Source organism: Tamandua tetradactyla, chromosome 6, assembly GCF_023851605.1.
Source record: "Tamandua tetradactyla isolate mTamTet1 chromosome 6, mTamTet1.pri, whole genome shotgun sequence".
NCBI lineage: Eukaryota > Metazoa > Chordata > Mammalia > Pilosa > Myrmecophagidae > Tamandua > Tamandua tetradactyla.
The window spans coordinates 160,339,057-160,411,145 of record NC_135332.1 but is presented as its reverse complement, the minus strand read 5'-3'; the positions used below and the strand labels follow the sequence as shown (position 1 = coordinate 160,411,145).

Sequence of the window (72,089 nt, the reverse complement as noted above, 5' to 3'; positions counted from 1 at the left end):
TGGAGTTTATGGATTTGCTTGTAGGGACTCCGACCTTAGGCATGTATTTGATTGTGACCCACAAGACGTGTTTTATAGTCCACCTCAGTAGTCCCCTGATGGATCACTGAAACAAAAGTTTCATTAAACTCCCTATTTTCTCTTCCATTTTCTGTGTGTGGGTTTAACACATTCTGATCATGACCATTAAATTAATTTCATCCTCACACAAGTGCACTTAGTGCTTTGCCTGGAGTGATCAGGGAAGGTCCCTGTGAATAGGTGACATTTTGAGGTAAGATCTAAGTGAGCCTAAACAACCAACTTGAGGCAGGACAACGGGGGTGGGTGGAGCTTATGGACAAAGGGAGAGAAGCCTGTGAGGTGAGCTTGAGGCTGGGCTGGGGCCAGATCATCAAGAGTCTCTTCTATTCTAAATACAATGAGAAGAAATGATATATCGTTGAAGGATTTTATGTAAGCAACTGACATCGTTTAATTTATATAAAAAATGATTATTCTGGCTGCTTTGTGGAGAAGGGATTGGAGCAGGACAAGAATGGAAGCTGAGAGTCTAGTTGGAATTCTACTTCATGGTCCATTATAGTAAGGATGATGGGAAGTGAGCCATTCAAATATGTTAGTGAATATAACATCCCCAAGTGAAAAACTGGGGGAAGAGGAAGAGAAAGGAGGCATTTAAAGGATTGGATGATGTATAGTTAATGCAATGAACTAATTTGTCACACATGCCAATCAAGGTTGAGGTATTTAGGAGTTAGCTACCCTTGGAATGTAACTTGGTTATGTAACAGACACCTCTTCTTCCCTCCTCAGACCCCAATCACAAAAGGCCCAAATACCTTTATAAGCAAAACCAAGGGTTTTAAAGATAAGTTAAGCTACTTTAGTGAGGAAGTACATTTGGATAGTCAGATATTTCAAGACCTCTCAATTGTATCAGATAGATGACTGTGTTCCCAACAGGCTTAAGGCAGACATTGCTGATTGACATTTCACTGAGGATAATGGGGAAAAGAAGCTTTATATTACATAAATAAATTTGAACATTTTCTATTTGGGAGGGCCTGCCTTTCTCCCTCTCTTCCTTGAAAAAGTCATGAAATTAGACCAGTTTCTCCATATCAGTGGAGAATGACAAAACCCAGTGTTAAATCAGCCTAGTGTTGAAATGGTGATCCAGAAAGAAGCATTTCTGCTTACATGATCATTAAACTAATGTTTATTATAGATGACCGGATGTGTACGTCTGAGGGTACACAGACATTACATTTGGAAACGAGAGGGAAATTTGAGTTTTCAGCAAATAATGCAGGATAAGCTTCTTTTTATTTAAAAAGCTGTGTTGCAAAATGATTTAGAGAATGTGAAATGCAAAGTTGTCTATAATTAATTCTCCCAAGCCCCGTAGCCCTCTTGTCTATCACTGGATTATTACAACAGCCTCCTAGTCAGCTTCCCTATCACATGTGTCTCTGAGTCCTGCTTTTGCAGTGCTGTCTGGGTCAGCTTCCACAAAAATAACACACCTGATACTTTCCTTCAGGATCAGTTCCAAACATCTTAAAAGAAGAAGAGAACCAAGCTCTATCACATGCTGAATACATGCCAGATGTAGTCCTAAATGCTTTATGTAAATTTTTGGTTCTTGATAATGAACCTCAAACCCCATCTCTCAATACTACTTTACATAGGCTAACATCCACTCTTTAATAATAGGATATAATCACACTGCATTGGCAATTGGGCCTTTCCAGACCACACGATTCAAAGCTCCTTAAGTAGAAGCATGATAGTTTGCTCATTTTTGTTTCCTACATGCTAAGCATAGAGCCTGGAATACGGCAGGAATTCAATAAACAAAAAGAAAAGTTACGCTAAGTTTTATAGACCCCTTTTCACATCTTAAGAATGATCCTCCTGGAAGCTGCCCAAGAAGTGGTTGCTCACTCCTGCTCAGTGGTCTAGGTGCCTCATCTTCCTTGCTAGCTGTTTCCTTAAAATAATTTGTCAAGATTTTCTGCCCAAATTTCCTCATCTGTGAAGTGGGTAACAACTATGACAAACTTTCAGAACTGCTGCAAATGTTAAATTAGATAATATACATACAGCATCCAGTGCTGTATCAATGTGTTCACTAAATGATAGATATTTTGATAGCTACTTAAAAAAAAAAACAATTCCAGTGCTTCATAAATTAATAGAGGACCTAGGCAATTCTGGCACAGGGCCATTCAAAATTTTCTTTAAAATGCCAGAGGATAGCCACAATTAATATCTATGAATGCATTCAAAATGTAAGAGAAATTAAGTTGGGCTTTAGAAAACTCAGGGGCTTAACAAAGCAAATAATATTTTAAACTTAGTCTGCAAAATAAGTAGAATCCAACCATTACTATTTATGGCTGTTGCATTGCAAAATCTGGAACTTTTTTTCTCTCCAACTGATAGATTTTTCTAAATTTATATGTGGGGTTGCCTCTGAGATCAAGTTCTTTTAATGGTTGTCATTATTGTTATCCATTTAAATACAGAGGAATTTAGTTTGAAGAGAAACTATAACCTTTCTTTACTTTAATTCACATTCTGTACAGGAAAACCATGACTTCCAGTTTCAAAGGATAAAGCCTTTAAAAGGGCTTGTAAAAGGCCTCATAGGCTTCTTGGACATCAAATAGCTCAGCAAAACAGCATTATGATGATTTAAATGCAAATGAATTAGAAACATATGGATTGCATTCCCTTGGAAATACACATGGGTTTGGAAATTAAGGGGGAACTGCCTGACAAAATGCATTGCGCTTTGCTTAGCCCAAAATGTTTGAATAACGAGTTGCATCTTTTGCCAAATCCTGAAGGCCACGGATTTGTCCTTTCAGTATTTTTACAAACCCTGTGGTCTTGAGGTTCCTTGGCTTTGGGAATTGTGTTACCTGTCAGGCCAGTCCTGCTGCCATTGTCTCTGTCCCCACCTCCATACCATGCACAGGAGCAGGCAGCTATTTGAAGATCAACCAATTCCAGGAGAAAGGAAGAGGAGTGGAGTTGGATTTTTCTCTTATCCCCTTTTTCTTTTCTGTTTTTCCATTCCATCTCCCCTTTCCTCTAATCTTTTCATCCTTTATCTCTTGTTTTATTTGTTCAATCTCTTTTTCCTTTACCTCCACCTTTTTTTTTCAGTCTCTCTCTCTCTTAAGTAGAAGAATGGATAAAAACAGCATTAATAAGCAACATGGAAAGCTTGTTTTCACAAGGATGGAGGGATGAATTACTGTTTGTCTTCTAATGTCTTTTCTTCAGAATTCTCCACTGCAAAGTCCATCAGAGAACAGAAAAGTTTGAAAGCCTTCCTCCATAGATCATTTAGGTTCACCATGGCATAAGGAGAGATGTTTGAATCCATTATGTTGTATTTGAATATTTTACAGTCTCTTGAAGGTAGCCTCACCCTGGTTCAGCTTATTTCAATAAGCAATTTATCATTGTTAATATCGATTCCAGGTTTAATTAATTAATTTCTTTAAAATGAGTTGACATGTGGGATATCAGAGACCTTGAGCTAATTCCTTGCTGCCCAGCCTGGGTGAGAGCAGGTGTCGCAGTAACCAGATCTGGCTTTTGTGTGTACATTATAAAATATTCTGCCTCCTGATAAGCAGCTACAGAATTGATAGTTAAATCTATCCGCATGGATTTGCTTCCCATATGGAACTAATTGCCTCTGAAATAGTTGAAGCCAAAAGATCTCTACAATTTCAAAAGCTTTTCTTATCTTTCCTCTTGTATGGCTGTTGACAAGAACAAAACACATCTATCCTCATTTATTATATTGGTCTCATCAAGTGAGGACGTGTTGATGGGAGACTGTTACAGAAGCAGATGGTCCAAGTTGGTCTTTTATGTTTCAAGCATGTCCCCACTCCTTAGTTTAAAAAAATCCAAACAAATACTGTCCTGTACTTGGGTTGATCTTTGAGACTCTCTCTCCTTAAAGGACCCCATCTACCCTCTTGCCAGTCCTGGGCAAGCCCACCTGAGGACTGGAGCATTTGGGGTCTATGTCCTTTAATCCTGTCTCAAAGGTCTCATTCACTTCATCTCCTTTAAAGCTATAGGGATGATAAACTTTACTTATTGGCTGATCCTTGACAAGTGGCCCTATTCTTTTATTTCCCATTTTGCCACCATAGTGGCATGTATAGGCCAGAGACCTCTAAATTCCAAATCTTGACAAGCAACAGCATTTTTCCTTTCTGACTAGAGTCTAGAAGGGCAGGGCTTGGCCAGGTGTTCCTTCTCTAAATCACTGAGGAAAGCAGTCTAGAGATAAACAGGTAGCCATCGTCATCCTCATCCTCATTGTCCTGGCTATTTTCATCACAGCTAACATTTCTGGAGTATGTACTGGGCCCAGGAATGAGCACTTTGGATGAATGAGGTCCTTTAATCTCCCCAACCACCTTAGGAAGCAAATGGCATTACCACCGCATGCTATAGGGGAGAGAAGTGACCTTGAGCCTCTGAGTCTGGAATGAGTGTGCTAGGTGTTATGAAGGCCGAAGGGGCAGGAAATTGCACATAGCATCAGGCCTTGACTCACATGTGCATCCCTGTTCCCAGAATAGATAGAAAAGCTTTCAGAAGGAATTTCAGCCACTGGAGACTGAAATTGTGAATATGTGAAATGCCACTTGGGAAAGACTTCCTCTCTGTCAAATATTTGGCTCTGCTACGTGGAAGAGTGACTTGCACTCTCTGTGCTTCAGTTTCCTCATCTGGAAATGGGTATAATAGAGTGCCTTTTCCCAGAAGACTGTCATGAAGATTAATGCCTGATTCTTAGAACAGTCAGCCACCAAATGAACTCTAAAGAGATATCAGCTACGTTATTATTATCCTGCCGAGGAACTTTCCCTGACTTCACACAATGCATTGGCCTTGCATGGAATTCACTGAGACAGTGCAAATCTTTTTAGACCTGTATATTGGTTGCTTTATGGATATATCCCCTTGAGTAGTCCAACCAATTTATTTTTCCCATCAAACCTACTGATTCTTCTGTATTTCCTTTCTTGGTTGCTGGTACTAGTCTATTCCACTATAACAGTCAAAGTGAGAAATTTTGGCATTAGCCTTTATTTCTCTCAGTGGCCCATAAACAACCAATCGTCAAATTCTCTTGTTTCTGCCTTCAGAATATCTTCAAGTGCATCCTCCTTTTTCTAAAGCCATCAGTCAACCTTCCCTATTACCCTCAGCCCTCCACACCATCAAAAGTGCCACCAGAGTAATTTAAAAGACCATAACTCCAATACTGTTATTCTCTTGGATAGCTCCCCATTCCTAGGGGGTGAATTTCAACCCCCTTGATATGTATGAGACTCATTAGCCACAATTTTCTCTTTGCCCTCTGTGAACACACTCTGCTTATATTTCCATTTCTCTAGGCTAGGGGCCTTCCTTTGCTCTTTACTTGAAAGATCTTTCCCGGAGACGGAGACGGAGACGGGGCTGAACTTCTCTGAGCTTCCTGTTCAAACCCCCACCCTCAAATGGTTCTACAAGATCAGAGCAAAGGTTGTTGTGAGAATGCAGTGAAAGAACCAGTCTAAGGCAGGCAGCTCAGCGTTTGGCCAGAGCTAGCAGCCAACTCCTCTGTGCCTTATCTCCACTGTAATAAAGGAAGGCTAGTACCTCCAGCACAGAAAATATCATGAGAATCAAATTACCAGCATATGTAAAATGCTTAGGGTGATGTGTATTATTCCTGTCTTATTTTTCCTTATTATTCCTCTGACTCAGTTACAAAATGCCACCGATGCTAATTTGTGCTACAGAGTGAAAAGGGTATGGGGTGGGGGGGACTTATTATAAATGTAAATTTATAATATGCAGTTTATACATTCTGAAAAAACACTGCATTAGAAGAGCACATTTCAAAGCGGCACCCAAATGTCATCGCCTCGTGCAGACCGGCCTCCTTCGAGGTCCTGTGTCTTTAGCTGTTGGCCCATATTTCGATTAAAGCAACTGATCACGGGATGCAAGAAATACCTGAGTACATGTCCGCAGCCTCCACTGAAATAGGAGCTGGGAGCTCGTGTGACATTCACTTTTTATTTCTCCTGTCACCCCGCTCAGCGCCCCCAGATGCCACGGCCGAGCCTGGCAACCAAGAGGCATTCAGTAAACGTTGACTGAACGCGTTCTGAATTGAGTAATGAGCCTTTGTCCCACCTCTGTGGCTGCCTTCTCAAACACCGAGGGTTTAATTTGGGACTGTGGCTGTGCTGGATGAGCTTCAGAGATCGGAGTGTTGTCACAGCAGCAGGGACCCCACAGATTTGGCAACTAGAACATTTGCACAAGAAAACTGTCTGAGTTTCAAGGTACCTGAGGGTTTACTCCTTGTTTTTCTCAAACAGAGTTGGAGCTTTCATGTGGTCTTACACTTGCTCATTGATACCCAGTATTTTCCTTGTTGGGCCAAGTGTGGCCACACGTTATTTATTTGACACTGTGGTAATCCATTCGATTGGATGGAAAAGAACATATTAGTCAAATGAAACTGATGTCTGGTAGCCATGCATGCTCACCCAAATAAGCTGGCCGTGGAGCCGGTCCCCGGACGGTTCTCCAGCTGCTTGACGCTGAGCCATAGTCTTGCTCGGGGGATTTATTTTCCCTGGCCCTGCCAGGATACTAAAACCAACTTTCTGATTCAGCTTCAGCCTCAGATTCCAGTCCCTGCACAATAGCAATACTGTGTGATGAGTACTGAGGACAGACTGAGAGGCATGACTGTTTTAATAGCACTTTATGACTCCTCAAGATGGGCTGGAAACATCACCACGCGGAGAAAAAGGTATTCGCCAAGGAGAGGAGAAGCTTCTGTAGTCAGAATCTGAGCTGGAATCAAAACCACAGACAGAAATAGGGCTGAGGTCCTACAGTGTAAATTCCAGGAACCAGGGAGGAAGTTTGAGGACATGCCCATCAGGGCTTTCAGAAATGTGCTAATTGTGCAATATTCCCAACTGGCAACGGAGAAATGGAGAAATGATAAAAATCACAGTTAAAATGAATGACTGAATCTGTGGGCTAATAAATTGGGGAGAAAGTCTCAAAACTTGTAGAGAAGAAGGAAGGAAGCATTTAGCAGCATCACTCCCATTATTTTCTTTGTATTTTTCTGTGCCCTCCCTCCCGAATACTGTCTTTGTCACTTCTCTTCCTCGTTCTCTCCCTCTCCTACCTTCTATAAAAGCAAGGCAGAAATCAGCAGAGTCTGTTCAAGGCAGCCATGTAGTGCTTTGTGGTATGCTTATCCCTGACCAAAATATAAAAGATTGGCATATACACCTTGAGACTCATTGATCAGATTCAGCTCCAAATGGAGTGATCAGAAAGGAGAACTCCGGTTTTGAGTCTTGATTCTGAACTCTGAGCAGCATCTGAAATTCATTTCCAAAATGTCCAGGGAAGGGAGCAGAAAACTTCTCACTTCTTATGAGCCAACAAGAAATATTAGTCATTAGTCAAGGGTCAGCAAATTACTTTTTCGACCTCTGGATGGCAGAAATGTTAATACTTAGGAGTTCTCTCTTGTCGTATTAAGTCCAAAGGGATGTCCAAACTAATATGTGAGAGGCACTCTGCCATGCCAGGGCAAGCTGCCAGAAGTTGTGTTTTCATGCAAACCCAAAGGGCCTCCTGGAAGAAACACTGTAAGACTTACCATTATTTCCCAGAACTAAGACTTTTGAACAATGAGAACAAAGGGTGCCTCAAGCTTTGGAGCTTTAAAACCTTATATGGTGAGGAACTTATTAAGGGCACAAAAAGGAAATAGGCCAAAGAAGGAAGATATAGCTCATCCTACATAGCAAAGACAAACAATTGGTAAACTGTGTTAAGGAGGATTCTGAGGCCCTATCAAAACCCAGGGGGAAAGAGTGTCAGTCAATGAGCAACTCATACCATTTCTGGTGTGGATGCCTGCATTTCACATTGCATCAGTGATGAAAGAAAATGGATTTGGGATGTGAGGCTACATGATGCCATTCAAAAGGCTCAGTTCAGTCCTGGGAAACTTACTCCACCCTTAGTAAGACAATGGGTTTTAAGAAACTGAATAAATTCAACCATGAGTTAGAGTACCATGGATAACTAAGAGAAGAGTACTTTGTGGAAATCTACAAGAAAGAGTAAAAACAGTGAGAAGAGAGCATGCCTTATTTTTGTAGGAACACTATCCTGAGAAACTATGCAAGCCAGCATCCCAGCAAAGAGTGAGCCATGCAGCCACCAATGGGCAAAACGGCAAGTCAATTGTTGGCCTCAATAAGAAGGAGCCAGCCACAAGTTAGAATTAGACATAACAGTGGAAGCAGAAATAAATCATTAGCTGATGGAGCAGAGGCTACCAGTATGCAACTGCAACTTAAAAACCATGAAGTCCATTACCCAAGTTTACCTGGATAATCATGGTGTTTACCGAGTGTCTAACAAATTTCCATTTGTTCCTGACATCTAGACCTGCAATTTCTCATGCTATGGGCTCTAGTTATATGGCGTTTTTAAACTCAAAATTTTAAAGTTAAATAAAATTTGAACTTCACTTCCTCAGTCACACTCGTTGCATCTCAAGTGCTCAGTAAACACGTGTGGCTAATGGCTGCCACATTGACAGCGTGGACCTAGCAGGTTCCCATCACGGCACAACGTCCTATTGAACGGTGCTCATCTAGGCCATAGATGGGAGAGTCTCACAGAGACGCAGGGAAGAACTTCTGGCTTGTGGAACTATTTTCACAAGACTAAATGAGAACAATCTGCCCCTCCTCCTTTCTGCTGTTGCTTTTTTTTTTTTTTTTTGCCATTTGTTGCCAACAATTCAGTTAAAACTGAATTGATGTGAACCTGCTGCTGCGATGTAAGGTGTTTGGGTGGGGTAAGTGGGCAAATATACCAGCAGAGAGGTGGTTTGGGGGATTGTTTATGGGTTTCATAGAAGTCAGAGAAATTTAAAACTGGGAGGGATCTTGTGACCTGGGAATAATTCTAGACATTGATCTCTCATATCTAGTCTTTACAACACTTCAAGTGGGCATTTCTACTCCTTTTTTTAACAAAATGGGAACTTTAAAATGTTAATAAACTTAACACGGATGCAGGACTAGGAAGTGGCAATGCATTGATATGAGTGAAGATCCATCTAATTGTAATCCTGGATGCTTTCTCTCATAGCACGTTGTCTACTAGGGAACTAGGACATATACAGAGATCATTCTAATATAAGGTGGAAATGACATGCCACAAGGGCAGATTAATTGGTGAGCATCCCAATTTCCTTTGGATGACAACTCTACCTGACTTTGTACATGGGAGTGATGTTCTGCTTACATGTTTACATTACTCCATTTTGCCACCCAGTTATTCATTTGGTAAGCAATCTCCAAATATGTAGTGTGTGTTCATAAGCCTTTCAATCTACATGAATAATGATATGATACTTGTAGTGGGGGATTTTCTGAAAAGGCAGCCTCTGGCTGGTAATAAAACTATGTACGGTCATTGCCAGAAGATTTGTGGATTTTAGAATCTGCCCTGATGCGGCTGGACCTTAAAAAAGCCACGTACCCACGCAGTGCTATGAGACATGAAGCACGAAGCTCTTTTCATTGTTTCAAAGAAGGAACTGGATTTCCCATGCTCCTTAGAGATTTTTCTTGCCTCCTTTATTTCTTCCTTTGCCCAGCAAGACCTTCTGATTACCCTGAGGCAGCACCCGAACTACTCTGACAGCAATGCTGTTAGCTGATCTAGGGAAAGTAGATGAGTTACCATAAGGCGCCCTTTTTTCATCCTTTCTTCCACATAGCTTTCTAGGTGTGTGAAAACTTGCATATATGAACACTGGCAAGCTCTTAGAGAAGCCCGCCTTCTGCTTAATGTGTAAATTCCTAAGGAAGCTCTGTGTTTGCTACGACACTTCAGGCTCAAGTACAGTTAACAGGGAGAAGCAGGGCAGAGAGGAGGAGAACATTCAGCCACTTCAATTTACACCAGACTTACTAAGAATTTCAAAATTGATTGATCAGGTTTGAAGTAGCATGTCTAACCCACCATGGCTTCCTCCTTTCTGTCTTGAAAGCTGCTGAAGTCACATTGTGCTGTATCACTTTAAGAACGTTAATGACCCGAAGTCATTGTTTTACAAAATTACATGCCCCTAGCTTTGAATTTAATTTATTTGTTTATTTTGGTTGGTTTTAATTAAAACACGTTCTTCCAAACTATATTACTGAGCTGGAAAGTGCACTTGAAAAATTAACCTTTTCCTTCTCTTTGAAGAATTGCGCAAGCAGGGAAGAGATTGATTGTTTTTTTTAAAAAAAACGTGGCTTTTGCCTTAATTTGTTGGCAATTCCTTACTTCCTTCTCTGCCACCTTTGAGAACTCAGTGACGCATGAGGGTAATTATGCTAAACTCCTAAGTGGTGTCACCAGGACCCTTGCATTGATGGTTGTGCTTTCCAAGGAGTAAGAAGGAATCAGACTGCCTATTACAGGCTGTTTGAAATCCAGGAGTGTTTTACCATTCTTATAAACAGTTGCCTCTCCAGTAGTTTTGTGCCGAATGTATTCATCATTTGCTATCTGCCAAACTTGACGTAGTGAAAAACAATAATTGTTGAAATAGCTATAACTTTTCAATTTTGACTTTATGGGTAATAATCTTTCATGCACTTTAATATGTAAACTAATGAAATCCTTAAACAAAATTGCACAGTTCATCTGCTTGCTTAAAGGAGAGACGGTACACACGATTTAAGAACATCTTTCTTTTTGCAACTTCATCATTTCTCAATCAAATCAAGCGCAACATTTTAAAATATAGAATGTAATCTCCCATATACCAACTTTTCAAGGAAGGTGATTTTATGCCTATACTTTTTTAAAGAAAACAAGCTTGTAGATGTTAAACCTTGATCTATTGGAGAAAGACAATGCATCTCCTAACTTTAACAATAGATCACAGTATAGTACTCATATATGAACACTGAGTATTTCCTATTTTGTGCAGAAAGTACATTCTAAAAGTAATTATTTGGTCTAAGTACTTGTTCTTGGATATTGACGTCCTTGTTAAATTATTCTCTATTAAAGAAATTCCACATTTAACATGCGCTATACACATCCCCAGTCTTTGGGACATTTTTGAAGACCTCTGTTTTTATTTATAAAACATTTGTTCATAATATTGTAATTAGAAGCATATACACTGGAGCCTTTCTTTTTAAACCCTTTCCTTTTTTGAATCTTCCAGCACAGAAAAATTTTCCATCACCTCTTTTGCTCTAAGCTGTGCAATATTATGGACTCTATTTTCATTGTGATCTGTGTTGATTACCTCACAGAAATGCTTGGGTTTCTTTTACTCGCAAAGAGATGGAATTGGCTTTTTCTTGTAATTTTTCACATCTCACTTAGTCAATAACCTTGCAAAGGAGCACACTTGCCTGTTAGCTGTGACTAAGGCAGTTTCATTTTTACCTGCCATCCATCTCTTTCACATGGCATCTCACTATTTCAATTTAGATCAAAACAATAAAATACCTTATTGCATAAAGGAGGACATTTAGTGTGTGCAACTCATTCTCTGCTTTCACTACACTCCGAGGCAAGTTTGGGCAAACAATGTATGGGTTCCAAAAGGTCATTTTGATATGTGTGTTCTGATATCACCTCTGACTTTGTAGACATAGAACAGAAATATCCTTTTCCTTCCTTGTTCTCATCCTAACTCCACAGTTTTCACTGCTAGTGCCCACATTCTCAAATTCTGAGCTATAAACTGGGTGATCATCTTTGATTTGGAGAGTTCCCACTCTTTCGCCATGTTCTGATAGTCTCTGTGTATCTTTTCGATTTAATTTTTATCTATTTATTTACTTTTGTATGCTGTACGGTGGGGGTCACAGTTCATTCTTTTCCATGTGCATATCCTGGATCCACGTGAATTCCCAGGTCTCCCGCATGACAGGAGAGAATTCTACTACGGAACTACCTGTGAACTCCCCTCTATGTATCTTTTGATTGTGTTCTTGCTTTGCTCGCTAAGCTCACATACTCATCACTGCCTAGGGCTTTAGCAACATCCTCCTGACTGCTTTCTCTACATTTAATTCATTTCCACCCCACCCCTTTCCTTTCCACTCAATCAAATGCATGCAAACAACCAGTAAGTAAATATTACTATGCCCATTTTTCAGGTGAGGAAACGGAAACTCAGACAAACTGAATAGCTCACTTAAGTTTATATGGTCATAGAGATAAAATTTATACCAGGTCTTCATCTAAAGCTATAATCAAAACCTTTATTTTACAAACTCTTGCCTCCAACCAAACTATTCCATTCTATTTTCTTAAATTTGCCTTAAAGTTCTTTGCCATTGTACGTCTCATGCCATCGCACCTGGCATGCCATTACTTGTCCCTAGTGAAATAGAATTCATTTTTCAAAGCTCATCACAAATCCCACTTCCTTTAAAAGTTCATTCTAAGCACTCTATAGTGAAGGTGACTATATCTTTATAGAATTCCTGGATACGATTCAATTTGCTAATTAATTTTCTACTGCCCTATGGCAGATTTATTATTGTCCTATGTGATTGTTAAATTTTTTGTTTGAATTTAATTTTTTGCATGCTCTTATGGTACAGTATTTCTCCTACCATATCATCAGTATCTTTATCTTCCTACAGATTATCGCACTTAGCAGAAGATAAATATTTTATGAAGTGATTGCTTAAGAAATTTTGTCCCATGGCTTACCCACTGTACTGACCAACTCAGCTACAGTAATAAAGTTAGTTGTTAATGAAAACAGCATCATGGTTTTGGTATATTATTATATCAGCTGTAACTTGAAGACCTATCCAACCGAAAAAAATAGTAAAAAACACAATTGGGGCCATAAAGAGTAATTACAAAATTTGTAGATTTTGTGGTGGTATCAAGCTTATTCCATGTCAGTGAGAATAAAAGAATAAAATATTTATATATTTAAAGGCTTCAAAGAATCATGTGTGAAGAGATCAACAAATATTAAATAATAGTTGATAGATCAAATGTTAATTTTCTCTGTATTAACATTAGATTGCCTTTAATTTATAATTCACATTGAGTTGCAAATACCAAGTTGCAAAAAGATGGTATCTACCCTGCGTTATCCCTAATATGCTCAGCTATTAAGTCTCTTTCTCTTTCCAAAATCATGAAAAGTTATGATTTTATGATTGTTGGAATATCTGTTAGAGGTTCTGAGTCCAATCTCTTTCCAATTGCAGAAAACTTCTCTACAACATCCTTGTCATGTTATCATCCTGTCATACTATCATGCAACTTTTATTTGAACATGGCCAGTTACAGTCCTTTTGAGTTAGCTTAGGCTAATGGTAATTTTGAATTGATAGTTCTTTCTGATAATAAGCCTCAACTATTCATTATAACATTTTCTCATTGCTAATCATCATTTTATATTTTATATTATAAAACTTACATATTATTGCATTTTCAATGTATCAGATAAAATGGAGCAAACTGCCTTGCTTTTTAGCGTAATGGAACTAGTTTAATTATTTGAAAAGGCTATGTTTCTTCCTAATCTTTTCCACCTTACCTCCTCCTGAGGAAAAATCTCTAGTTCTTTCAGCCAACAGTCATTTGACTTAGTTTCCAGATGTCTTAGCATCCCTGGCCTTTCTCCCCTGGATAATCGCCTCCATCCCTAGAATACAATAAGCCAGATGTAGTTTGATGAGGGCAGAAAGCCCTGAAAGTAAAATGTTTTTCCTGCTTTAGAAATGATATTTCTTTCATTGCAGCCTAAGTTTGCATTAACTTTTAAAACAGTAGCATTGTACTCATGGCTTCTATTGAACTTGTGGTCTGAACCTCCAGGCCTTTTTCCCTGGGAAGTGCAATCAAGTCTTGTATCTCTCATCTTGTCTTTATTAATTACATTTTTTTTCAAACACTACATGCAAGGCTTTTCCTTCATGACTTTGTTGTCTTTTATCATGTTGGACCCCAGAAGTGCGTGATGGGACAACTGAGAGTAAACCACAAGATTCTTGGCTGTCCTGGATGCTCAGAGTCTGGAGGAATGGCTCTGATGAATTACAATAGGAGTTCCACTTCATAAACTCCAAACTCCATGGATATTAAAAGCACAAAAATAAGTAAACCAAAGAGAAACCCCCAAAAGGCTCTTGCTAGTGTGAGCACATTTTACTTTCAGTAATGCTGCTGTGGGGAAGATAAGGAGGTGGAAGGACCTAAATCTGCAGTGAATGAGGACGCTGAGACTCTTGACTAGGACACTGATTTTTCAGCCAGGCTCAACATATTTCAGCCTTCACTATAGTTAGTAGGGGTGGGATTCTAAGGGTGAAGACATTTTAACCAAGAGTTTTCTGTGTTTTCTCTTCTCTAAGCCAATTAGCACATGCTCAGCAGCTATCCCATGAGCTCATAAATTACCTTTTACCTCCGAGCTCTCTGGACTCAAACAACTTGCAAACACTTTTACTATCAGAATGCTTGTCTCTAAGAAACAGCTCTCTCCCTCAGAAGGCTAGGCAAAAACCATTTCTCTCCCAAGTGGCCAGACCATTGATAAAAGCAGACTTTTCCCCAACCATTATGTGAATTTCCGTATCCAAAATCCCTATTCCTTTTCTATCTTTCCCTTCCTTCTATTTATAACTTTTTCAGGGTTTGCTTTGCACTGGGGACTACAGCAGATACTTTGGTGCAGGTAATGGGTTGAATAGTTTGCCACTGAAGAATTCATATTCACCTGGAACCTCAGAACGGGATGTTATTTGGAAATAAGGTCTTTATTGATGTTACTAGGTTAAGGATCAAGATGAGATCACACTAGATTAGGGTTAGTCCTAAATCTGGTGAGAGTCCTTATAAGAAACAGAAGAGGCCACTCAGAGACACAGTGAAGAAACCCATAGGAAGACAGAGGCAGAAATTGGAGTTATGCCGTCACATGCTAAGGAACACCTGGGGCCACCAGAACTTGGAAGATGTCATGAAGGATTCTTCTCTGGAGTCTTCTGAGGGAGTGCAGCCCTGCTCAAACCTTGAGGCCAGACTTGTAGCCTCCACAACTGTGAGGGAATACATTTTCGTTGTGGTAATTTACCATGGCAGCCCTAGAACTTCCTACCCAGATTCACTTTTCTGAATTGATTCTCCATCCCTCAGCTTCTGTGAGTGTTGGCTGCTTAACTGCTCACAGCTCATTATTTCAGTCTTCTCTGGAGAACTGTACTTGGGTGAAGAGAACTGTCTGGTGTGTAAATGCCAGGGAGATTAAGAGCCCCTCCCTCCCAACTCTGTCATGTTCAGTTCTGTCAAATGGCAGCCCCCTTGCCTCTGACTAAGAAAATCTCTGTGGTACAAGTCCTACCCGAGAGTTCTCCATGGATCGGACTGAGACTAAAATCCTCTTGTACCCATCTCTTTCCAGCTTCTTCCCCTGCCTAGACACTCTTCTCACTTTGTCATAGGTTTATCTTGAGAGCAGTCCCACAATAAATCATTTGCACACAAATCCCCATCTCAGGCTCTGCTTCTTGGGAAATCCAACTGAGGCAGAGACCTGCTTTGGAATCACAGCATTCATTTAAAAAATTAAACACTGGAAAAATCAATACAATATGGTTAAGTAAACATTTATGGAGGATGCTTTATGAACAGGGATGCATTTCTTCATTAAGCTAGAAGCTTCTTGTTTTTTTTTTGCATGGGCAGGCACCGGGATTCAAACCCGGGTCTCTGGCATGGCAGGTGAGAACTCTCCCTGCTGAGCCACCATGGCCCGCCCACTAGAAGCTTCATGGGGACAAGGGAAAGCTTTAATAGAACTTTCTTTTCTGGTGGCTACCACAGTGCCAGGCTCAATATATATTTATTAAACAGTTGATGTGTTATGATGAACATGGTGTCATCCACCCAGAAACTGTTTGCAATTTTAATGGGGAAAACAAACATACCCCAACCTATCATATATCAAGTATGAGCAGAAAATGTATAAACAGTTAAATGCAAAACACTATGGGCTCTAGAGAATCAAAATAACAATTTCAACTGGGGGTAAGGTATACATTGTGGAGCATTTCATGTAACTGAATGAAGAGATGCATATTATTTTAATAAAGGATAGAATAACATTATTCCTAACATTTATTGAGTACCTATCATATGTCATACCCTGTGCCAAGTCCCTTACATGCATTATCTTATTATATTCTCACTGAAAGCCTATGTTATAGACATTATCAATTGGCCTTGTTTTACCAAGGAGCTCTTGAGATATTCAATGATATGTCCAAGGCCCCCAGCAAGGAAGTAGAGGAGCCCAGATTTTATGCCTATTTCCTTAGGGAAGGAAGTTATAAGAAGAAATGTGGTAAAAACAAAATAATGAATTGGAAAAGAAGTCTATCTATCAAATATGGATCTGAGCAGATGCAATAGGAAAAAAGTCTGAAAAGAGAAATGGGGGCCAGATTGTGGTAGACTTGAAATACCATGCTAGGAACTTGGGCTTTGGTCTATAAATCCAGGGGGAACATTCAAAGAAGAATAAACAGGGAAGTTTTAAAATAGTTGTGCTTTAAGGTTTTTTCCAAAGGAAGGAAGATGAACAAATACTTCAACAGAACTTGGATACTCAAGTAGTTTAAATGTATGTAAATTCCTTACCAGCTCTTTTCTACTTGGATTTTACTGGATCTGACCCAGTGATTATTATAGTTATAAATTACTTTGTTAATAAGCTTAAATTTCTGCCATTTTGCTATTTGTGATACTTTTTTATTTGGTTTCATTATCTGTGTTACTTGTCCCTCTTTTGAAAAGCTATGTGGCATCTATTCATTTATATGGTAACCAGTATAAACTTAGCTATGTAGAAGCCAGTGTCACATCTAAGATAAACATCCATCTAACATCCAAAAAGAATTGAAATGCAGTTTAAATAATTACTGCCATCTCTTGAAAAATGGCATATGAGTAATGCACTGCATGACAGAGCAAAACATCTTACAGTTGTCTTCCCCTATCTCCATGGAAAGTTCATTCCAGATATCCTCTGCAACTGTCCCTACTTTCTGATCTCACCCTTGCCAAACTTCCCCAAGTCTCTCTGCAATGCTGGTTCCCATTCTACTTCTCCTTCCTTCCAACCTCCTCTCTCTAGTGTTTTCTGAGGCAGTAACTTTCCAGAACTTTTAAAGTGAGTAAAGCTAACCATCCTGTTTACCTCTTCATTCTTATCCAGAACCCAGGAGAAAAAGACTGAAACAGAAGGGCGAAGAAGGCTCAAAAGCTTATCATCCCAATCTCTCTCTCCCCACTACCTGTATTCATTTTGCATCAGCTATTGCAGTATTTATCCCCCACCACCCACTTTCATGTGGATGCATACCAGTAATTGGAGAAATGTGCCTTTGCAAAGGGCACAGTTACTGGTGAATTTCACATAACCAAAGGTTAAAAGGCTGGGTGACACAGTAACCATTTTTTTTTTTAAAGATTCTATTTTTATTAAATCACAGGTCTATAAGTGCACATGCTTTTTCCAGAGAACAAGAAAAAGATGGTTGGCAGTGCTGTCAAGGAGCAGCATGAGAGAAGAATGATTTTCATCTCTCTTGTGATTTCATAGAGTAAATAAGGTGTTTCTTACAGATGTAGGTCTGTTTTTTATTTTCACAGCTCCATCTACCTAGGCTTCTTCTGATTTGTAAGATAAACAGACTTGTTGCGCTTGATATCTAGGAAGAGAAAAGCCACAACAGAAGAAATGTCACAGTCATTGTCATGAAATTCTATAATGTGCAAATCCCAAAGAGAAGAAATATCTAATTCATATTATATACATATTTAATCTTTCAATGCAATTTTTCTGAGATATACTCACATACTATATAACCCATCCAAAGTATACAATCAATGACTCACTGTATCATCAAATAGTCATGCATTCATCACTACAATCAATTTTAGAACATTTTCATTACTCCAAAAAATAAATAAATAAAAAGAAAACCCAAAATGTCCCATACCCTTTACCCCCTCATTATTAGTAGTATGTTTTGTCTTTATTTTATTATTCATCTAGTAGCCATTTTTGATCCTTATTGAGGATTTACCGCAGACACAATCTCTTAGGACCGCCTCATTCTCTGTCTGCTTGTTGTAGAAATTAAATGTTGCGGCTGATTCAAGAGCAACTACAAAACCCCAAATAAGATGAGGCCTGCTGTCCGTATCTCCTTTCTCATGGAAATTTTCTGGTTCCTTTTTCCATGAGTCTGGAATATGGGAATAACTTTGTACTGCATCTTAGGTGGTTGTCAGATTGTCAGTGACCACACTAAGACTTTCAGTTTTCCCGGCTTGGAAGACTTCACAAAATTGTGATGGGGCAGCAGAATCATTTCAGTGATGTACAGACCTACAGGAAGATTTTTATTCATTTTCTGTGCCTGGCATTATTAGCCAGCCACCTGATGTTCTGTCATGTAGTAAATCCAGAAAATTACTATGTGCTGAAATTTTTCACTGCTTCAATTTATGCAGAGACATAGGGCAGTTTCCTGAGTCTGGAGTATTTCTGATTACAAGAGAGACAATCTGACTATGTTTGGTTTCAAAGTCCATCCGGCCGCATTTTGACATGCCATCTTTTTTTTTTTTTTTCTTTTTCAATTTTGTCACTTAATATACATGACCTGGCTCAACTTTATGAGGCAACAATTATCATTTATTTTTCATATGGAGAAACCGAGTCTGGTAATTCATATGATTTGTCTGAGGCTACAGACGAAAGTAGAGACAGATCTTGGAAGAAGATCCAAATAATCCTCATGCCCAGAGCTGCAATTCACTCTGTTACTTAATGCCTAGATCTTTCTGTTCATTTGCCTCATGCGTTAGAGAAAACTAAAGACTGCTCTTCTGCACATTTATTGGTTTATAGTTAAATGAGCCTTAGAAATAATTTGCCGATTCAGATCACTGATCTCTGATTGCATTAACCTAACTGTAATCTACCTGCAACCAATTCTGTATTGGACCATAATGCACAAAACACTCTTTCTCAGGTGTTCTTTTCATGCAACATCCAAAATACATTGTAAATAAACCCATAAATCCGAATTTGCTGGTACGTTCCACGAGAAATATTTTTAGTGTAAGTATGCCTCCCAAATTGTGCAATATCTATGTCTACTAAAAAATTACTCAGGTTTTATCTGAAATTCAAATTTAATTGAGTATTCTGTACTTTTGTTTGAGAAATCTAGCAACTTAATTTACTATGAGAGTTACAAATTCATGGAACCATGTTTTTATCAATAAATTTAATTCAATAAATACATATATTTACCTGTTGTGTAAGTTTTTGTACAAATAACATCATAAATTAGAGAAACATCTCTTTTCATACCACATGCCCCAATTCATGATTAAAATATGTTCAAAATAGTTAAGACTCTTTTAAAAATATTTGCAGTTCTCTGTTTACCTATCTGTGTTCCCCATTAGTCAGTGACTTCAAAAAGTCATTTTTGTACTGTCAATACTTAAGATAAAGTTGGCACATAGTAGGAGGTCAAAACTATTTTTTGAACAGATTGCTTAATGACAAAATGATAGACTGACACAGCAACAAAATTGTGTGTGTGTGTGTGTGCTGCAGGGTGCCTAACGTAATGAGCGCTTACTTTGCACCAGCACTCTGCTAAGAACATAATGCCAAGAGCTTAATTCGCATCTCCTTTTTTACAGTATTCCTACTTGCGCCTTTACAACTGATGCTGTTCAACTGAAATTGGCAAAGATTCAATCAACTGTCCAAATTGCATAATATGTGCATAGATGCACAATAAATGCATAAATAAACACATAATACATGAATAAATGCATGTTTTTGTTTTATTCTACTAGACACTGATGTATTTCCTTATGCAGCAATAGATAACTAATATACCAGATTACAATTTGATGGAGTCTGATTGTTTCCAAGGTCTCTACAGCAACACATTTAGCATCTACCACTTAGGCTGTGGTGTGTTAGATTTGGAAAATTTTATACATTCATGTTTTAAATGCTTTATTTCTTTAAGTATCACATGCAAAAAAGTTTTTTAATCAAATAGTGCCAAACATTTTTGATTCAAGTTGCATTTCTTGTCCCCTCACCTATGTTACTTAGCTGTCTTTGAACTCTTTCAATTATTTTTCCTGGTATTTAAGTATTTTCTTCCTTATTCCTAAATAATTTTGATAAATGACTATTTCTTGATTTATCACTTTAGGTTTTAATAATCTTTTTATTATCATCAATGAGAATTTTTGATGACATGCTTACATCATGTCTTTCTTGCTCAGTATTACACTAAAATACATATAGAATATTTTCATCTCTTATGATTTAGTAAATATTGTTCAATGTTAAGTGTAGTAATATGATTACATCTTTTATTGTGAATGGAATTAAAAATCGCTTTTTTCATTATCTTAACTGTCTTTGAAAATCTGACAAAATCTTCCTTCTTTATCTATAAAGCGATTTTTACATTTTTTCACTACTGATATGTTCTTTTTTTGTGTGTTTCTTGGAGATATGATTCCTGCAATCCTACTGTTGAGCAAGTAATGAAAAGGTGAAACACACATCAGGTCTATGACTGGATTTATTGGGAGAAAACAGATAGAAACAAGAGAGGAACAAGTGAGGCTCCCCTGTTGTCAATGGCCTTCTGGCACAATACACTAGGGTCTATCAGGGCCAGATGTCAGACTCACAGACAGGGAAATGGGCTTGAGCTTTAGTGCTGAGAAGAAACATGTTTAGGGGAACAACCAGCCCCTCCCCTGCTTTGATCAGGCAAGAGAGTCCAAGCCTTGTGATTGTAGTTACAGGGCAAGGTAGACCAGTTGCTTTCAGCCCCGATCTGCATGTCTGCAGTCTACCGGGATTGATTACTTTAGTAATTAGCCATAACCAATTTTTGCGGAGTGGGTTTAGTAACCCATATAGTCCTGTTCTGTAGGATGTTACCTTTGTCTCAAGGACACCAGCCTGCAGGGAATCTGTCTTGGACAAATGAATCTTTATTTCTGCCCTTGGAACATATGCCCTAAAATGAAATGGTTTAATTTAGACCTGCTACACAGCACACTCTGGGACTTCCATTCTATGTTACCCTGGGAATCAACTTGACCACTCTCCTGGGTTGAGATCACTGTTTCCTGGGCTGCATGTCTTCCTCTTTCATGGATAATTCTCCCCATTTTATTCAGGTAAATTCTCCAGTAGCTTCCAGAGAAAGTTTGCATGGAAGGAAAATTTTTGACCCTTTGCACATTTGAAATGGCCATTTTTCTACCCTTGCCTGGTTAGTTTATTGGCAAGAATATTTAAATTAAAATTCAATTCATTAGGAATTTTGTGGGTATTATTTCATTATATTCTATTTTTCAGTGTTGCTCTTTAGAAGGCTGATACCATTTGGATTCCATAGTCTATGTCAGTGACCAAGTTTTTCCTCCCTGGATACTTGTAGGATCTTTTCTTTATTTTTATGACAATGCACCTTTGTTTAAAGCTTTCTCATTTCCTAGTCTATATGCTCAGTTAGAGAATTAGGCCTTTCAGCTTCAAGAAATTTTCTAACTTATTGCTTTCAAATTATTTCCCCTCCCTACAGCCTTTACTTTTCCTTCATTTGAACCCCTGTTTGTTGGTTGTTGAACCTCATGGATGGATATTCTAATTTTTTTCCCAATTGTTTACTTTCTTTTTGTTCTACTTCAGAGAAATTTCTATGTTTAATGTTCTACCACTTTTGGTTGAATTACTAGCTTCAACTATCATATTACCACATTTTTAAATTGAAAGTATTCTTGTTCTACAGTGGTTTGTTTTGTATGCTGTGCTTTTCTTACTTCATGGAAGCAGCATTTTCACTTTTCTTCTTTGAGGATCACAGCTTAGATATTCTTTGATGTTTTCTTTGGGCCCCTACATAATCTGCTTCCCTTGACTATCTAATTTTTCTGTTTATTTGTTTGGTGTTTTTGATAGAGACTGGTCATCATAGATTATCCATTTACATCTAAAATGGGGCACTTAAAAACTAATTGGATGCAATGGCTTTTTTTATTGAATATTTTTCCTTTGGGGTAATTAGTTTTATCAGAAAGGGATCTTCCAGATTTCTATATGAAGGATGTAAGTATGGCTACTGCTTTACTGGAGCTGGGGTTAATTAAGTACTTTCATTTAAATCCTTTGTTTTCAATATTGAACTTAACAGCCCTGTGCCTGGGCTCTTGGGGCCAGAGCCTCCCTGAGTCAGTTTCCCTTAAGTGGTGATTCTCAGCCTTTAACATGCACCTGGAAGGCTTGCTAATACTCGGATGAGTGAGCCTCACCCCAAGATTTTCTGATTTAGTAATTCTGGGGAAGTGGGGAGTCTGGAGAATATGCCTTCCTAACAGGTTCCCAAATCTGGGGTCTGGAGACCACAGTTTTGGAAACACTGTTCTAGAACCTAATCCTCTGATTTTGTGTATGTGGGGGTGGGGGGGAGAGTGCGTGAGAATTCTCTGGCTGCATGGCACAGGAGTCTGCTTTAGTACACTTTCACTACACAATCTGTGTTTGCACCATCACAAGCTCCATTTCTGAGCTCAGTAATTTCTTTGGTTTCTAATTCCTGAGACTTTCTTGGATTCCTTAGGGGCAAACAAGCAAATTTCTTTTTGGCACAACCTCCTCTCCCTCTTTCCATCCTCCCCGTAAAAATATCAGATTGACTTGCATCCTGTTTATCAGGCAAATGACATTTGTCTCCTCCACTTTCCATCTTATTCTTTCCTTATTCTAAGGATGAAGAACAGGGGGAAGAAACATCTTAATTCTCATCATTTTCATGGGGTGTTAGGTAAAATGGGGAGAAACACCCTTATTTCCATCATTTTGGAATGCATGAACAAATCCATCATATTTGGATTCCTGCAAGCTTTACTTTCAGAGGATGCTTTTCTGAGAACTGTGTTTTATTGAAGTAGCATAATTTGAAAACTGGAAATCCATGATATATAGAAACTTTCAATTTATTAAAATAGTCAATGAACCAGAATAAAATATTGACAGCTGTTTAAGAAATACTTTATACTTAAGAAGGATTTAAATTTTGCACTGAAACTTCTAGCTAAGGTAATGCCCTTTCTCTCCTTTTTTCTTATATCAATTTTTATCTTATTTTGCCAAGTGTGGGAGATGGAAGTAATTTGCTCCAAAATGCTGGATGGATTTGTGTTAAATCATTTGCACGCTGTTAAGGTGGAGGTATACTCATGAGACTAGAAGCTCATCTCTCGTCCGTTCCCCTATCTGGTTAGTGTCATGAGGAGTGCTGAAAGGCTGAGCCACTGCAGGTGTGCTGTCAACTGGGACTTCAGCTCAGAGCTTCTCAGATCAGCACAGTGTGTGGCTTTTGTGCAAAGTTCCTGCTTTCAGCTGGAAAGTGTGTGCGTCAAAGCTAAATGGCTGGTTCCAAGGCAGAGCAACCTACTCATAGATTTTTGGCTATCTTTGTTGACTTTCAGATCCCAATTTAATTGTTTATTGATCAGATAAACATTAGAGGCTATCTGTTGGTTCCCCATGGGGAACGGTATTCCCAGCCAAAGGATGATAAATATGTTTAAATTACTGTGGCTAATTTTTAAAATGTTAAGAAAAAAAGTCTGCTTAAACTTGCCAAAGAGAGTGAACCATTTCTAATAATTATTTGCTAAATAATTTGTACAGAAACAAAGCTGGCTTATTTCAATATCACAAAAAAATACGATTTGGAAATCAGTAGGGACCATATCATAGAGATAGATAAATGTTATCAGGAGAGATATATACAGATAGTAGGTAGATTAGATAGATATATAGTCAGACAGATTGATACATAGATAGATGTATAGTTGCATAGACATTCTGAACTTACTGAGGGATCAGATAATTAAATTTTCTCTTTCTAATTGCTTAGAAAAATGATATTCCAGAGCATACTCCCTAAATTTCTGGAACTTTTTTTTTTAAACTGTAAAAAGGAACCTAGATACCCAAAATTTGTTCTATGCTGCTGGGATGGCTTCAAAACTAGTGAATCTGTACCCAGATCTGTGAATATTGGTCTTAACCTGAGCTAGGCTAGGTATTTCTCTGATGAAGTCTTTGGAATATGTGGAAACAGCTTTCCTGATGAGCATCTCTTGAGATGTGCACCCTTTTCCTTCCTCCCCACTTATAGGCAGATACTCCTTTCAGTAAATGGGGTGATCGGGCTGATAAAATTTAGAGGCAAACCAAACAACCCAGTAAGGCCCATTCAAGATCAATTGAGATTTTATAACTGTACGTATAGATAAGTTACAAATCATTAAGGCAAAATCATGACTGACTTGTTTCTGTGTCTTAGCAGGGATGTATCTGCCTTTCATTTCTAGGGCATGTAGTATCAGACGAATAACAATAGCAAGTATAATAGCACTGATGATCATTATTGAATAATTGATGTATAATACACACAGTGGCATATGCTATACGCATAATATATTAATTGCATTTAAAACCTCCAGTAACACTTTGGAGTAAATATTGTTTCCCTGTTACAAAGAAAATTGAAGCTTAGTTTTAGCATCTTGCCCAATGTGCCAACTAGTAAGCGATGGTCTTCAAGAGTCAATTTTGTCTGCCTCTCCAACTCAGGCTCCTAATCAGTAGGTCAGGCATTCAGTTTAACTAAAAGAAAGAAATTTAGGGGTGGCACAATAACATATTGTGTGGTTTAAGCCACACTACTTTTTTAATTATCAAGAAATGAAAATTTCTGAAAAAAGCAGAATGATTATCCAATGTATCCTATGTGCCTACGATAGTGCTTGGCAAATAGTGAGCATTCAATTGGTATTTACTGAATTAAAGAATTAAATGACTTACGGTCACTGGTATAGCTTGGAATATGCTAAGAAATCTTAAAACTAATGTATGCCTATTTTTACTTGCATGAGACACAAGCCTGAACTATGCAATTACTGTACAATTCAGATAATTCATCCACACATACGTAAATATCTTCACCCACTGTGTTAGATATAAATCATTCTGGAGATCGAAAGCCCTAAATGGGCTTCACTGAGCTAAGATCAGGTACTAGCCTGGCTGCATTCCTTTCTGGAGGCCAATTTCTTGTCTTTTTCAGCTTCTTCAGGTTGTTCACAGGCCTTGGCTTATGGTCCCTTTTATCTTCAAAGCCATTAAAGGCTCTTTGATTGTTTCTCACATGGCATTACTCTGATACTGATTCTTCTACCTCCCTCTTCCAAATTTAAGGACTCTAGTGATTGCATTGGACCCATCTGGATAATCCAGGAAAATATCCCTATATTAAGGTCAGTTGATTATCAATTATATTTCCATATGCTACTTTAATTCCCTTTTGTCCCTTTGTAACGTAACAGGTGCAGAGAATTAAGATGGGGACATTTTTGGAAGGCCAATATTCTGCCTACCACAAATAGAAGAAAGAGCACATAGTTACTAGGAGACAAATTTGCATGTGGATTCCAGCTCTACATCAGCTATTTAATATGGAGAAAATTAAGCAACTTCCTTGAGTTTTGTTTTCTAGATGACAAAACTGAGTTACTCACTACAACTCTCAGTTGTCATGAAGATGTTATAAGCATCAGAGAGTTCAGGGGTCTGTAAACTGTGCATGAGAATTCTCTTGTTTAATCATTTTATTAAATCTAAAAACTTTTCAAAAGCAAGTTTTAGATTTTAGCATTATATACCCTTTATTCTTGTCAAATTAAGGAGGTGAAATTCATTCATTTCATACCATCATTACAGTTGGTTGCCTAGTCCTATATAAAAATGATCAATGACTAAGGGTCTATTATCTATTTCTACATCAGTTTGCCATGGAAAATATTGCATTATGGCACAGTCCTTGAAGAAACAAGATTAATGCAGTTAGAGAAAAGTTGATAAATAAATTATGATGATGAGGAATACAATTAAAGTTCAAGAAAGAAAGAGCTCTGTAAAGAATGGTTTAATTGCTGAAAGCTTTAATGCAACAAGAAGAGTAATGAAAGAGACTTTCAAATGAAATGAAAAGACTTAGCAAAAATGAAAAGCAATGGTTGAGAGACTGAACATGGTGTTCAAGATGGCAGGTAGGGGGCAAGGAAAGCAGAGGACAGGGTCTGTTAATGGCATAAAGAGTATGCTTTATCATGGAAAATGGACTTTAATATAGAAGGACTTGAATGCCAGGCAAGAAGGTTTAGAAGAAAAAGAAACACATTGAAAATTCTTGAATAGGAGGTGATAAATAGGCACTATTTGAGGAAAGTCAGTTTGGAATGAGATGAGCTTGTAAACACTAGGGACAAGTAGGAAAGTTGAGTCATAACCCCCTTCCCTGCAGAAAAAGAAAGTAAACAAAAAATGATATTGAGCAATACATGAGTCATCTTGTCTTTCTCTTTTAAGTTCAAGCATTTTAACTTCTAGAAAGAACAATATTTAGAGAAATAAAATGTGACCCATTGACAAACTAAAAACTATGCTAAGAGATGTTAATTAATCTTTTATAAAAATCTTTATCAAGAAGTATAGGGGAGAAAAAGGGGAGATATTTATTAAACAAACAAAACAAAATTCCTCACTTAAATTTGAGCTTTGCAATATGATATAATTTATATTTGTGAGTTTTAATTCAATGATCATCTTTAGAAACAGTATGTGTTTTTAGAATTCTATTATTTACTAACTGGTGATCTTGATGAAAATAAACTTTTAAGAACATCAGATTTCTTCATCTTTAAAATTAGATTTATACACTCTACCACATAGAGTTTTTGTGAGGATTAATATGGAAATCCCAGCTTCAAAGTGAAAGTAGCTCCAAAACAATTTCTGGACAACCTAAACCAGAAGGGAACTCACACGACTAAAGGAGAATGAATGAGGGCATCTCAGAGATCAGAGAGAAAGAACACAAGGGCTTTTATACCAAGTTGCTACCTTTGACATATTTCAGCTCTACTCAAAATCTCTCCTTGCGTCATGTACTTCTTCTGCTCAAGATCCAAATTTCCAGAAAAACAGTGTCTGATGAGCCCTGTGTAGGCAATGAGCCTGCTCTTGATTGTAATGGTGGAAGAAGCAGTTGTGGCAAGGCCTCTCGATTTGTATTTCCAGCAAGAGGATTATGGAGTGGAAGTGAGGGTCATTCTCAAAAGGAAAAGTAAGATAGAGCCACCATCTAAAAAAGAAAAACAAACAAGGAATGGCAGGACATTATGGATTATTAAAATGTGCCTGAGACTGTATTAGGAAGTAGAAAAGAAAGAGAGGGGATATTTCACTTGAACAGTTTACAACTTATATGAAATATCTAAAGAGATCTCAAAATAAGTAGGACACGATTCAAAGGCAATGAAGAAGCAAGGACAAATCCCATAAAACTGTACTACCCCATGACCAGTAAGAAGAGTACTGCATCAGAGTGCATAAAATCCTACCTCCAACATGACATTGAAAACAATTTAAATCTCTACTGCTGCCCCTTAAACTTGACAGCTGGAGAGTTATGTTGATGATGCACTGCAACAAATCTTAAAAATCCTTTTTTATTCATCATTTTCTCCAGGGTGCCACCATGGACTGCCTGGCAAACTCCTCTCTCTGTCCCCAAATTTCCCAAGAAATCTTCCACCAAATTCAGTTTACACTGATAAACTGCTTCCACATGCCTGGATCAATTTGCTTCTCTCCAAAGTGTACTGTCTTTCTTCTAATGTGGACATTCTAAGATGGTTTAGGTCTTCCTGGCTTCTCAAGCTTGGTCTTTCTACCATGTATTCTAAGAGGCAATGCTGCTTCTCCCTTAGGGGTCAGATGAGGAATGTCGGGCTGTGAATACTTGCTCATTTATGCTTCCAATCCCACAAACTTGAGACTTCATCATCCAGATAGTGGATGTGTGTGTACATATATATATTTGTTGAGATAAGTCAAGATGAAGAGTTTCATTTTTTCATCTTATCTTTCTACATCTAGTTAACACAGGGTCTGGCAGAGATACAGTATTTATTAGCTTACTTTTTCATTGAATTGTTGAGAGCAGAATTAGTCATGATTTAAAGGAATCAGAGATTCTCTAGCAAGTTCCCATACAGGTAATATTCTATAAATGTGGTTGGTGGCTGTAAAGCAGTGCTAAGGTGTTACAGAAAGCTTTTCAAATTAGCAATGGAGAGTGTTAGCAATGAAGTGAGTGCTGCCAGTATCCTCACTGTTTAGTGTCCCAAACTGAATGGAATATTCAAGAATCTGGCAGAAGGTAAGGGAGGAGATTGAAAGTGAAGGAAAGGAAGAGGGAGGAAGGGGGGTTGAAAAAGGCTCCTGCCATCACCATTGCAGACTTGCCAACATGTCTCAGAGACCGGACCAGGTTGCTGGAGTCCAGACCATCTGGGCAAATACTGTATGTGTGGTAATAGGCACTAATGTGGCCCCTTTACCTTTATTTATGTGCTCATAGAAACACTATTATAATAATAATAATACCATCTTATTTCAAAAGGGTATTTGGTAGCTTATCTAACAAAGTTCTTATGGCTATCTAATTATAATGGTACTGTTCAGTAAAATTCCATTGATGTGTTTTTCAAGAGACCAAATACTAAAATCTTTCAACAGGTTAAAAGAAAATCCCTATAATGAGAAATGGAAAAGCACAGAGAGAGAACATAAAATTTGAAAGGCTCACAAAAGAAAATGTTCCAAAGAACTACTTAAGATATTTTTGTGCTGCATAAACATAGAAGATTGTACAGGGTACATGCACACAATATAAAACTCTGATAACTAGTTGGGAAGCAAAACGTTCTTTCTAGAGTGTTGCAAATAGCCCCAGAGCCCTAAGAACTGAAAGATCAATGTGGAACACATTACCATGGCAGAAACACAAAAGAACCATGGCCGGGAGCCATCGTTTCACTTTTCCAGTAGTTGCTAGAGCTTTTGTGTGTTCTCATCCCTGCATCAAAAGCCCGAAATCTATGAGCTCTAATGATAGATTTACACCAGGATTCAAAGGACAGCCAAAATGGAACAACGTTCTCAAGTTGCTAATCACAGACACTGGTTTAATACAATGAGACAAGATCAAGATTATGTGTTTAAGGCTACTAGATAGAGTCACTAGGACGGCTTCGATTTTGTTCATATTCAGGCTCAGGAAATTGTGTCTGATTCATTTGGAAACATCACCTTGGAAACATTAAATAAAGGGCAGGAAACCACATACCAGCCGAAGAAGAGAACTGATTCCCAGGCACCGTCTCTGTGACCATCTTCGTGATATCTGACCCTGGTCCACAGAGGAAGGCTCTGCTGACTGGCAAACTGAAGGCTGATGAAGGACTCAGTTTCCATCCCATGCCATGATTTGGTATGATTCCACTTTTGCATAAATTAATCACAGAACTATAATAATTTCCCGCTAGGGTTCCAAATTTAGAACCCAGTTCTGCCTTCAAGTCTGTACTGCAGATCTTTATAATGCAAGTCAAGTATTTGAAGGAGCTGACAGCACTAACCTCAATGCAAAGTGTTTGATCTCCTTTTTGTCTCTCATCTTCTTAAAAGCATTTCTCTCCGATTTTCTTTCTCTTGCCCACTTAGTGGTAGATCTCCCAAAAGATGTATAGTTTGGGTGGCTTTGGCAAAACACTTTTATGCTTTCCTTCTTACATAACAGCCTGAAATTGTTAGATCTGGATCCAGTTTAAAGAGCACAAACTACAAAAAAAAAAGCCAGAAGGAATTATTTTGGTTCTCTCAAACTTCATCACACATATCAACAGACATCTAAAGAAGAAGAAGAGACTACTTTCTTGATCATTTTTCTAAATGAATGTTTTTAAGTGCAAAAATCTGTCTTATCCAAGAAACTTGCAAATGTCAGCTATTTCTGAAGGCATTGAGTCTTAATTTTAACCAAAGATTATTTATAATGCTTTATGTTTCTCTATGGTAGAATCAAGGCCCATCAATTCTTCCTTTCAAATACCTCTCAAGGTGTTCTCCATATCCCCACTGCTGCAGTTCTAGTTTAGAGTTTTATTATTTCCTGCCATGGCAATGGAAATACTTTTTAAAGAATCTCCTTGTTGCTGACTTGATTCTGGTGGCAGCATCTTCCCCGTTGCCTCTAGAGTGTATTTTTCTAATGCAAGAATCAGTTTGGGTCACATCCCTGCCTGAAACCTTCCAGTAAATCCCCATCATCCTCGGGATTCATTCTGAATACTTGGTATGATATACAGTTTTTTTATTTGCTTATTTTGCTGACTTTCCCACCTCATCCCTGCTACTCTGTCTACAAAGTGACTATCTTTGGTGCTTACACGGTGACGTAACCTCTCATATCTGAAACATCAAAGACTGAAATGCCACCTTGCCAAATTTCTGCTAATTCTTATATATCCCTCAATGCCCATCTCAACATCATGTAATTGTGGTCAGTGAGAAAATCCGCATGGAAAAGATTAGTGAATAAATATTAACATTAGGCCATTTCCAACATTGAGCAGTTCTTGAATTCCCCCTTTACACTAAACTTCCTGTTATTCTTGTGTTATTTTGGATTAATGTGTGGAGCAAAATGGGGCTGAACTATGACAGAAGCTACAAAAATTGAGAAAAAAGGACCAGAATCAAGAAAGAGGAAATGATGAAGACAACTGTAATTCCCTACAAAATCTCAGAGAAATGGATTAACCTTGAGATATTTTATAGTACATGGGCTGGGAATTCAAGTCTTGCTCTCTGAAGAGTAAAGGAGAGTGAACCCTAAATTAGAGGATTTGCAGATAGGATAAGCAGACAGCAGACTTTGGCTTACATGTCTACCTATCTCTCTAACAAGTCATCTGCCACCTCTCATTTAACTACCTATATCTTTATTTGATATTTTCAGGTGCTTGTGGAAAATTTGGTTTTTCTCAGGCCAGTCATTGAGCAGTTGTTGGGAAAAGCAAACTGCTTCAGAGATGAGGGCACAGTGATATCTAAAGTTTCCATGTGGAGTCTCCCTATTTCAACCCATCCATAGACTGTGTGTTTCCCTACCCTTCTAGCAACACCACATCTTCCTGATTCCCCTAGATTTTGCAAATGTCTGCTTCCAAAGTTTGCTTCTTATTTAGCCAGAACCAAGCCAAGCTTGGTTTGGTTCTGGAAAATCAAATGTCCCATATGATTTTCTTGTGGGTAAAAGAAAAGGCTTAAGACAATATTTTTCTTTGTTTGATGTTTAATACTCTTAACCTTTAGCAAGGGGACAGGGAAATGGACACTTGAGGCACCACTGTCGGGAAGAGAAAGGTAAGCTGCTGCAAACGTGTTGGAAGAAAATTCACAATATGCCCAAGCACTTCACTTTGTTGAATTTATCTTATATAAGTAATTAAAAATGTTCACAAAAGTTAGCTCATGTAATCATATTTTTTTGCATGTTGATTTGAATAGTGAAAACCGCAAATAACCTAAATGTCAAAATAAGGATTGACTTAATAAATGATGAGACATCTATCCCATGGAAAATGATTATTCTTAAATGATGTGAAACAATGAAGAAAAAAATTCTGCTGTGCTATATATCAATAAGGAATAATAAAATCTTTATTACTTGTTGGAAGGGTTGATGTTTTATTTATTTATTTACTTATGTGCATTTTCTAATTTGTCCAAATGAACCTATATTAGCTATCTAAAACCATTTAAAAAAATTCTCTGGGGGCCGAGAGGAAGTAAAACATGGTCAAAATGTAGAAACTATAGCTAGTTAAAAGCAGAATTCAAAATAGAAAGAATTCGTCCCCCATACATTTTTCCAGCTACATTCGTATTCACAAGACATGAAACCATTAGGCCAGATTTGTACAACGCATCATAAAGTGGAGAGTAAGCAAGTAACTAATTAATCTGTTCTATAAAGAGAGAGAAGAGCAGAAATGGTTTTCTCAAAGCCCCTTTGGTGCTAAAGGTCTTCATGAGCAGAGGGCTAATCTCTGATTCAGTCTTTGCTCAGCTTATGTTCTTTATAGAACAAGATTTTATTTTTTTCATAGTCATCAAACCAAGGATTTGCCATCTTTGGCCTATACTTGGCTTTTGAAAATTTTGCTCTGTTCACCTTTTATTAAAGGCATCTCCAAAGTAACTTGCTCAAACATTGCATCAGTGTAAACAGACCAATAGCAAACTGAAGATCTAGAGGTTTTGTGCTTGCTTTGGCAGCACATATACTAAAATTGGAATGATACAGAGAAGATTAGCATGGCCCCTGTGCAAGGATGACATGCAAATTCGTGAAGCGTTCCATATTTAAAAAAAAAAAAAAAAGATCTAGAGGTTTTGCTAAGTTTGGCCAATTGTTGTTGAGTTTAAAGCAATCCTGAGCATTACATTACAATACATGAACACGAAACATTGTAAACTAAACATTTGTCCATCATATGCAAAGTTACCATCCATGCTCATGTGTATATGATTTAGAGGCTACCAAAAAGAAACACCACTGAAAGAATAAACTGCTGACATCACGCTGGATGATCCTGAAAGATAATATTCAACAGAGTATGGTGGCAAAAAATACATAAAGGAACATGGCTGAAGCTACTCCTGTTTTATTTTTTACTTTTTTTTAGCAGCCATTAGAATCTTTTGTCTCTCTGAAGCCAATAAAAAAGAAAAACACAAACAAACAAATCTCAAGATTGTGGATTTTCATGGTAGGTTTTTTCAAAGAATTTAAAATGGGAACATTCTTTTCCCATGGCTTGTCACTGACAATAGCATGGATTGTTAGTGCCTATAGTAAACTTTGTTTGTGAAGTTTGGTATACCAGATGAAATTCACCGATAACACAAGTACTCTACTTTGCTTCAAGCTGCATAAACCTGTTCTCTGAACACGAGCACCTGAACCTACACACACGTACACAAAACTAAGATGGGTGTGATAGTTTGACAGAGCACAAATACAACATGTTTTGGTGTCAAGCCTGCATTTAATCTCAGTTTATTTATTTAAGCAAATATAGTAAAAGATCCAAGCAAATAGTGTCTTGGCAACACTTAGAAGGGAATATCTGGATCAAAATCTCATAAACATATTTCATCTGCCTTTATATCTGTAAAGCTTGGTTCAGAAGCCACGCACAATAACCAGATATCAGTTGTACTTCAAGGTAAGTTTTCATTATTGGCTGATAAAATATACACCCCCACCCCCGCCCCACCGCCCCATGGCTTGAAGCAGGTTTACTAGAAAAATTTAGAGAGTACATAGGGAACGGATGGAAGTATTTTCTGTTTTGTTTGCTTCTGTTCCTCTAGAGAGCTGGGTACAGTTCCCTGGCTTTTTCTTTTCTCTATCATTCCTGGAGATTTATACATATAAAAAAAAGTACTTTCACTTCCTGAGCCTTGTATTTATTACCTTGGCTGATGGAAATGGGAAAGAGAGCGAGAGGGAGGGAAGGAAAATGATAGGGAGTCCCATGTTTAAAAAATAATTATTTTGGGAACGATTTACTCTTTGGAACTTTTAAGATCAACTTGTGATAAGTGATAAAGTGGTCAAATAAACAATATAAAGTCAGGGACACCTTGCTATTCAAGAAGGATTTTTTTACTTTTTTACTATTATGTAATCTTGAAATGAATACAATGGCCCACCCCCACCCCACAGAGAAGTTTATCCTACAATGGGAGAAGCATTTATGAGAACAAAATCTGGGCAGTGTTTAATTACTCAAGAATTTCACAGTATAAAGAAGGCAAGATCCATGTCAAGTAACACCAAACACCTTAAAAACTGGCAAAAACGGAATCAAATACCCATCTAATACAAAATGTCCATATATTTCACAACATTCAGATGATTGGCAGAACTCATTTTATTTCTGTCTTATGAAAAATAGAAGTTGATTTTTGCCCAAACCACTCCCAGATCTTAGTGTTTCTGCTCTGATTTCCAGAGTCCTGATTTCTTCCCTGCTTTCTCTACCACAAATAAGTGCAAGTAAGTGCAAGCCAACTCACAATTAGTTCAGAGAAGGACATTTCTGTTCCCACACTTGGAAAAGGGGAAGCATTTGTTATTTCTACAATCCACACTGTCTCCTAATTTTGTTACACAAGATTTTTTTGAAGACTGTGCGAGGGTATACGTGTGTTAAGTCAGGGAATTTGTTAAAAGTGAGGCTTCTGGTTACCCTAAGATCAAAACCAAATCTTCTTTTGGTCTCACTTGAAGAACTGCAGCTCAGGGACTCACTGTCCTTAATTCAATTATAGTTCCTCTTTTATTTATTTATTTTTCTTAAATTGAAGGCAGAGAACAACCCTAGACAGAGAGGGGAGAAAAAATCACAACTGGACACTCATCATAGATAGGCTGTCAAGGCATTTTCCCCTAAGCTTCAAATCAGGACCTCCTCTACCTACACCCACACAACTGAAGCCAATTTCACCCACTTATGGGCAATAAGACTCTTTGTTACTGGGGACCTCACCTCAAGATGCTAAATCTGATGCTTACATGCTCTCTCCACCTACTTTGACTTCAAATGTCCCTGCAGCTTCCCAAAGTAATTGTCCCTAGACATTAGACAGGCAGAGTTTAAAACCCTTGTATACTGCCATTGTTTGATCTTTTTTTTTTTTTTTTTTTGCTCAAGTGCTTAATCCTTTATTTGCTCTAGATCACCTGACTCCATTGGGCTGTTGGCAGGTATTTCACTCAGCAGCATGCAGTTTTTACAGCCTTTCTGATGCCTTCCAGAGAAGGCGTACTTGTTGAATAGTTTTCATTTTATTTTTAAAGACAATGCTGAAAAATCCTAATCATCCATGATAAATACTTAGTATGTTTCCTGTGTTTCCTTTAGCTGTTTTTATAACCAGACATAAAATGAATTTTATTCAAAAGGATTGGTTGGACACTTTCTAGGCTCTGGACTCAGAGTCTCCAAACTTTTGGATGGTTTACTGTGTAAGTACATAAAAGCATTCCATTTGTTTTTGTTGTATATATACATCTATATAAACAATTAAGTATATATAAAACTAGAAACTGATCAAGTTAAAAAATTATGTATATATAAATGCAGATTCTAATCTTTTTGCCTACACATACGGGTTTGTTTGTTTGTTTTTTACCTATGTCATGGGAAGGGACCTACCACTTCAGAGATCAATAATCTAGTCCATCAATTCTCTAATCTTGTTTGAACACAGATTCCTAGGCCCATTACAGAACTTCTCAATCAGTAGATCTAAGATATCAACCATAAATTTGCTTTTCTATAAAGTTCCCTGAGGGTGATGTTGCAGCTCGTCTGGGAGCCATGCTTGAGTAATGCAGCTCTGGTCTGTAAAACAATTCCTTGGCTGAATAAATGCTCATTCCAGGTCCGGGTTAATTTTTAATCTAACATCTCCCAGAGGCCCATTTGACCCAAACTGTATATATTAGCTGATCATGATTATTTGTTCTTTTCTCTCCTCTTTTGAAAATTATTTTCACATACTTAAATAAGTATGCATTAAAACATCCCTAACTAAGATCAATTGGAGAAAAGGCTATCTGAATCAGCAAAGGAGATGCCTCAAAACAAAACTTTACAGCTTTTCATTCCACATAATAACTAGAGGCAACTTCTGCAGAAGGGTTAGCTGGAAAAAAAAAAAAACCTATGGATTTATGAATTAGAATTTATGAATTTAAATACATCACTTTGATGCCTTCCAAGTATTTGAAAAGTTTTTGACCTTAGTAAATTGAACATTCTCTGAAATATTGTTTACATTTCCTGGAAACTAGCTTACACAATTAATTTGCTTAGCAAACTTTTGGGTCAAGGACAATGCAAAGATAAAGTGCCGCAGGTGTGCAAAGATTTCAAAACGAAGCCTGGGCTAGTGAAACTTTATAGTACTTTTATAAAGTAGACATACTCCAAATTTTATGTGCCTTAACATTTGGTAGGGGAATGTTCTCGTGCTAAACCTTATCTACTTAACTATCCAATCATTCATTTACTCAACAGAATATTGTGTAGTTATTATGTGCCAAGTATTATGCTATGCAATTGTGATAGAGCTGTCACTTAGTTTATGTTATAGGTGGGGTGATTGGGATATTAGTAAAAGAACAATATAAATAAACATAAAATTATCAGTATTAAATGAGCTAGAAGGAGAAGTAGATGATGCTATGAAAGCATACAAAAGGGGAAATGACTTCATTGCAGCGTTTCTTTCCAAACAAGAAGTTTGCTCTTAAGTATTTGCTTAAGGGATAACTTACATGCTTACGAGTGTACAATCAAAGGTCATGACAGAGACAAACCATCAGGTTTCACAGACCTGAATGAATTTCCAAGACTACTGGGTAGATACGTGGGTACTGAAATGGTTTTTAAAACCAAGTCAGCAGGGACAAATAGATTAGATCTATGTGGGAATGGGGGAATCCAAGAGAATGGCTGGGGTTTGGGGCCAGCAACTGGCCCATTGCATTTAGTTTAAAGAACAAGGTTGAATAACAATGGTTAAAGAACAAGGTTGAATGACTTTCTTGCCAGGCAGATCCTGAGACTCATAGCTGCTAGTGCCGGATCTGTACACACTGGTCAAATTTCTGTCTGGGTGACTGTGCCCTGCCAATTTCTCAAGCCAGCAAACTGTCCTTGCTATTTTGAAAGGTCAGCTTTTCTTAGCATCTCTTTTGTAGTCTCATGCTGATGAGGTCCTCAATCTACAACCCACCCACCCCCCACACACAAACCTCTTAAGGATCCTTCAGGTTTCAGCCTGCACAGAAAGCATTATTATTCCTAATTTAATAACAGAGTAACATTTTCATACTAATTAGAGATTTGCTGACTTTAATGACTACATATTATTCCATGGGAAGAAAAAAAACCACTCAAACAAATTTTAAAATAAGATGTTGCCAGCAGTTTGGTAAGTGTTTCATTTAGCTGCTGATGTACTGATAAAATCAGTTTGTTCTGGGAATCTTGATATTCTTTTCTTTTGTCTTTTAAACCAAACCCCCATGAAGGACTTTTTCAGTTAAAATAGATAGTCATTGGAATGTTTTCTTTTTATCCATTTTCTTGCGAGAAGAAAAATAAACCAGTGTTGCTTTTCTTAAGGAAACCAATTTTAAAAAATTATTTGCAGAATATGGTTTATCTTTTAAAAATGTCTTTCTTATTCCTGAACTAAGGTCACTGTATTATGATGATTCACCAGTTTGGTAATATCCAGCATGATAGGGATTAGCAAGTTTACATAAAACAAAGGAAATAGAATAAAGCCTGATTAATAAACTAATAGACTCTGGCTTTCCCTGATCTTCCCTCTTTATTCCAGTGTTGTTTGGGTAAGTGAAAGGTAACATTTTCTTGATAGGAGTCTTACTTATAAATTTTGAACTGCTTCGTCTGGTAGATTCTTCCTTGCCTAACCACTGTTCTGGTATTTCGTGACCTAACTAAATTTTCTGATTAATTTAATTTTGAAAGGTATTAAAATTTTCAGTTAGTGATTTCCCCCTATAATGAGAGATTCCTAAGTTAATACCATCTATACTTTTTCTGAGTGAGATTTAAGTTCTTGCAGCTTTTCATCAAAAGAACCATTCTTTACTCCTCAAACCATATGGAAACGAACATGGGGCTCAGGAATCTAAAACTGTGATGATTTGGGTTATGCTACCTTGAAAAATGAGCACAAGTGCTAATTATTGGAGCAAGTCGTCAAGAAAGAAGGAAAAATAGTGAGAATGCCTTATAGTTACTTATGATGGAGCAGTTGAGATATTATAAGTTCATTCTATTTCAAAAGTGGAAACCTTAGTTTAAAAACAAATGAACAAGGACCAACTGTTTTCTTGGAATGGTGTTGAAGTATAGAAAAGGTGGGGAGGGGAAAACAGTGTCATTGATGAGACAAGCCCAAAACCCATGCGAAAAAAAAGTGTTAAAAATCTCTAGTGATATGAGAAGGAGACACTAAGTTGTACATGGATATGAATAGCAGTTGTGATTAAAATTCATCTAAAGCAGATATATGTCATTAGCCTATTTTTGTTGATGTCTAATGCCTATGTTAGATTTCACGTTTCACTTGGATGTGAGCTTATCCTTGACCGGACATCTGACAACCCACTGATTGCTAAAATCCATTTGACTGACCTGAATGTCTAGGCAGATAAAGACCCACTTCCTCCGTTATGGTTTCAAGGTTTTTCTTCCTGAAACTGCCTCCTTGATAGACTTATCTGAGAAGGGAGAACTATTTTTCAGTTTTGGGAACCAAATAATTACACTCTTCTAATAGGATATAGAACTCTCCATTTCTGATTGAGATATGCCTTTGGAAAAGTTTAGATTTTGAGCAAAATGGGTTCCATTTTCTTATTTCTGTGTTTCTTATGTAGAAAATAAAGCCATGACTGAGAGACCAAGTGAAAACAGTGATTTTGATAGACTGCCCCTCAGATATTGGCACTCCTTCCTACTCTTGTTACTCTCTCAAAACTTATAGCTAGACTAGGCAAAGTTATCTTACTGTTCAGTGTTTAACGATGATGTGTCCTCCCTCCCCACAAGTACACGATGTGTTAAGTAGAAGGACCCGGGCTATAATTATAGGATAGACTGGAAACTCCTAATTTACTGAAACAGATAGGAAAGGTAGTGTGGAGACAAAGGACAAATGGAATAGGAACTGCATGAAAGGAACTGTTCTGCAAAAGATACTAATTCTGCAAAAGATAATAATAATTAAATAGCTATTTACTCTCAAGCCAGATTGGCTTTAGATCCCTCACCCAAGTAGAAATCTCAGTTTATGTCCTCATGACACTAATCATTCAGATAATTGACTTGATTTTATTTTTTCAATTTGACATCTCCTATGTATAAACTGTGTTAATACATGTTGCAGGAGTGCAATTATAGAGCCATTTAGTGAAAGGTAATTTATGGTCAGACGTTCTCTGCAAAGAAAGAAGAGAGCATCTCCCAAGAAGAAGATGCATTTGGGTCTCAGCCTGCTAAAGAAATATACACTTTGCAGTAAGCTCAACTCAAAGGGTTTATTACTATGACTTCATAATCATATTTTGCCAAACATATAAACACAGACAGAACCTAGGTCTCCTAATTTTGTACATGTTTACAAAATATAGGCTCATTTTCTAATTTACAACTGCTGATCATCTCACACTTGACAGCAAGACTGGACAAATCAACTTTTTCATTACAACTGAAACATCTCTCCCAGTGTCTGGTCAATGTCACTTTCTGAAGTATATCCATGACACTTCAGGTGTGGGAGATTTTTTTAACTTTAGATTCACTTGTGTACCATTCATAATACAATAGATGAAAAATTTAAAAGTTTTCCCTTTGATGATTCTGATTTTAATATATGTAATAAGTTTATATATTGAAATAGAAAGCATATTCCAAGGGCTGCGGCAGGATTGCTATTTAGGTTTGTGGTCTCAAATGAAAAACCTCTATATTTATGATGAGTTTTGATTGATTTTAGTTTAAATAAAATATTCCATTTGAAATTGATCAAAAAGGCAACCTTCATGGAGCAAAATCATTCTTTATGGAGAATTCAAGTATAATTATTGCTAATGAATACGTTTGTTTTTATTTTTTTGCACGGGCAGACTCCGGGAATTGAACCCAGGGCTCCAGCATGGCAGGCAAGAACTCGGCCTGCTGAACCACTGTGGCCTGCCCCTGAATATGTTTTTAAAGTTAATTTTGTAGACTTTTATACAGAGTACACATATGAATAGAAATCCTCACCTCTGAATTTTCCAGCTAGATCCTAAAATCTCTTAGGTAAAATATCTTACCAGAAAAATAATCATTTGTATAATTTACAGTCTTAGTTCAATGATGGCTTGAGGAGAATTACACTTACTATACCAAGGGAGTCTAACTGAGCCAATAGCTCCTAACTTCTAATTTAAATGATGTCAAATTTAGTTTATTATAATTTAAGGTACACAAATATATTACAATGAAATGGTGATGGTCTAAGTTTTTGTATGTGGAGTAAGGTAGGGGTTGAAATTTTTCTAAAATTAAAAAAAAAATTTAGAGATATTCAGTTTACTCAAATATCATTTGTCGAGAGGCTTATTCTTTCCCTATAACCTTGGTGCCTTTGCCAAATAATAAATTGACCGTATATGTATAGGACTATTTCCAATTTTTCTGTTCTGATTTGTTGATGTGTTTCTGTTGCTTATGTCACTGTCTTGATTACTGCAGTTTTATAGTAAGTCTTTAAATCATTTGACTTTATTTTTATTTTAAAAGATTGTTTGCATCTACATCCTTTGTTCCCTTTTATTTTTCTATACCTCTTACCACTCCCTTTCATTGATCACTAGTATTTCAATCTACTCAATTTATTTTAACATTTGTTCCCCCTCTTGTTTATTTATTTTTAATCCATACTTTTTACTCATCTGTCCATACCACAGTGAGAAGGAAATACTAGTAGTCAAGGAGAGGGGGAGGTAAGGTGTAACATATGTATGAGTTTTTTTCTTTTTTCTTATTATTTCTTTTTCTGGAGTGATGTAAATGTTCTAAAAAAACTATCATGGTGATGAAAATGCTACCATGTGAGATACTGTGAGCCATTGATTATACACCATATATGAAATGTTTGTATGTTAAGAATGTTCATGTTTGTATGCTGTTTTGGTTTGTCAATAAAAAAAAGATGGTTTGATTTATATTTTGGGTAGCTCCTTATCTAATTTAATTTATGTGGTCAGTTTATTCGAACACCATAATTACATGGAATCTTGACTAGGGCATGAGATCTTGTGGTTTGTCCAGGTTAGTGTGATGTCCCGATAAATCACAGAGTAATTTGTCAGAGAATAAAAAAGTATTTGCAAAGTCCACTTAGGGAACTGGAGAGAAAGGAGAAAATATTGGACTTGCCCATCTGGGGAATTCCTGATATTCCTGATATTCTCACAAGCAGTGGGGATGACCAGTTCCATAAGCTGAAACCCTGATCTCGGTGTTTGCCCCTATGAAACTTGCTCCTGCAAAGGAGATGCTAAGCCTACTTATAATTAGGCCTAGGAGCCACTTCCAGAGAATCTCTTTTGTTGCTCAGATGTGGCCTCTCTCTCTAAGCCAACTCAGCAGGTGAACTCACTGCCCCCCCCCCCCCCCATTATATGGGGAGTAAATCTCCTTAGCAATGTGGGACCTGACTCTTAAGATGAGTCAGGACTCGGTATCATGGGACTGAGAAAGCCTTCTTGACCAAAAGGAGGAAAGAGAGATATGAGACAAAATTAAGTTTCAGTGGCTAAGGGATTTCAAACAAAGTCAAGAGGTTATCCTAGAGGTTATTCTTATGCATTATATAGATGTACTTTTTAGTTTATGGTGAATTGAAGTGGGTGGAGGAAAGTACCTGAAACTGTTTACCTGTGTTCCAGTAGCTTTGATTCTTGAAGGTTATTATATACCGATACAGCTTTTACAATGTGACTGTGTAATTGTGAAAACTTTGTGCCTGATGCTCTTTTTATCCAGGATATAGACAGATGAGTGAAAAAATAAGAATAAACATAAATTAGTAATAGGGGATGTTGTAATTTGAAAGCTGCTGGAATGTTATATACCAGAAACAGTATGCCTTTTAAAAGGGGAGAATTTATTAACTTGCAAGTTTATGATTCTAAAGCCATGAAAATGTCCAAATTAGGGCACCCACAAGAGGTTACCTTCACTCAAGAAAGGCCAGTGGTGTTTGGGGTTTCTCTCTCAACTGGAAAGGCACATGGCAAACATGGAGACATCTACTAGCTTTCTCTCGAGGCTTCTAGTTTCATGAAGCTCCCCTGGGGGCGTTTTCCTTCTTCATCTCCAAAGGTCTCTGGCTGTATGGGTTCTGTTGCTTCTGGTGGCTCTCATGGCTCTAAAGCTTTTCCCAAAATGGTTCTTTCTTTAAGGGCTCTGATAAGCAATAGCACCTTAAATAGGTGGAGACATATCTCAATGGAAACCACCTGATCAAAAGTTACCATCCACAATTGGGTGGGCCACATCTCCATAGGATCAATCAAAAATCTCCCACCCAGAAATATTGAATGAAGATTAAAGGACATGGCTTTTCTGGGGTCCACAAATTCAAACCAGCACAGGGGGGTAAAGGGTAAAAAAAAATGGGTAGATTGAAATACTAGTGGTCACTGAGAGAGAAGGGTAAAGGGTAAGGGATGCATTATTTTTTTCTTTTTCTTTTGATTTCTCTTTCTGGAGTGATGCAAACATTCTAAAAATGAAAAGGGCGATGGATACACAATATGTGATGATATTGTAAGCCATTGATTGTATACTATAGGTGGACTGTGTAAAGATTTCTCAATAAAAATAATTTGAAAAATAACAAAAAAATATTGCTTTGGCTATTCTAGCTTCTTTATATTTCCCTATAAGTTTTAAAATCAGCTTGTTGATTTCTAAAAATTTCCTCTTGAGATTTTCTTTGGAACAGCATTGAATCTATAGGACATTTTGAAGAGACTGATGCCATAATGTTGAGAGTCTTCTAACCCACAGCCATAGTTTATCTTTCCATGACTTAAAGTCTTCTTTAATTTTCCTCTGCATTGTTGTATAAGTTTTAGTATATAGTTTTATATATGGTTTTGGTTAAATTTCTTCTTAAGTATTTTATGTTTTGAGTGTTCTTCTAAATGGCTTGTTCTATTTAATTTTCCAGTTGCTTCATTCATGTATATAAAGTACAATGGGTTTTTATATGTGGAGTAAGGTAGGAGTCAGAGTCTTTTTTTAATATCATATTGTTCTACACCATTTTGTGAAAAGCTTATTCTTTCCCCCATTGAATTATCTTAGTGACTTTGTCAAATATCAAGTGGTCACATAAGTATGGGTCTATTTCTAAACTTTTTGTTCAGTTTTATTAATATATTTGCTACTCCTTATGTCACTCTTTTAATGACTGAATTTGATAGTAACTCTTAATATCAGACCCTGTATCTGCAAACAATAAATTTAATTATTAGCTCTGATAATAAAGTAGAATCTCTGTTGCAAGGGGGTATGGAACAAAACCAATTGTAAGGAAGTGAATTCAGCAAATGTGTCCTAGCCTAGCTAAAGCTTTCAGAGTAACTATCTACACAAGCTGTGTCCACGTGCTCTCCTTACTCATGAATTTCACCTTTTAACCATGTCCTTGAGACTGCTCTGACAGAAGCACCAATAAATTCTACAATGCTTTCAAAAGCTTTCAATTCAACTGAACACCACTTGCCTTTTTTTCTCCACTTCTGTGGTTTTTCATTTACATCTCTGGTTGCTCATTTTATGTCTACTTTGCTGTCTCCTCTTACTCTTTTTTGACCTTTGAATCATAGGTTTCTTCATTTTTGAACCTCATTAAAAGAACTTCATTTTTGAAAGATATTTTTGTTGTATAGAATTTTTACTTGACAATTTTTTTTCCTTTCAGGATTTTAAAATTGTCATCTATTATATTCTGCCTTCCACTGTGTGGATGAGAAGTTGTCTGCCATTCTTGTTGTTGTTCCTCTATATATAATCTGTTATTTTTCCACTTATCCTTTGGCTGCCTTTTAAGATTTATCCTTCGAATTTCAGGGAAAAATTGTATAAATACAGATATGGGTGTAACTCTCTTCTTTTAAGGGTCAAATCCCTTCCAGTTTCTGTCTGCTTATATCTCTCTCTAGTGCCTTCAAAGAACTTCCATCCCAGAATTTATCATTGTTATCTGGGAGATAGTCAGTCAAATATAAGCTACTCCATCATTCCCTGAAGTCCTAATGGCATTTATATAGTCTTATCATTGTTCCATAAACATTACTAAATGTGGCATTTCATTTTATTTTCTTGAATTTATTTCTGCTTAAGTTTTTCTATTTCGTAGGAAACTCATATTTGAAAGATAAACGACTTTCCCAAATCCAATGGATAAATGTTGAAGAAGTTAGAAAAATAAATTAAAAATGGAAATCTGACCAAGTTTTCCTGTCCAATGGATTTTGCTCATGTAGTTCTCTGCCTTGAATGCCATTATCCCTGCTCTTTACGAATTTAATCTTAATCATCTTTCAGGTTTCAAACTAATCTAAATTATGTCTGGTTCTATTATGCTCTCTTGTGGCATATTGTTCTTTTCCATTTATGTTCTTATTACAATAAAAACTAGGTACTTATCTGAATATGTTGAGTTTATATAGCACTCCTCTTTGGGGTGGTAAATAAGAGAAAAACATCTGTTTTACTTGTTCTGTGTTTAGCACAGTGACTGATGTAAAGTCTTCACTATTGAGTGAATGAATAGTTTAGTATTATTTCTGCTCAATCACACTATCTCTATGTCAAATATAAGAACAAAGTCCAGATTCCTAGCCACACTTTAACAATTACTTGAAAATAAAAGTCAGAGGTTACCAATTTTTTGTAGTCTCCTTTAAGCCTTTCATATATTAATTTTTGCATATAGTATGCCTTGAATATTTCTTTCCTCAAATCATTTGAGAGATTATAAGGACTGAATTATTCCATAGAAAAGCACAGGAAATCTCTGGGTTTTTTTTTTTTTTTTTTTTGTAGATTTGAAATTCTTCACTTACCCAGCCATAGGACACAATGACTTTTTAAAAGTAATTAATTAAGATCACAAAAGCCAGCATTTAGTAGCAATACTTTTTTAAAAAAAGAACCAAGAGCTTAAATTCAATGCGGTGGCCTAAACTTTAATAAAGAACTTCTTTATATCAAGTAACTCCCATTGATAAGGAACTCCCAGAAACTGAAATGATGAAATTTTTAAGTACTATAAAAATTGTATCGAGTACTATGGCAAAAATAGAATAGCGCCCTAAAATAGAGAATGATTATGTGTGGGGGGTATGAGGGTTGGAGGGGGCTGAGGTTTGATGACTGGGGAGGGCAACTCTAAATAAACTGGGCAGGAAAGAGTCATTTGAGGAGATTAATGTCTGAGCCAGATCCTTAATGATGAGGAGCCAGGCTTATGAAACTCTTATGGGAGATATCCCAGGTAGGGAAAGGCTTAAAGTTCTCAGCTAGGAAACAAGCTTAGAGTGTTCAAGAGACAGGAAAAGAGGTTGGTGTGTCTAGTTGCTATAGATTAAGGAGAGCAGTGGCATTTACAATGGATGAAAAATCAGAATACAGATCATTCACAGCCTAAAACAGACAATGGCCAAGAGTTCGGATTTTATTCTATATGCAATGGCAGCAAAATGCAGCTACATTTCCATTTTTAATGCAAAATAAGTGGAGTGGATGGACTCACTGCAGAGCTGGCCTTTGCATCGGCACAGTGGATAAAGACCTTTTTAGATTTTGTTCGTAGCATTTGAGGATCCATGAATCAAATATCTTCATAATAGTAAATATAACCACTAACAACCAATTACTTGTAGATTTGTTATTCACGGAGTACCTTTACAGGTATACTCTCATTTATTCCTAGTAATCCTGGGGGATTGGTGTTAAAACCATCACCAATTTATAATTGAGGAAAGTAAAGAGAAAAGTTGACTGACTTCCACCAGATTTATTAATTCATTCAAAATATATTTATTGAGTCATACATTGTGTCATTTTAAACCAAGTGATCATGTACCTGCCCTCATGGAGCTTCATTCTAGTAGGGAAAAAAGAGATAAATACTTGGATGAAGTAAGGTTAGGGAGAGGCCACACAAATAATCAAACCCAAAACCAACTCTTTAAAATCTAGGTCCCATGCTTTTGTCAGACCTCACTTGCTGGTAACTGAGATAAAAAATTACACCAGAGATTTATAAAGCTTTAAAATTATAGTTACAAATCAATTAGACAGAACAATAACATCTTGCTCATGAATATTTGATTCTAATTTTAAATAATCTAATCACTTCTGGTTTCATTCAGTCACTTGTAGTTTAACCCAGCCTTTCAGGGGTAAGTAGTCTTTCAGGGTTTCCTTATCCCCCTCTGGGCAAGTTTGAATCTGTTTTGTACCCCAGATAAGCCAAGTTCTTTAATCCTCCTTCAATAATGCTGTGTGGTACCTTTCGATTGAATGGTTTCCATGGAGATGTGTCTCCTTCCATTCAAGGTGGGGTTCCTTTAAAGAACCCCTTAAGAGAGAGCCATTTTGAAAAAAGCTTCAGAGCCATTAGAGCCCACACAGCCAGAAACATTTGGAGATGAAGGAAAATGCTCCTGGAGGAGCTTCATGAAACAGGAAACCTGGAGAGAAAGCTAGCAGATGTTGCCATGCTCACCATGTGCCTTTCCAGTTGAGAGAGAAACCCTGAACATCATTGTCTTCTTGAACCAAGATATCTTTCCCTGAATGCTGTAGATTGGACATTTCTACAGCTTTGCTCTAATTTGGACATTTAATTTAGAACTGTAAACTTATAATTTATTAAATTCCCCTTTTGAAAAGCCATTCCATTTCTGGTATATTGCACTCCGGCAGCTTTCAAACTAGAACACCGTTTTTCTCCTTCCCTCTATTCCAGATGGCATCAGGCTCTGGCAAGGCTAATATACCTCAAGCCACTGTGGGCACACAGTGTCTTCCAATCTACCATATTCTCCGCTGGTTTGATCTTTGCATGTCAGCTTTTTTCCCTGTCATATCCGCTGCTGATGGCACAAGTCTGTTCTTTTGGCATAGCAATGCAGGGCAATTGCTCCCAGCCATATTTCCTGCCAACTACACTAGCCCTGCAGATCCTTTAGGGTCTGTTTGTGACTATCATTCCCTCTCAGTCTGGTGTTTTCCATTCTGCAGTCCTCTCTAGAGGCCAAGAGTGACTTGGTCTCTAGTCCCTTGGGAAGCTCCCAGCCAGTGTTCCCAGCTTACATCTAATTCCCCACAGGGACATGCAAGAACTTTTGAATCTTCTTCATGCCCGCACTGTAGCTGAAGGAGACTCAGCTTTGAAAGGGGGCTGTGCAGAGAGCCTCTTACTCTCCAACTCTCTTTCTTCCAATGGCACCAATTCATCTCCCTTTAAGTGGAAAATGCTGTTAAGATCATATCAAGCTATCCTGATTTTTGTTTTGTTTTATTTTGTTCTTAAATGCTCAGAGGAGACAAAAGAAGAGTTCTTCCTTTTTTAAGGGTGAACTTATTTTGAACTCTGGCAAAGGTTTGGCTTTGATGATGAGTAGTCCAAAGACTCAGCCCATAGAATTAACCATAGAGAAGAGTGTTGCAGGCTTGATAAGCAGGAATATCTCTCAATACCATTTCAAAGTCATAAGGAGGAGATGTGTGAGTGGGAATATTTCTTTAAGGTAAGGGGAAACCACTCACCTCAGGCACCCAACCCTTCTGATGAGAGAGGAAACCAGAGCATTATAAATCAGTTTGGATAGATGGATTAGACAATGATGTAAAAATTCCATATGTAGATAGGACGGAATTTTTTTGTCCAAATACAACATGGGGGACCCACCTCTTTATACTGGCTTTCAAATAAATCTAGCCTTTGTTTCCTGGGGCAGATTTTAGGAGGGTACTTATCATGAATTGACAATAAGTAAAATGTCAGGAAGAAGGCCTTTAATTAAAAGGCTTAGATTTTTTCCAGATGTAATGGATGAAATGTAGCCAGCATTTATTTTTCTAGGTGAGGGATACATATCATAATATATAAGTGATAAAATGATATATTTTAATGGACAGAGTAGCAAACTCCCTACATTTGTGAATAAATGTCTTCTTGAGTGTGCCAGCTTTCTGTGTAACCACTTGGATAAACATTCATTAACAAACTGTTGACAACTAAAAATCTTACTCCCAGAAAAGCATCAACAGTTAATAATGTAAAGGCATAAGATAAATAATGTTAGAAGCTTTAGGTCCTTCCTGTTTTACAACTGGTTTCTCTAGCAGAAACCCCAATGTAAAAGGTCTTGAGTTTCCACAGATTTCAGCATGTAATTGATAAATAAACATTTAAATGTTTTCCTTACAGATAAATCCAAAGTAGTAATGTGATGGGGGAAATCTACAAAATTATAAAATTATAATTGCCTCCTTTTAAGTTCGAAAGAGAGTAGTTTGAAAGACACACACACACATATACACAGACAAGCAGAGAGAGACAGACACTGAGAATTCTTTATTTAACAGATTAACAGAGAGGGGTGAAGATGAATAACAGAGAATCCCAAAAGAGGGAGAAATCCTATTTAATAAAATGATGCAACATCCTAGAGGGAGCTGAAGGAATTTGGCTGCAGAGGGAAGAAGAAAAAGCTTGGCTGGAGGGGATTGAGAGCAGAGGGGAGAAGAAGAGAGTGAGAAGAAGAGAGAGCGATTCACTGGAGAGTGAACCAGCTGACTAATTTTCATTTTCTGCTTTCTGTCTCCAAGTATAACGCAGCCATTCAGAGCATGGATCTACATATGGATTGTCCAGGTTGAAATCTGGCTTTTATTTAACCACTTTTTGGCTCAGTTGTCACATCAATAAAATCCTGTTTAATAATTGTAACTAACTCCTGTGGTTATTTCAAAGATCAAATAAGTTCATAGGGCGAAGCACTTAAAAAATGCCAGCAAAATGTCAGGCACATAGAAAACATTGAATAAGTGTTAGCTTTCATTGTTATCGTTACTTTTCTTTTGTTGTTGTTACCTCTGCCAAACATAAATGATAAAGGATTATCGTTTTACTTGGGGGAGTAACTTAAACTGAAGTACAGCTTCTCTGATGGAGCCTCAGCCATTTTTGTTTTCAAGTGTGCATCCTTGCGGCTGGGCCACCCCCTCAATCAGACCCCACAAGGAGCCACTGAATTTTTCTTGTTTTAGTCCAGCATTTCTTATATGTTATTCAGATTTCACCAGTTTTTCATGTACCCAGCTCTGTGTGCAACTGTATGTGTAGTTCTGTGCATTTTATCACATGTACAGATTCACATAATTGCCGCCACAAATCATGATACAGAATTATAGACATACCTACACCATTTATCTTCCATCCCTAACCTTTAGTAACCACTAATCTGTTCTCTATTTCTGTAATTTTCCTTATTTTGAAAATGTTGTATAAATACAATCATATAGTATGCAAGCCTATTAAGGTTCACTTTTTCCATTGGACCCTGAAAATTTATACATGTTGTTGCATGGACCACTAATTTGTTCCTTTTTACTGCTAAGTAGTATTCTATGGTATGGATGTACCACAGCTTCTTTAGCTATTCACCAGTTGAAAGACTCTGGGCTGTATCCATTGTAGTGCTAGTAAAAAAGAAAGTTGCTATGAACATCCAAGTACAGGTTTTTGTTTGAATATAAATGCTTATTTCTTGGGGTTAATTGTCCAACACTGTATATACTGGGACAAAAGGTAGTTGCATGTTTGGTTTTGTGAGAATCTGTCAGATTTTTCCAAAGTGGCTGTACCAGTGTATATCCCTACCAGAAATGTATGCGTTATCCAGTTTCACAGCATCTTTGCTAGCTTTTGGTTTTATTACTACTTTTAATTTTAGCCATTTTCATAAGTGTGTAGTGATGTCCCATTGTGGTGTAAATTTTGCATTTCCCTCATGGCTAATTATGTTCAACATATTTTCATGTGCTTATTTGCCATCTGTATATTTTCTCTGAGGAAATTTTGTTTCACGTTTTTTTTTTCCACCCATTTTCTAACTCAATTGTTTGTTTTTATAATGTTGAGTTTTGAGAGTTCTTTATATAATTCTAGGAAGTAGACTTTTATTTTAGATATGTTATTTGCAGATATCTTCTCCCAATATGCATCTTTTTTTCCTTCAGTTTGCGGAACTTCACAGAACAAAATATTTTAATTTTATCAAGTCCAGCATATTACATTTTCCTTTTATAGAACATGCTTTTGTTGTCAAGTCTAAAAGCTCCTTTTTAAAAAGTTTTATAATTTTACATTTAACTTCATGATACATTTTGAGTTAAATTTTGTATAACGTATGAGTTTTAGATTGAAATCCTTTTTTTTATCTGTGAATCTCCACTTGTTCCAGCACCATTTGTTAAAAAGGCTGTTATTATTCTTTTATTTGATTCCTTTTGCACCTTTGTAAAAAATTAGTTGACTATAATTATGTGAATCTATTTCTGTATTCTCTGTTGTGTTTCATTTTTTTACGTATCTGTCCCTCTGCTACTACCACATTATTTTGATTATTGTCTCTATGTAAATATCTATATAAATACTAATTTCTCATTTTTCAAAAAAAGTTTAGCTATTCTAGACCACTTGTTTTCAACTTACATTTTAGAATAAGCTTGTCTCCAAAAACCTTGTTGGGATCATTATGTTTTTAAGTCACATATAGAGAAATACTAGACTAAGCACTTTGTTAAAAATTCACATGGCTAACAGGTGGGAGGACTGGCTTTTGGATCCAGAAAGTCTGATTCAGAGTTCCTGCTTTCAACTATTGCCTCTCCATATCATACTATTCCCGGGGACCAAATATAAGACAAGTCCCTCAATTGCAGAATTGAACACTGAGTGTGCGGGGTGGTGGATGGTCAGAGGTAGGGGTGGGGGTGGGTGAGTTGCTCTAAATCTACAATTGACTCAAAGGTATGTTCTACCAAATGCAAGCAACATTAAGAATAATGTTTTTATATGTTAACTGGGGTGCACTTATCAATTAAAAATTCACCTTCAGGCATGGTTACTTCATTTACAAGAGGCCACACTGTGAGATTAAAAGGAATAGAGTGCTAAACTGGGATCTGCCTTTGGATGGAATTCTTGGTAATAAGTGACTGCCAGTGTCTTAGATGACAATATTACTAGTCATTCTTGGTAATAAGTGACTGCCAATGTCTTAGATGACAATTTCTACTTACAGTAAAAAAACAAAAAAAAAAAAAATGAAAAAACACTGCTTCACTGAATATATCACCACCAAAACTGAAGAACTTGTTTTCCTATAAATATTTCACTTTAAATTCCCCAAAATCTAATTGTCATAAACCTGTCCATCCATAGCTCGCTGAGCAGACATGTTTAATAATGCAGTAAGTAGCTTATAGTAGAAATTTGGGGTGATGGCTTGAGATTTGGAACACACTTCTCAAGATAAAGCCAGACTAGAGGCAGCAGGGATTCTAGTTGAAGAAGAATTAAATAATTGCTTTCCATTTCACTGGACTGAATGAAGCAGGCACTACCACAGAAGTGAGCAGCAATATGTGAACTTGGCAGGGATGTGTGCATGTGCATGCAAGAAAATGTTCCAGCAGTTAAGACATTTTGCAGTTTAGACTTCTACACACTGTTGTACATTCAGTTGAGCATACATTCATTTTGTTGTTGTTGTTTCACAAATCTATGAGTATATTTCTGTGCCATACTTTAGTGGTTAAGAGTGTGGGAAGAGAAGCCAGACAGAGGAAATTTGAATTCTATCCATCATGGCTTGATTACCTTAATTCAGTGGTTAACCTCTGTATACTTCACTTTTCTTTTCCATTTTAATATATTTTGATCTGACCGTTTTGCTCTCAATAATGCTTTGAGGCTGCCATGTGACTCTGCCATTTTGACTCTATATTAGCTAAGGTTATGCTAGCTGCAGTAATAAACAAGCCCCAAGATCTCAGTGATTTTACACAATAAAAGTTTGTCATTCTTCTAATATTCCATAAGGGGTGTTTCTGGTGGGGCAGCTTTCTTCTGAGAAGTGTTTCATAGATCCAGTATCCTTTGATTTTGTTGTTTTGCCATATAAAAACACATGGCTCTTGAGATCGCCTTAGGGCAGCCATTAAGCAAAGAAGGCATGGAAATTCATGCAATGCAGGTTTTATAAACTAAACCTGAAAGTGGTCCACCTCCCTTCTTCCTGTATTTCATTGATGTTTACTCAATCTCATGGACTCCTAAAGCTGAAAAGGAGACAGAGTAATATAGTAAAGAAATATACCCAGGAAGAAGAAGACATGTTGATGAACAAATGGCCAGACTCTACAAGACCAAAGATGCTTAAACCTGCCATGCAACAAGAGCCTACACATCTGTCTTCTAATGATTCATGCTCCACTGTTGGTAAGATACTAACATACAACATAAGTTAAGACTTGAAATTGGGCACAATGCTGATAAATCAGTAATCCCCTTGTTTCCTCCATATATTAAATTGGTATGTTAATTACAATCAGTAAACAACAGAACAAACCACTTTGGTGAAGTTCTACATTGTTTTAGGCCAGCAGAATTCAGAAAATAAAGATTCCTACATTTTGCATTGACAAAATCTACTAGAGACACTCTGGAAGGAACTAAGAGCATCCACATAAGATAAAGAAGAAGCGTTTATGGAAAAACTATATTGTGTAGGCACAAAAATTAATGTATGATAGGTTAGGGATTTTTACAATAGGGCAATTGAGTAATACTTCATATTAACTTTTCACAATTTTTGTCATGGATTAGATAAGAAATAAGTATAAAACATAGTATTTTATCAACCCATAACTTGTAGAAATAATCAACATGATTAAAACTGAGAACAGGTAAAATTACACACTATAAAATTTGCTATTAACTGAATATTGACTTTCAAATTAACTCTTACTGGTAAAATATAGATCTGCAAAGTTTGACCTTTGAAATAATTGACTTCACAAAATTAATGACCATAAAACAAGTTCAAAATAACTAAATCTGTGACCAGAAAATTTTGATTTGGACAAAGTAAAATTAGTGATAAATTGAAACATTGTAAAAGTAATACAGTAAACTACATTAATCCCAGTGATAAATAAATAGTAAAAGGTTTAAGTGTAATATATAAAAAATAGTCAAGACATTTAATTGGTTTAATATAGTTTGTTATAGAAAATATTTTTTTATAAAATTCATCTGTATAATTTTTATTTAAATATTCATATTCATAAATATGGATGAAGTCAAACTTGTGAGATCAAAATCTCCTGGACTCTCCTTATCTATGAAAAAGAGAAAATGTAATTGTATTTTCATTACAGTGGTTTCATGAAGTGGTTCTCACACTTGGAGTCACCTGGAGGGTTTCTCATTTCTCAGGACCAGAGAATTTCCATTTTCAACAAGTTTCCAGGTGATGCAGGGTCTGGAGTCCACATTTGAGTGCCCCTGTCCTATACCATTTCTGTGCACATTGGCATTTGAAGTGCTTTTTCTCCCAGCAGCCAGCACCTACATCATGTTGTAGGAAAGACTTACTTCAGAATGCAATGCCCTGCTTTGCCTTCTCACACAAAGGGCCAGAAGTGCCTGGAAATCTCTCCATCCTACCCCATCACAGACAACCTTTAAGCAATGGCCACAGGAGGTATAAATCCTTGAATAGAAACTGTGACGTTTGAGCTACACTATTCCCAGTGTGCCCTGTGGGTGAGCATGAAAGTTATTTTTAGGGGACACTTGGCCAGGAACAGTTTGAGTTGTGTGGTGAAGACAAAAGTTTGCCTGGAGTGGTTGACAGAATGGGAAGCTCTTATGAACAACTCACATATGCCCATTTGGATATAAAGATAACAGAGAAACAAAGCAGTGCTTGGAGAGGGAAGTGTTTGTTTTGTTTAAGATAGGAGATATAGTAGTATGTTTGTATGCTAACAGGAATAATTCAGTAAAGAGAAAGAAAGTGAGCATACAGTAAGAGAATATATGTAGAGCAGGAAATCCTTGATACGCAAGAGGGAAATGAGTTTAATACACAGATGATGAGCAGGCTGTATATAGGAGGACAGACATTTCATCCTTTAACTATGGAATACCACAAGACTCATCTTCCGCCCCTCTCCTCCCATTTTATTAGCTTCTAAGTCTTGCCAATTCTCTCCCCTAATATTTTCCCAACTGCCTGGCCTTTCTCTATGTCCCCACTGCAGATCTGATCAAGCACTCATCTCTTACCTAGAATTTTGCAGAGGCTTCCCACGTACTCTTGCCTCCAGTCTTGCCCCTCCCCAATTCTTTCTCCCACATTACCACTGGACATCTTTGTGAAATGCAAATTGAGCATCTCACCCTACTGCTCAAATCCTTCATTGTTTCTCCAGTCACCTACTGGATGAAATTTAAAATTCATTGGCTTAATACTTGTGATGGTTAGGTTCTGGAGTCAACTTGGCCAAATGATGATGCCCAGTTGTCTAGTCAGGCAAGAACTGGCCTGATCACTGCTGCAAGGATATTTCATGGCTAGTTGATAAACTTGTAGGCTGGAGTGTTAAATCATCAGTCAGTTGATTGCATCTATGGCTAATTACAACTGCGATCAACTAAGGCATGTCCCCCAATCAACGAGATATTCCAAGTTGAAGACTTTTAAGGAAGAATAGAGACTCTCTCACTGCTTCTTCAGCCAGCCAGCTTCTCTTCTGGAGTTCATCTAGACGTCAAGTTGGAGCTGCCAACTTTACGGCTTGCCTGCGGATTTTGGACGTTTCCATTTTCACAGTTGCATAAGACACTCTTGTAAATCTCATATTCGCATATATCTCCCATTGGTTCTGTTTCTCTAGAGAACCTTGACCAATGCAATACCCAATGCCTTTCATGGTCTGCTCCCTACCTACATATCCAGTGTCTTCTCCTGCCACCCATCCTGCTATACATTGTGATCATTTAATGCTGAGCCGCACATAGTTCCTCTAAACATGCCACGTTTTTTACACCTCTGTTTTCCCATTTTTTGTTCCTTTTTCTCAAAGTACTCATCTTCCACTTGTCTGTCTGGCAAATTCCTGTTTACCCTTCATGTTTCAGCTCAGGCATTACTCCTCCTGTTAGTTAAATGAATAAAATAATGATTGAATGCGTAATGGGTGTTAATTATAGTAACCACAGTCCAAATTTTCCGTTTTCTGTGGTCAAACCACATTTTCCAATTTTAGACTTGAAAAATTTGTCCCAAAGAATGGTAGGTGATTAATTCATGCCAAGGTGTGGGTCAGCCTTCACCTTATGAAGGACACTTACATTTCTCAGAGGAGTTTAAAAAGCAAGTGCAGAACTGTATTGAGAAGGGTTCACTCTTTTAAACTTCTGCCAAGGGGTAAAATACATGGACTCAGCAAGTCTTGGAAAGACTTCCAATACTTTTGCAATGTGTCTGCACCCCCAATTTCTTAGGGGCACAGAAAGTGGTCACGGGAGACCACGGGAATAGCAAAATGTCCCTAAAGCATTTGAAATTGAAATTGTGAGCCGATATGGGATTTTGCTCTAATTTCTACTGATAACTTATTTGGGCAAGCACTGAACAGGGAGCATTCTACCAGCAATCCCAGCAACTGTGTCTAGCGAGATGCAAAAACTGTCCAGAACAATCACCATGACAAAATGGAAATGCTAAAAAGAAAGAAAGAAAGAAATGCCATATAGTTTAAAGGAACAGAGTCAGAATAACTTTGGGGATTCTTTTTGTTGAAATAATGCTCAGTACCAGCCCCAGTCAACATTTTAGGGTGTGTGTGTGGGGAGCACCTAGGGCTATTTTCCCTCGGATGAAATAATAATGAAGTTTGCAAAAAGGAGGGTTGGCGTAAAGTCTGGGGGTAACTGAGAATGAAGAGAACATTAGAAGGATGAAGAAAACGAGACAGAAGAAGAAGCATGTTGGGGGAGCACTCAGCCCACTACAAAACTCGCCAGCTGCCACCCAAAGTGACAAGTATAATATGTGAACTTGTAAATGTTACAGGGGGAAACAGTGATGATTTATTTGAAAGCCTTCACTGTAGTGCCTTTTTGCCAAACAGTAACATTTTTATAAATAGGTTATGAAGCAATCTCTGTCATGATTGTATCTTCCTGTAATGTTCTTTTGGTTCATTTTTAAGGTTTTCAAGTCTTTGGTTTTCCATCTTCTTTGTCTTTTAAAGGCTTGCCATGACTGCCGCTTTAAGAAATGTTTTTGCTGTTACTGCTCCATTTTAATCTTTCACTTTGTATTAACAAAATCAAAACCAGCACAATTAGATACCTCCTGATTCTGATTTGTTTTAATACTAAGAGAATGTTTGAAATGGCACAAGCAGTGGGGGAAATACTTCAAGCCACGGTGGCTGCAGCACTGGAGCTCTAGAAGCACACATCAAAAGACAGCTTGAAAGAAAGACGAGAAACATCTAAACCAATAATTCTTTACATTTGTGTTTTTATTTTATTGTTGTCTTCACAATGAAAGCAAGAGGATGGGCTAGAGGGAAAAAGATGTTTGTAAGGACATTTCAGTTGTGCAATTTAAAACAAAATCAAAAGGACTTTCTCCTTTGCTTTTTAATAATGGTCAATCAAGCCCTGTATCTAGACCTCAAAAAACTTAGGACGAGAATAGACAGGCAACACTCAGTGTTCAACAGTCTCATTTTGTTAGAATAAATGAAAAGGAAAATGAGGGAGTCTCAGAAAGCAGGGTTATAATTAAGCTACATTGATCCGAACACCCACCTCTTCTGTTTATATATTGGACATTCTGAACAAGATTGAAATGCTTCAAACAAATCCAAGGGGAGATCTGCAAGTGATAGCAATTTGGCCACAAAGGGAGATAAATGAATAAATGGGCTTTTGCAACATCACAGTGGTTAAAATCAGCAAGAAATGGTTGCAGTTGTACACATGTGGGTTGCAATATCAGAGTTACGAAACATCCAGGGACTTGATTTCTCATTCTTTTTATTATCACTATTATTTTTTTTAAGTCTCCTAGCAAATTGCGTTGTGGAGCTTGGAAATGCGACCTTTGCTCTTTTTCCATTTTACTTCTGGCAGTTAAGTAGATATTCTACTGCATTACGCATCCTTCACGCCCCAAGGAGGATACATTTTTAACATGAAATTTGGATGGCTACAGCATATTTGCTTTTTCTCACCATTCATTTAGGTAGCTTTTCAGTTCACCAAAACATAGCAAATCTTTGGTTTTCTACAAGAGGTTCCCACATTCCGTTAATTAAAGAAAAGAGAGAATAACTACTGGTCATGAAGGGAAATTTTTTAATTCTGCTTTTGGGTGTAAAAGAGTGACATAAATGATGTATCAAACATCAGCCCCCCAGTCTCTCCCTTTCTCTCCACCATTTCAGTCTATCAGTTCATCTTCTTGTACCTATCCCCCTTTCCTCTCATCTGCTCTCTCAGAGAAAAAGGGAAGGAGAGAGAGGACAAGAGAGGTAAAAGGAGAGGGGGAGAGAGAAAGCCTTTTTAAAAAGAATCACATTCATTAGGAGACATTTTCCTCAGAATCACTGAATTCACAGTGATCTGGTAATAATCTTCTAGGGTGAAGGACGTTTTCATTCTATACTGCACACAGATCCAAGAATCACCAAGCCCAACCTCTCCCCCATTGTTCAGCTGGGGTGCTGGAGACAAAGGAGAAACCCGCGTTTCCAGAAATCTAGAGGATAATCCCCCTTCCCCTCATCCATCCAATATCTGAATGAGGCAGATGGAAATTTCTGGGTGAAAGGAATAATTTTTCTGTTTCATATTATTACATCCAGAATTTTTTCATTTGAATTTTATTAAAAGGTTGGAGTGAGCGTTTCCTTTAAAAGGTTCCAGAATGGGCCAGTTTGAATGTCAAAACCTTTCTCTGATTATCAAGCATTTAAGCATGATAAAGAGAGGTTCAGCTTTTAAGTCCTTGGGCCAGCATGCCTCAGTGACAGGCGGGAAACTTCAAATAGCAGGAAAATAATCTTACAGTCACAGTGAAACAAAGTTTCCAAAAGAAACTACTGAGAGCAGCTCCAGGGAGCTGAGGAAGAGAGTAATTGAACAAAAGTGTGTGTAGGATAACCAAGAAAGCTAGCTATTTCTACAAGAGAAAAACTAGCCAGAAAGTATTAAGGCTCAGAATTTTCCAAGGTTAAATGTCTGTGATGCCTTTTCTCTCCCATATTATGGATTTTGTGATATATAATTCACGAGATTTCCTATCATTAATCCTAGCCTGACCCCACAGTTCAGGAGTGGGGGTCGTATCTACTGAAGAACACAGAGAAAGTTTAATCAGTTGAGCTATTAAAGTGAGTCCCCGAAAATGCATATGTGTCATCTTTCATACATTGTGTTGGTGTTGTGTTGGTGCAAACGATTATTGCCAAGGAAAGTATTTGATTTCTAACTAAGCAAAGCAAGATGTATAAAATTTAGCAGCCACTAAAATTACATAGTGCTGAGGTTTCACATACTTACAAATTTAAATAGTTTTAAATATCATATAGCTTTTCTTCTAATAAGTCCTATCTTCTAGACTATAAAGTGAAATACAGAGAAAGTCTTAAACCTTAAAACTCAGCATTCAATTATGATGATATTTTATTCTTTTGTTTAAAAGTTGAATGCTCTGATTTACAAGGGCTGGAATAACGAAAGCTGCAATCACTTATTAGGGCTTCCTATGTACCAGGTACTGTGCTTTAAACTTTATATGCCTTATTAAACAATTTCATTAGGTAGGTTTATCAGGCCCATCTTACATATAAGAAACTGAGATTTGCAACGTTTGAGCAACTTGCACAGCCTGAGCAATTCAGAATCCAAATTTTTATCTGTCTCTGCTTATTTTGCCCAGAACTCAACTTTATGCAAAAACTTTCACTCACTTTATAGTTAAGGGATTCACCTCAGTGGATCCTTGAGGAAACTCCCTTTTCCCCCAATTTGTCTTGATTCTTGTAGCCATGAAGAGCTCAAAGAGTAATGCCAAGAAAACAGTGTCTAGGTCATTATTGGCAGCTGTGGTTTTGGTTTACTGCTTCCTGCTACTCACCCTTCAGCTGCTCCAAAGACAGCCAGTGGGTTCTGGCACTCACTCTTCTTTCCCAGTCTCTCTCGGATGCTCTTGTAGCTGTGATTGAAACTAGCAGCTCCATGGTGACCAGGAAAAACAAACCAGCCCCAGAGCCCAATACCAGCCCTGCGAGCACTTGTGGAACAGATTTTGAAAAGGAGTAAGTCAGTATAGCTCCACAGTTCCATCTGGAAATTGGCTCTGATGAAATACTAGCAGCATGTCCTCCCTGCCTTTGCACCCAAGGATTCTGCAGCACCAGGCAAATGTTCCATCTCTCTGGACCTCTCTCTCAGCAGCATGTGAAGTGTCTCAATATTACCATGACTATTTCATTGATGAAAACTCCAAGGTTCTCAGAGAGAGGTAAAGGGGTGCAAATTCCCAACTCATGCTCAGTCACCTACAGAGTGGAATTAGAAGAGCATTCTTGCTTCAAAAATCTGTGCAGTTAAAGAGAGCTTCTTAGGATTTCAAGAATCTAGGGTTGAGGTAAGAAAATTTTAAAGCTTCAGCTAGAAGAACATAGGAAATGAAAGCCTGTTTGGAACAGTAGATTAACTTGGATCCCTATTGAATCAAGAAAAGTGGAGCCTCAAAATAAAGATACCAGTTTATCTTATTTGTTTTGAACAATACTATTTCCAGTAGCCTGGAACAAACAGACACAAAAAACATACTCTTGTACAAAGCGTTATGAGCTTTCTTAAAGAGAGAGAAAATGAATAATTCAATTATTTTGAAGGAAGATTGAAAGAGAGTGAAATAAGACCCCTCTCTAAAGATATAATTTGATAGATGGTAGATAGATAATAGACAGACAGATAGATAGCTAGATTGAGTTAAATTGCTAAGAATAAACAAGGAGTTTTGAAATATTGAGGGACCCACCAACCTACCGTTATGGCACAATTCTATGAAGATAATTTTTAGTTTTCAGTGCTTCCCTTAATTTCCTAGGGATAAGTTTCAGACATTGAGATTCTGAATTCTCAGCTCTGGAAAGCTTCCCAGGGGCCCAGATGAAAAGGGCAGAAAGATTAAATTATCTTTTGACACCTTAGAGAACTAGACTTAAAAGTTCAAGTTCTAAAAGATGGGGAGAAGTGAAAAACAACACTTTGCAAGTGTTTACTGACTGTTTAATAATGAATTGACCAAACAAAAGCAAGTGAAATGTTCAATGATTCCTTTCCTTTCATTTGGGAATAAAATATCCTTTTCTTTCTCCATTTTTTCCAAGTTCAACTGAAATTGTTTTTCCATTCCAAAACTTAAGTTAGCGATCCTGGAAATGCAAGAGCCTCACTGTACCCAGGACAGTGGATTCCAAATGTTTTTGATTAAGTGCCACATCCAACAACTTTTTTTTGAGACCAAACTCCTAACATTTCAATATTTATTTTAAATAAGTAAATACGTATAATCAGCAAAATAGAAAAAAAATAAAGGAAGTGATGACAGGCATTTTTAAGATAAAGTTTATGTTATTTCACTTATCAATGGCGCTTTTTTTAACAAGAGGGAATGTCCATGTCCAATAGACAATTTCTTTTGCAACATTACAGTTTTTTTTTAATTAACAGAAAAAAAAAAGAAATTAACCCAACATTTAGAAATCATACCATTCTACATATGCAATCAGTAATTCTTAACATCATCACATAGATGCATGATCATCGTTTCTTAGTACATTTGCATCAGTTTAGAAGAACTAGCGACACACCAGACAAAGATATAGAATGTTAATATAGAGAAAAGAAATAAAAGTAATAATAATAGTAAAAAAAAAAACAAAAAAACATCAACAGAAGAATGGCTAAACAAACTGTGGTATATACATACAATGGAATATTATGCAGCTTTAAGACAGGATAAACTTATGAAGCATGTAATAACATGGATGGACCTAGAGAACATTATGCTGAGTGAGTCTAGCCAAAAACTAAAGGACAAATACTGTATGGTCCCACTGATGTGAACGGACATTCGAGAATAAACTTGGAATATGTCATTGGTAACAGAGTCCAGCAGGAGTTAGAAACAGGGTAAGATAATGGGTAATTGGAGCTGAAGGGATACAGACTGTGCAACAGGACTAGATACAAAAACTCAAAAATGGACAGCACAATAATACCTAAGTGTAAAGTAATCATGTTAAAACACTGAATGAAGCTGCATCTGAGCTATAGGTTTTGTTTGTTTGTTTGCAACATTACAGTTTTGATTGCATTAACCAATGTAATGTAATGTGGCAAACAGGGAGCTCATATAAGGGATACCAATAGACCAGTTCTGCCATTTCCTTATTTTCTCATACTTGTACCTTTTTTGGGGGAGGGATGCATGGTCTGGGAATCAAAACAAGGTGTTCTGCATGAAAGGTGAGCATTCTACCACTGAACCACGTGACTTGTGCATTTTTAATATTAACTTCAATTCATGTTTCTTTGCAGGAGTCCTTATAAGCCCCTTGTTTATTCTGAAAATCAAATAATGTAATTCATAAATCACTGCAGTACACAGAGGGCAAACAAGGAAGGTGCTGCTTCTGCCCCTCCATTCTATGGACTCCCCATTCTGCCCAAGAGACATGGGGTACCTTTCCCTACATGGTGAGTGAGCAGCCAATACACAGACCAAGTAAGAATATGACTGTCAATCCATACTTAAAATATTATAAAAATTAATTTCTTTTCTTAAGTTTATGTGTAAACACATAAACATATTGATGTAAATTCATGTATTTTCACCCCGCATCTCAACAGTTGTTAATGTGCACATGCTGTCTGAGATGCAGACATCCCATGCTGGAGATCACTCATCAAGTGTGCAGCAGTAGTGACATTAGTAGAAGAACACATAATAATAATAGCTTCTGTTTAATTAGGACTTACTAAGTGCTGTGCAGTGAGCCTGGCAATTATATACATTGAATTCTTACAAACCTCCCCAAGAGTGGTTTTATTAACTCCATTTCATAGCAGAAGAAACGAACCCTTGAAAAAAGGAACCTGCAGCCCAGAGTAGTTGAAAGATTTATTGAAGGTCACACAGTATGTAGTGGCAATCTGGGCTCGAATGGCCTGTACCCCATAGGCTTGTATTCTTTCTGAGCAAAGGAGAACTTAGAGAATGTGCCTCTTCCCCATCAGGAATTCGCAGCAATGGGAGGTCAGCCTTGAGGTGTCTGAGTCAGAATCCTGACCCTCCTAAATCTGCCAATCTACCTGTTGGCATTGGAATCCCTTTAACAGAGACTGACTTTGACCTTCACAATTAAAATTGTAACACCAGGACTCCTCCTTTGTGTTAGCATGTTACTGAGTGATATCCGATCCGTTGTGAACTGAGAAAAACGGGGAAGCAGACGGCTATTGGGTAGGTGAAGGACAGGAGAGGCAGAGAGCTTAAGAGGGAACAAAATGGAAGATACAGATGCCTGAATACAATCTATACCTATTTCCGGTTTTGCTACAAGCCAGGGATACACAGCAGACTTGTAAATTATAGGTCCTTTTCTATTTGCCTTCCTTCCCTATGGTATTTGTCTTTCTGTGTAAACCACTGTCACTTTAGACTTCTGACTCTTCTATTTCCTTTATCACTAAGCCACCAGTCTGTGAGGTTCTGTGGTTCTGTGCTTTCTCCACTGTGTTTTCGTCAAATTCTTCTATTTGACGCAGAAGAATTTGTCATCTGTCCACAGGAAGGATTCTTTTAATTTTAGAGTCAAGTTAATTTCCATTTCCCACAAACCTGATATTTGCTTAGCTTCTCTTATAAATTATTTACACTGCAAAGGCTGACTCATGAAATTGAAACTAAAAATAAACATTTATTTTCATGTATTATTTTTAAATGGATGCATAGATTACATTTTATTCCCTACATATATATATATATATATATATATATATATATTCTTCCTCACTTTACTTTTGCCCATTTGGCTTCCTGGTCTTTGTATATAATTGGAGAGGGTGTGGCACTTTTTTCCTCCACATACGTCTATGGTCAAAACCATATTTTTTTTAATTCAGCACTAGCCAATGGTCTACTACAAGTTAAGAATTGTGGTGCTCTCACTGAGAATGTCTAAAAGAAAGACAAAACACTTTGTGTTCTAGAGATTTTCTAGGGGACCACAAACAAGCCTATCATAACACAAAGCAAAGTTCCCCGAATGCCTTTGGAGTGGGACAAACTGCTCTGCTTTGCACGATTGAGGAGACTGGATGAAGGTGGGATGGATTCTCTAGAGGTACCTCTTGGCATGGCTGCCTTACTCTCCACGTCTCCCCCAAAACACAAAGGGCCACCTGTCTCACTGCATAGCCACTCTGGTCCTCTGTTTTAGAAAACCAATTGATAGGTGGCTACCCAAACCAAGCTAGGGCAATGAGGAGCTCTTCTGAATTTTACAATTTTGAACTGAGGAGTTAAGACTGGGAGGTGTTTGAAGAACGACCATGTAATTCCATGATTGCTTAAGTCTTGGGCTCTCCTACCAGTTCAATTGAGTTCAGTGCTTTGTACTGCTACTTATTAGCTGTGCAATCATGGAATTTTATTTAACCTCTTTGTCTTTAGTTTTTGTTCTTTTTTTAATTTGGAAAACAGGAAAAAATAATGTGACCTTTCTCATACAGTTCCTGTGAGGTGTAATAAGGGAATACATTTAAAGTGTGACATATTGTGTATTCAATGCATGTTAACTCAAGATGATTGTGATCGCCATTGTTAATAGTAAAGAGATGTCTCATAAGCACAGCCCATAGGTTCCTGGAGTAACTTCAGATTCTCCCTTAATTAGGGATTAGTTAATCAACTCTTTCTGGAGGAGTCTTTCAATATCCTTCTCCATGAAAAATAATAATAACTTATTTACTTATTTAGCCTGATTTGATCTTTTGTTGTCTTTGCTTTAAACTGAAAAACTAAGTACTAAGGTAATGGAGTATAACTTTAAACGCCCTTCACCGTCAATAATTTCATTTTGCTATCGTTATTATTGTTATTGTTTGCAATCTTTTTTAGGAATTTTTTTAAAATTCAACTCTCTCCAACTTTTGGTTGGATAACCATAATGCATTAACAAACTTTGTTAACTCTGTAAATTTTGTGGCACAGATAGCAAAATAAAATAAAAACAAAACAAAAATGAATAAACAATACCAGACGGCAACAGATGACCTAAATCTGTAAAAGAAACTGAGATATATATGGTGACCACATTCTATATATCATTTGAAATTAGAAGTTCCCATATGCTACGCTTCCATAGAAGCATTACTTTACTCAGAGAGAGAAATACATCCAATGTTCAGCGTGATCCAAATACGATTACCTTTGAAAAGAGGTGGGGAGACTTAGCTATATGATGAAAATTATGAGCTAAAAAATAATTTATTTTCACACACATACACACACAGGAATCATCGAAGTAAATCAACCTTATGGATATTTTGATGGGATTATACTGAGTTCAGTGATTAGTGTGTACCTGCAAAGTGTTTTTTTCCCTAGAAACACACCTTCAATAGTTACATTGCTGCAACAGCACAAAAGCTGGATGGTTTGAAGTTGTATGTACCCCAGAAAAGATCATGTTCCTTTTTCCTTTTTTTCTTTCTTTTTGGCATGGTCAGGTACCAGGCATCAAACTCTGCCTGCTGAGACACTGTGGCCCACCCCAGATTATGTTCTTTTAATCCATTCCTATGGGTGCAAAGACCATTGTAGGTGGGATATTTTGATTAGGTTATTTCAGTTGAGGCATGCCCCAAGGCGGGGCTTAATCTTCTTACTTGAGTCTTTATAAGAAGGTAAAGAACAGACAGAAGCCCCAGAGAAGCTGAGAGACAAGGAAATACACAGAAGCTCAGAGAGGAAGCCAGTAAAGCCAGAAGCTAGAAGTACCAAACTCTGTAAGAGAGCAGGGATACCAGCAGGCATAACCATGTACCCGGCCATGTGACAGCAGACCTGAGAATCTCCAGTATCCAGGCTTAAAAGGGAAGTTTATTGATGGCAATGGGAGGTCTTGTTGATCTTTGATCTGGGCATTTTTCATGGCTTCAGAATCGTAAACTTGTACGTTAATGAATCCCCATTGTAAAAGCCAATCTACTTCTGGCATACGGCATTTTGTCAGCTTTAGCAAACTAAAATAGAAGACTACACCTACGAGCCATACTCTGGTTAGGTACATATGGCATAATTGAATCAATCAGTTTTGTGACTTTAATTATGTACTACCCAACCTAATAATTCCTTTAGAAGGGATACAGGTCTGGCTTTACCATTCTCTGGCCATTAGTTTTATTTTTTCTTTGTTAATTCGTTTGTCTCACCTTGCCTTCAGTCTTGATGAAACTACAATAAAAATAACAGCAACAGCAAAAAAAGAAACCGAAAAGATGTAACTCACTTCTTTAATAGATAATTCTTACTGCATAAATACTCCAAAAGAGATGTTCCATTGTAAGAGTTCTGGCTGCTTAAAAATTAGAAAACAACAACCACAAAACACAAGATCAATAGTTATAGCTGTTAGGACTCTTTCTTTGGCAAAGAAAAGAATCGCAACAATGTATTTTAAGTGAAAGTGGGATTTATTGGTGTGTGTGATTATCAAGTTCACAGGGCTACTTTGAGCTTGGACTGGATTCAGGTGGTGAAACACAGCCACTGGGGTTATCTCACTTATCTGCCAGCATCGCCCTGACTCCACTCAGGAATGGAAGCCCCCTGGGTTTCTGCTGCATGGGCCACAGTGAGATGTCTGTGTAAGGAGTGGGTAGGGAGGAGAGGCTAAGGGGTGAAATGTGGTGACAGAGATAAATGGCTGAACCATAAGCTTCCTATTTTCCATTCATTGTTGATTCAACAAATATGTGGCAATCATGCCATACAAATAGCTGTTTGTCAAATGCTTACTCACCCCTGTGTGATGCTGGGTTTCTGGGTATGTGGGGTAAGTGAGGGTGGGGATGAAGGTCTTATGAAGATGGAAAGGGGGCCCATGCCCTAAGACCACAAGAGGAATACCAGCAAGGAAGCCAGAGAGTTGACCCTTCACCTGGACCTGCAGATTTTGCCTCGGGAAGGCCAGTAAATGTTATTCAGATTTTAAAATTGTTGTCAATGATTCTGACACACCCTCTCCAGATCTCACTCTCTTTACTCCACTTTTTGCTGAGGAAACTCAGGCCATACACCTCCTTAGTGTAACCACAAATTTCTACGAAAATACTAGATAGAGAAACTATTAAATGTATATTTAGCAAAGTAATAATTCAACGTTTAAAATTCCTGTATAAAAAAAGGGAAGTTTATCAATGACAAGCTATCTATATGACGTCATATTTTACATTTAGCTAGCACAGCTTTTGATTATTTTAAACTTTTCAAAACTTTACATTTTGCTTTCAAACAAGCATAGAGTATATTTCTAAAACAGTTTTTTTCACAGTAGCTTAACACTCAACTTGTTTTATTCTAATTTTCATAGGTTATAGATGACACTAAAAGAAAATAAATCCTTCATAAAATACATTTGAAACTGAGCATTAGAACAATTTTAACACATATGAAGCAGCATATTTTTGCTAGAAAATAAAAATGTTTTCACCCTGGAAGGATGTGGTTACCCTGAAATACAAAAGTATCCCATCTGAGACAATTGCCTACTGATAAAGAAAATATAGAGAAATATTTTTTTCTTCCATGGGAAAAATATTCAAATTTAAATCTTCAACCAAAGGAAGTTTCTCCAAGTTAGCCAATCTCAAACATTTCAGCTCACAAGATGGTTAATTTTTTTTAAAGGAAACCACTTCTTCTTATACGGGATTCGTTTTGCAAACACATTCAAGGCTTCAAAGGAACAATTTTGACTGTGTGAACTGGTCAGTAGTATTTTCTTCAAGTAAATATATCTTTACATTGAGGAAAAACAAAAACCTTATTTCCCTGCACAGGAATTTAGAACCCCATTAGAACTTAAAATTCTTGATTTAGGACTGTCAGTCCTGTTTTATAAAGCTGTCAAATATTCCTTACCTTAAAACAACAATGTGCCATATGAGAAAGACAAAAGCCAGAACAAGGACAAACATGCTATGCAGCAATTTAAATATTCAGCACCCATACATGATCGTGATCTGTCTAGCTGGTATATGGCCCTATATACAGTGGGGCCATCCCTTTCGGTCTCCCATGTTGGGCTGCACATATAAAGTGACACGCTGGTGGACTGGCTTTCCTATAAGAGATGTCAATTCCTGGTGATGCTTGTACATTGAGTCAGAGGGAGCTCATGAGCTCCATTGAATATACATCATGCTCTAACCTGATGATAATAAAAATACTATCTCAAAAGATACAGATTTTCATGAATTTCCTCAGATCAGAAATTTCACATGCTAGAGTATCTGATTAACCCCGTTTACAATTTATTCCAGCTTTACTCTGTATTCCTCTTTTCTCACCAAATCCCCCTCTCCATGAAAACCTGACTCCAAGAGGGACTTAGCTTTGCTATAAACACAATATGGATCATAGTCAATTATGTGAATTACTAGTAGATGACCCTTTATTAGCATGCTGTGCCATACTGTTTGTGTGGTGACCATGTGTCAGATTAACTTTGCCGTAGGTTACATTTGGAAATAGAAGGAAACTGTTCGCCGATGCTCTGCCTTGGTTATTTTTTCATTCAGGTAGCTCTCTGAATGAGTGGCAATTTTAATAAATTAGAAGAAACCAATATAACTTGCACATTAATTGGCCCATAATTCAATGCTCCCAACTTCAGAATCATTCCAGTCTCACAGGGAAGGAATTTCTGCCTGCTTTGTAACTGCCATATCCTCAAATCTAGAGCAGTACCTGGCACAAAGTAAGTGCTTAATAAATATAGATGAAATGAATGAATGAGTAAATGAACTTCATATAAGAAGCACTTTGTTCTAGCAAGATCTAAATGGAAAATATTTGTGATAAGGCAACTTGAAACTGTCTTCAGTAAAGATCATTTACAAAAATATGCTAAATTGGAGGTAAAATGTGGATTTCATTTCTTTTATCAACTCTTACTTGGACACTATGTTGAAAAAAGTCCTTAACTTCATCTCAGCTCAGTGGTAACAAGTGCCATGATCAATTGAGAGGTCTGCTATGGGGACCATGGTGGCACATATGACAAATCTTTGCTGTTCCTGGGGTAATTTCCCATCCTGCTGGGTATAGACTATCCATAATTTGCCATTTTTATGATAGTTTCTCATCTGAATGAATACCATCCAGTATAGATGTATGTTGATCCTAAAAGTTTATGTAAGAATTCATTCAATTTCCCTTTCTCTGATAAGATTCTGGAATGTGAACATATTGCCAGAACAAAAGTTTACTCTTTCTGAGAACTCTTATCTGCTATAGAATTTGCTCTCTACCTGAGAGTGTAAGGAGATATAAGATTCTGTTCTGTGTTGACTGGACCAGAAAATATTAATAAAACACTCTTTCACCTATAATACAATCTTGTAACTTCCACCTCATTTCAGCATGGATCCAAGATTGATGGTAGTCTTCCAAGTCTGTTGAAATTTACTTTCTTACAATGCTTTTTTAAAATTTTCTTTGTATTTGCTAGAATGAACAAAACTGATTTTTGTCAGCTGTCAAATGGAACAAGATGTCAGGGGCACAGGGAAAGAGGTTTTCTATACTTTCAGATTTTGTTACAAAAACAATTAAGCCACTGGTTGTTGCTCTAGGAAAAGTTTATGTTTCCAATATTACATAGCACCTGCATACTGGAAAGCAGATTGGAAATAATGCTAGGGTCAACCAGAAGGTTGATAATTTTGCTTAATTCAAGTGGAATTGTAAGCTATTGGCACCTTGGAAACAGCAGCCTAGAAATCCTGAATCTTTTAGAAAAGTGTGGCTTCCCTCTGAGATGGGATCGAGTGATTCTAATAAACTTCCTTGTCATTCCCAGACATACTGTGGGATGTGCTATTGCTGAATTCCCGGGTATGTTGACCAGTCTGTGGCATAGATACAGCCCACGTACTCCACTGCTGGGCTTTTAGCTTTGACCTGTGAAGTGATAAAGACTGTTTATCCAGTCGGTATTGAGTTTCTTCTAAATTAGAAAAGTACCACTTAAGCAAAATATGGTAGATCACACAGTGGTTTATAACCATCCTTGCCTGTAAATTCAAACCAATATGTATTTGTGTTTATCAGAATTAAATCAGCCTTGCCAGCTCAACTTTCCTTCAGCAAATGTTATTTCTGTGACACTCTAAGTGTTTTTATTTCCACTGAACTTGACTCAGACTCCATAAAGCTACAGTACATTTGCACTCTTTTGATTTGAAGAGCATTTTCTCTTTCTTTTTAGGACCTATGTTTAATTTGTGTTTTAATTACACTGTGTCTAAATTTGGCTTCAGGCTCCAGCATGTTCTTTTTCCCTTTATCACCCACAAGAACAAAAATGGCCTGTGGGAAATGTAATGGGCCAAACCAGTGAAAAGATTAACCTGGAAGCAAAGCAGCCCAATATGCTGCAATTTCACTGACTTTTATTTGCGTCAGCTCATAATGTTTGTCTCACAACAATAGGCTCCTCAGGTCCCAGCCAATAAGATATATTGACTGTGAAGCTCCCGGCTTTTACTGTCCTAGTAAGATAGCTGCTGATCCTTGTGGGGTACAAGTGAATGCTCCTTATAGTTTAACCTGAACTCAGGGATTGCTATAGGTGGAAGCAGCACCCAACCAAAATTCCCAGTCATTACTTACGTGCTGCTGTGCATCAGAATCATCTGATGATTGAATTATAGAGACTTGATCCTTCCTAGTGCTGCATTATAGGTACCTAACTGCTGTCTTCAGTGCAGCTGTCTTGGCCTTTAATTGTAGAAAACCCAAGGACGAAGCTGCCAGTTTACCTAGAATAACCCAACACCTGATCTTGTTTTATGTCCAGGACTGGCTTTCAGCCTATACATACAGGTACAGCTATACAAGTTATTAAAATATTGAAGTACTTCTAAGCTAGTTGGTAAATAGCCATTTTCTGGAACCCTCTGAGAGCCCCAGTCCATCCCAGGCACTCCTCTGGAATCCTGCAAGCCCCCTTTTGCCACACAATCCATCAACTACAGGGTTAATACAGGGAACAACAGTTCCTTCTAGATACTTAGCTTTTCTCCCTGGGACTCCTCTTAGGAAACTGGGCTCCTACAGACACATCTTTGGAAGCTAATCATCAATACCATCAATTTTTTGGTCATGTCTTCTGAGCTAAAACCCCAAATCTCTAAATGCCAGGTTGATGTTTTCATTATTAGTATGTACATAGTTAACTAAAACACAACAATTTGTCAAAAAGCAACTGCGTTATTGTTCTACTAAATTTAGCTCCTCCACCCAACTTCTGTCCTGAATTCTGATTCTTATTTCTTCTATTTGTCCAGCCATCTAAGCATGGAAATGAATCACTCGACTTCTTGCTCTCTCCATCCAATTAGTCACTCAATTTGTTGAATTTTACCATAAAATTTATCTTGCATTCATCATTTCCTTTCCATTCCCAATGCCACAACTTCACTGCAGACTCATTACACTGATTTTTTTCCTTCATGCCACCTCCAGATGAATGCTCTTAAAACATTTGATCATGTCAGTTTTCTACTCAAGTGCCCTCAATGGATCACTTCCAAAAAAACACCCGAATGTTTTAGACTGGCATGTATAAATTGTATGAACCCAAGTCACTCTTTTAGGCCTCCTTAACCTAGCCTTTTTGTAACACCTGAGATATGATCTAATTTAGCTATAATCCTTACCATACATGCAAGAAATTAAACGCCAGCAAGAACTGATTTGCACAGTGACACAGACAGGATTAGAATCCAGTTTTCCTGATTTCTTCCACTACATCATATTCTTGCCAAGCCCTCATAGAAACTCCAAGCCTAGCTTTTCCACAAACAGCCACTTTGGTTTCTAATCCTTGCTATCTTTCTCTTATGGATGCTGCATTTTATTTTATTTTCCTATTACCCCGTTGCTTTTCTGAAGCCTACCTCTGATTCAATTCTGCTTTAATCTTTCTTATTGCATTATATCAGAGACTTCATGCTCCTCTTGAGTTGCCTAGTTCTAACTAGAGTTGTGTCATTTTTATATCACCACCCTCCACCACCCTTTTATCTGAGTACTTTGTTTCCTATTCCACTGAAAAATGTTACCACAATCAGAAGAGGATATCTATTGTGCTGTGGTTCTCAGCCTAGGAAAGATGCTTAAAACAAACAAACAAACAAACAAAAACACCAGTCTAAACTCCAAAGCAATTAAATAAGAAATTTAGGGGATTGTGGGAAAGGGGGGTGGAAAGTCTCAGCATTAGTATACTTTAAATTCTCCTTGTGATTCCAGTGTATAATCAAGGACGAAACCTTCTGTTCTACAAATTCCCATCACTCTATCTACATCCCTGTGTCTGTTCTCATATATTCTGCCTTCTCTTTAGATCATCTCTGTGCCAAGGTTATCCCTTCCATTGGTACCTGAGTCTACTCTCATCTACTTTATCCCCTTTCCCTCCAATCTCATTAGCATAAAAATATTCTATGATTTCTCCTATCAGGAAAAAATGAAATAAAACAAACCTCTCTTGATGCCCATATCCCTCCAAATATCATCCTGTTTCTCTGCTCTCTTTATTGCAGACAAACCTAAAGGAGTCAACTATGCTCAATATATATAAGTCCTTGCCTCCCATTGTCTCACAAACCCATGGCAGAGAAGCACGTCACCCACCTCTACACGACAACTGTTCTTATCGTAGTCTCCAGAGTTTCCATGTTGCTAAACCGTATGATCAATTTTCAATGCTTTTCT

General features: G+C 37.3%; 1 non-coding gene across 1 annotated transcript; it reads left to right on the top strand.

Moving 5' to 3' along the window:
* The first annotated feature begins 32,466 nt into the window (after nt 1-32,466).
* LOC143689136 (U6 spliceosomal RNA) lies at nt 32,467-32,573 on the top strand. Its single transcript, XR_013178603.1, has one exon. It is a non-coding gene; the product is annotated as a U6 spliceosomal RNA (small nuclear RNA).
* Nucleotides 32,574-72,089: the final 39,516 nt, after the last annotated feature.